The sequence below is a fragment of the Harpia harpyja genome, chromosome Z (genome assembly GCF_026419915.1).
Source record: "Harpia harpyja isolate bHarHar1 chromosome Z, bHarHar1 primary haplotype, whole genome shotgun sequence".
In the NCBI taxonomy this organism is placed as follows: domain Eukaryota; kingdom Metazoa; phylum Chordata; class Aves; order Accipitriformes; family Accipitridae; genus Harpia; species Harpia harpyja.
Genome location: NC_068969.1, coordinates 29,560,905 through 29,632,993, shown reverse-complemented (window position 1 = coordinate 29,632,993; position 72,089 = coordinate 29,560,905). Strand labels below are relative to the sequence as shown.

At 39.7% G+C, this 72,089-nt stretch overlaps 1 long non-coding RNA gene across 4 annotated transcripts; it reads right to left on the bottom strand.

Annotated features, from left to right (window-relative positions):
* Nucleotides 1–29,725: 29,725 nt before the first annotated feature.
* Nucleotides 29,726–53,449, bottom strand: LOC128137621 (uncharacterized). 4 transcript variants are annotated; one of them, XR_008233768.1, is made up of 5 exons: nucleotides 52,728–53,449; nucleotides 51,847–52,036; nucleotides 39,653–39,850; nucleotides 35,103–35,226; nucleotides 29,726–32,535 (listed from the first exon to the last, which is right to left on the bottom strand). It is a non-coding gene; the product is annotated as an uncharacterized LOC128137621 (long non-coding RNA). The 4 variants fall into 4 exon arrangements; XR_008233769.1 differs by having other exon boundaries at nucleotides 51,957–52,036; XR_008233767.1 differs by having other exon boundaries at nucleotides 29,726–32,665; nucleotides 51,847–51,997.
* Between the last annotated feature and the right edge of the window lie 18,640 nt (nucleotides 53,450–72,089).

Sequence of the window (72,089 nt, the reverse complement as noted above, 5' to 3'; positions counted from 1 at the left end):
ATGGTTTTATCCTCATCCCCCAGAGATAAAAGAATTAAACCTTCCTTTAAGCACCAATGAAATCTGAAAGTGTAGGAAGAAAGATCCATTTGCTAACAGTATATTTTCCATGTCAGAAGTTGTGTTAAAAAAAAAAGCTATGTGTGTATATATTCAGCCCCACAAACCTTTGTAGGTTTTTGTTACCCTGCTGTACATTGAAATATTAACAGAAATTACTTCTGTCATTATTTCCTGTTAGAATGCTGTAAGGATGCTCATTCTCCTGGTGTTTTAGTGAACAAGAGAAGATTCTCATCCTGGAAAGGAAAACGATTCTGTTTAGTTCTGTTATCATCCTAAGGGAATCATGCATGATAATATTTATTTCTTCTGGGAGACTTTCTAGAGGCAAAAGGACGGTGCTTGGCCATGGGCAGAGATAGAGGGGCAGTGCTGAGGCCAAGCACCATGTTTTGTGCCACTTGCTACAGTAAAAGCATTTTTTTTCCTCTAGAGCAGCTATTACACTGTGTAGAGCGTACAGAGACATACAAAGCTCTCTAGCTTACTTCCTGACACTCCTACCTTCCATTTCAGCCTTTTTCAAATTGTTTTGATGAAAATCTGTTTTTTCCTACTTGCAATTTTCAGTACTTGAGAATGGGCACTAGAGAATGAAATCCTACCAGGTTCATCTACAGATCAGGTACAATATTATAAGCTTCCTCACAATATTTTAATATTGACCTGGAACACATATTTCTGGGCAAGATTTGGCTCCCCTTAATACCGAAATGATTTCATCTCTTTTTGAACCTTTATGTAAAAATGGGGGGGGGTTAAAGTACTTTGCTGATTCCCTGAATGTGTGTCCCTGGAACCAGTGGTGTTGGGCAGCTTTTCCTGGTAAGTGGCAATTTCCAGCACTGAACAATTTGTGATATAATTCTGGGCTGAAAGCAACCTCTACTGTCTGAGTCAACATAAAAATTTGACTGATAACACTTATTAAAAGGTAGATTGTCTGGGACTTAATTATGTAATGTCTGTCTTTCCTCTTCCTGTTTGCTGTCAATTGTAACATGCTGAATCCTAAGGTTAATGGGGTTTTTTTAAGTCCGCTTTGAGGCTTTTGTCGTTTTTCTCATATTTATGCTAGCCTTTTCCCTTAATTATCTGTAAATTATTATTCTTGGTGAGGCTGCACTTTTCCATCGTGAACTGTTTACCTTCCAAACAGGCTTTGTTTCCTCCTTATCTCTGCTGGCTCGTTGATACTTCCTACTCCAGCAGCTCTTTTCCTCCCTGCATATTGTGCATGAACCTTCTCCTCCTCGCCAGCCATATCCTCACCTTCACAGCTCACTTCTCTCTCTTTCTCTCTCTTTTTCTGAATAACAAGCCATTTCCTCTCTCATTTCCTCCCACAGAAGATGTTTTTGGTCCCGTTCCCAAAAAATCTCTGGCATTAAATAATGCCCATTCCTGTCTTTCCAGTGGGCAGGCTTCCAGATGTGTTTCATCTGGCCAGCTATTTGGGGCAGGTCTGACTCAGTAAATCATGTTCATTGCTCGGTTGGCATTCCTGGCATCACTGGGCAGCGGGGACAGGGCTGGTGGTGCTCATCCCCCCCAGTGACAGGCTCTCCAGTTCATGTTTTCAAATCAATTGCAAGAAGTCTGTTGTGGTATAATATGAAACCAGGGCTTCCCTTTTTTTATTGCAAGTGAAAAGGCTATTAAACTGGGAAGGAAAGCGCTGAGTCAGCTATATTTACACAGCTAAAATACATTGCTCAATTTATGGAATGGTAAATGTATTATTCAATTACCTTCATATCCTTAACAAAGTTACAGGTCACTCAGAAATAAGTTCAATGATTCTGGACAAAACCAAGAAAGATCTCTGAGGTGGAGGATTCCTCATAGATAGAGGTAAAGGAGATTGGTTTTGAAAGTGTAGATCTTTGAAAGAAATTGTATTTTAAGCACTTCTATTTTGGCTTTCATTTAAATGGCCAAGACGAATTAAAATTTCCTAAAAAGGAATTAAAGAAAGTACTGTTTTGTTGATTTCTAGTTTTGAATTTTTGTTTAAACAGCCATCTCACAGAAAGCATTTAGCTTTTTTCTCTATTTATTTAAATCTGTTAATTTACTTAATATTAATCAACAGTGACTTGGTAAATAAGCAAATAAATAAAGCAAGGATCTTACACAGCCCAAAATGCACCTTTAACTTGACTGAAATGTTACACCTACAGCATTAAGCTGTTTTGATCTTTACCTTCAGGATTGCAACAGCTGAAGACCTGAGTGTATGAATAAATTATCACCAGCTAGACTTTCCTGTGAACTTCCGGTGCAGCAATCACTCCAACATCAACTACATCTGTACATGCTCACAATAAAATACAGGGTGATTTGAGTTGGTTCTTCCCCAGCAAAGAAAGAGAACCCTTCACACACACACACACACCCAATTTACTGTTGGTTAAGGGTGCAGATCCAGTGGGAAAGTTTAGCACCAAGGGCAAGAAGTTGTCTCCCTTTGCCTAATCCTTAGGCTTTTCCCCACAGCCAGCACCCTGTGGTCAGCACTGCTTGTTGTCCCCTGCCCCAGATGTCCCCTGAGAAGCATGCCACCACTCAGCCCAGAGCACACTAAATACTAAATGTAAACTAAATGTCTACTAAATACTAAATAGTAAAGCATTTCTGAGCGATAATGCAGTTTGAATGGCACCAATAATTTGTAAAGAAATGTACTGATAAAAGAGTAAGTTCATTAAGAGTTTGAGTCAGCTTCTACTATGCTGAAGGACAGGGGTCTTTTATGAGGATAGTTGTCATACTTCCATCATATGGTCAGTGGGCTCTACCCTCCAAGCAGTTAGGAACTGAATTAATTAATGTTTCCTGGAATGAGACTTGGTCCCCAAATACCTTCAGAAGATGGCTGCTTTAACTGAAACAAGTTTCAGACACCCCAATTAAGAAGAGACCTGAGGTTAAAACTCATTTATCAAATCTTACAGTGTTTGAGTCTAAGTTGTAAACAACTCATTTTAATAGATAAAGGAGAAGCAAAGACTGGTCAGGAGACCAGCTTTGATCCCAGGCTAACTCAGGCGAGTTGCACCCTTGTAAAACCAGTACAGCAGCAAGGTGCATCAGAGTCAGACCCCATATTTCAGTCAAACATTTTTTAATTGAAAAAAGAGGAATGATATATCAGAATGACATGAGTTCTGATGAGTGGTGAGTTCATGTTTCACTACCTGTTTTCTCACAAATAACATGGATTACCTTGTGTAAATGCTTTTTTCTCTCCACAGATTTGATGGTATTCTTTTGCATTATTCACGAATAAACCTTAGAAACAGCCTGAGAACCCTGAAACTCACTCTTTAGGTAGGTCAGACTCAGGCCCATATATTTTCCTGAATGAAGCATCCTACGCTTTGCCAGGTATAATGGTTAACAACTGGACTAAGCAGAATTTTAGCAGGTTTGTACGGGCCAGCTGATATATTCATGCTAGCTCTGGGTTTAAGTCTTAAACCAGGAAACACCTCTGGCACCATTTGTAAAAAATGATGACTTTTTTTGCCATCATTTTTCTAGCTTGAGAATTGCACTAAGGACTCTTTATATCCGGATCTCTCGTTACTTTTCAAATTCTTACGGAAGACCCAGACTTGCAATCTTCAACATATTCACATGGCTTTAGTGAAGAAGTTGGTTTCACAAAGACTGCAAAAACAGTCACTCAGTGCCTACTGTGTCCCATTATTTCTAGGTGGCTTTTTCTCTTTTCTTTTTGTTCACATGCAGAGTTATGTAAAATAAATTATTTAGCATTGCAGATACTAGAATCACTTTTAAGCAGTGCCTTCACTTTCAATACATGTTTTCTTGGATGCTCAGTTAGTTACCTCAGCATATTTAGGAGGATCTAAGCTAACACTCTACCTAAACTATAGATTGAGAGGCAGTGATTTGCTTATACTTGTCAAAAACTCCTGACTATCAGCATCATTTCCCATAGGACTAGTTAAAATGACACAACTTCTGTGAAGTTATTTTCCACCTCTACTTTCTGATTACCCACAGGTATAGTGTTCTGGCTGCTGTACACAGCTCTCTGAAAAACGTTGCCCTTGCTTTTGTTTTACACTTTCTAGGACTGGATGCACTCACTTTAAGCATACTGGTCTTTGTGTCCAGGTAAAGAAGAGTGTTAGTGTCTCATCAGCTGTTTAAACATGTATTTCATCTGTAAAATTTTGCATATAATCCTTTCCTCTGTGACTCTATCCCCCTTTTTCCTCTGTGCATTTGACCCCCTCTCCTTTAAAGACTGACAAATTCTATGAGCTGTTGGTGAGGAGAGGAAAGAGGGAAGGAGACACCTTATCCAAAATCTGTGAACAAATTAATTAAAGCTCCTTCTATCATTTCAAGCCTCTTCCTTCACATGAGGTACCAAGTACTCTTCAAGTGTACTATTTCTTTCTGCCTTCTCCAAATTACCCACCATGTCATTATTTCCCACCACTTGCTCATTCCCCCCAGACATCCTTGCACCTGTCTCCCTGTTTACTTACAAATTGCAGAGCGTAAGAGGTTAAGAAGGACCGTACTGACTCAAGAAGTGTGCGGTTCTTTCCCCAAGAGCAGCCAGACTCCTACAGAAAGAGTCTAGCAGAGTAAGGAGGGGCATCCTTCACCACGTACACACAGGATTCAGCCTCCAGAATCACCCGAGTGAGTGTGAGACCTGCATATTTCAACCTTGCAATAGCCATTATCAAGTCAATCCCCAGCAAATTTATCAAATTCCTCTCTGGTTTCCATTATACCTTTGGACTTTGCAACACTCTGTGGCAATGAGTTCCACAATTTTGTGGTAAAGATAAATAATGTCTAATTCAGATGCTTGAGTAGTTTCACTTCAACTAATAGTTTAACTATTCTTCCTTTCTCCTCCCACACAAACAATTCAAAAACTTTCACAGTAAGGTTTTTACAAATACAATTCCAAAGCATTATCACCACCCTTTTATGTGTCATCAAAACATATCTTTTTTTGATCCCCTTCGATGTACAAATTACATGTGAAAAACATTTCTTTGTGTTAAATGTTGCAGGAAAAAATATTTAAAATCTTTATTGAGCAATTTAAAAAGGGAAAAATCCAAAGACAATAACATAATGTTTTGGAGGACACATCTGTTTTTCTGTACTCTAATTCAAGTGTCTGATTCAGATTAGCCCCATGACAGAGAGAAGACGTAAGAGTGGTTGTATGGAAATACCTGGCTGTGTGGCAGTCCCACACACTTCGAGCAGTTCTTCATGTAAGATCCAAGTTCCCATGATGCCAACACAAACCGACGGCTTTCAAAAGTTAGTCTAAAAAAGAAAGGTTTGTGTAGGAGCCAAACAGTGATGCATAGAAAAAAAAATAGTAAGTAATTCCCATTATTACATTTCTAACTCTGGTATCTGCCATACCTCCTGCTCTCAATAAAGGGGAATAAATCCATTATACATAAACTATGTGAAAAGGGCAGAAAAGAACACTTTAAGGATGCATGAGAACAAGAAATGTATGAAATTGTCCACTCAGGCCTTGATAGTGGCAAGACAGCAAAAGCTGCATGAAGTCTCGAAATAGACAATTTACCTTGAGACCAGTTTCTAGAAAATTCTAAGCTGTTTCTACACAATACTAGGTTTAAGTCACATCCTATAATATGCCAATTTTCTCAGCTTTTAGGCATTTTTATTTAATGTTATTGTGGATATTCTTCCTTTTCTGATCTGTCAGTCTTTGTGCAGCACTGACCTGTAAGAGATTTTCCATTAGGACAGGAATTTCTCTGTTTGCTGTAAGTTTTCTGCATTGCAGTTTCACTGACGAGCCATTTCTTTACCTTAAGCGATTGAGTACCTCTACACCATTTATTCATACATACATGTTTGTACTTTCTGGATCTGAATCTTTATGCTTCATAATGTCAATGAGGGTTTTGCCGTTGACTCCAGGGAGAACAAGATCCAGCTTTAATTCATTTTTCCTCTAATCTAATTGATCTTTTCAGTCTCCCCTCACACTGCCACATCAGATCTTCCCAAACTTCTCATTATATTCACCACAGCTTTGTTGCCATTAGCTACCTCTGTGATTAGTAGAAAAAAAAAATCCCCATTTCTATCTTGTGGTGGTTCAGTAACCCAACCCCAGATGGTTTTATGGAAGTAGTATCACTTGGCTTTTATTTTGATCTTTGTCTGAACCCTTTTCCAAGATATTCTGGAGTTTTATTATCATAATTTTAGAGAACAGAAACGCAGGCACAGAAGTGTTATGTGATTGATCCAAAGTTTCTCTGCAAGTCAGCAAATCGAATGGAAACAAATCCACTGCATCAGGCTTACATCTTCTCTACTCTTTTAGAAACAGGACTAAGTTTCCTTGAATATTTTTCTGCCCCCACTTTATGGACAAAAGGCACAAATAACACACCCATCTAAACCAACTAAGTTAATTTACAATGATGTATTAACTAAACTGCCCTCTGAGACTGGACTCCTTCGCCTCCCACCAAACATACAATCAGTTTTCCCCTGTGGCACTGTGGAAGCAAGGAATTGTGCCAGAAGAAAACTGTCCTCTAATTTCAGTGTACATTAAAAAATCAAGGAGTGTATTATGATTTTCTGTGCACAGAGATGTGCATAAAGCTTTTGTCTTTAGACTGCATGTATCTTTTCAATCTTGAAATTTAGAAAATATATATAATAGGGACTGGGGGCAGGAGGTAATGAAGTGCTTGAATTGTAGTGGAATCATTTTCCTTATCACTAACTACAGAGTCAATCCATTAGTTGGCTGCCAGCAGGTCCAATCATGCTAAATCCATGTGTATTAATGGATTTGGAGTAAAGGGTCAGGAATCACAGAAATTCAGATTTCTTCTTTCCTACCTGCTCAGTAATTAGTGTGGATTTAGCACCTGGGAAAAAATCCTTAGCTTTACACAGTTTGTCTCAAAGGGTGGCGTGGCACAAAACATGGGCAGTAAAAATTGCTTGGCCATTTTAAATGGAATATAACTTACAGAAGCATTTTGCAGCTTATAGAAGTTTTTTTCTTTAGTTTTGCTCACAAATAGAGCAAATACAGCAAAAGAGGTAATAAGCAGCATCTGCTTGGCAGTTCTGCCCACAGCTCTCTCTGTGGTGACAGACAACACCTGATAAACGTGTGGCTGATGGCACCGTAATTGGGTACCGGTGCTTGTAGCAGCCATGGGATGCAACGAGTGGGAGCATAAAGCACAAGTCCTGGGAAATGGGACTAAGCTGTTTATGATAAATCCACTGCATAGAAGAATTTGAAAGTATGCATGTAACTAAATATATTTTTAATCAAACCCCAGATGTTGTTTGGTATGGTCCAGGATTACAGCATGTTACAGATTCATTGACTTGGCCTCCATCCAGCACCTGAGACAGCGATGCCTGAGCACCAGTATGGGTAATCACCAACTTGGTTTCTCCGAAAAGGGGTTTGCTCCAGCTCCAGTTCTTAAAATTTCTATGAATGTGAGTTAGTATCACCAGTATCTCAGATCTGGGACTAAATCCAGAAAACCAAAAGCATAATGTGTGTTCATTCTTTCCTTTTAAACCACAGCCAGAGGAGGGGTGGTTTTCCCTCCTGTCTCTGCAATAGCTCAGTGATGGGAGACCCCATCCCATCTAAAGTCTATCTTCTACTTCTTGTATTCAAAGCCCTCCTCCCTGAAAAAGTGCCTTAGCTACCATGCAAACCCTTATTCAGAATATCTTCTGCTCTTCTTATTGAAGCGAGTCCATCACCCAAAACAAAATTCATCAAACCAGAGAGTAAGAGGCAGTGTAACAAAGAAAGAAAAGAGGAGGAATTAGAGACAGCCAAAAGAAGCTTGCTCATTAGGACACTGCCTGGATAGGATCCTGGTTCTGTCCCTCCCATAAGGAGAGTTTATTTAGTTTACATGAAACAGTTTTGGGATTACCATAACATAAGCATGAAATTGGCTCCAAGCTCCTCATCACTGTAAAAGCCAAGGAACTTGTGGGCAAAAATGAAAGCAAAATATTAGTCTCGTTAGGAAAATATAACATAAAGCAGTTACAGTTACAAAATTCAGATGCATCTAGCTTCAGCTGAAACATTGGCATCAATTTTAGGACCATCAGTTTGGATTTAAACAAAAAATGTAAATCATAAATTTGCTGATTATGAGAGAATTGTAAACACAAAAGCAGAGAGAAGCTGGTGGGCCACCAAAAATCCCATTCATCTCCTCACATTGTATTTTTTCAATTTATTTTGGTTTGTCAATTAGATCTTCACAGATAGTTGCAATGGAGAGATGAAAACTGCAAAAGGGAAGGGGAAGGAGAGGGAAAGAGCATCATGCTGATAAATGCATTTTTATGGAAGACAGGAAATGTTTATTTGGAAGTCTTAAAGTAGGAAGCAATGCAATGGATTACTGGGAAGGGAAATGGAAAGAGTAGTTAGGAGAGAATAAAGTTAAAGGGTTTGTAAACACTTCAAGTGCATCCCCAAAGTAGGACAAACTATTTCTATTTCTGTCTAACCTGCCCTTAACACCTCATCATGTTATGGTTTTAGTATCTTCCCATAACCACCCCCAAAAAACTGGCCTTTTCCCAGTATCCAGCCTGATTCCACCTTTCTGCAGCTAAAGCCTATAATAAATTTTTCTACCCTCTGTGTTCAGGGAGGACAAATCTCTGTGCTCTTTTGCACCAGGCTTTTCAGTAGAGGAAGACTGTGACCGTGTCCCTTGGCAGTCTTCATTTTAATGGGCTGAACACCTTCAGTTCAAGGTTTCTTCACGGATCATGTTTCCCTGACCTTGTTCTTGCTCCTCTCCTCTGGACTTTCTCCAAAGGCAGGTAGTGTCTGAAATAAGATAAAGGACAACAGCAGAAGCTTCATTAATGCTGGGTGGAAAGATGGCTTTATGGAAGGGATCCTAGATATTTAAATCATTGGGTCCCTCTCTGAAACTGAGTCTCCAAGTATTTGAGGTTCACTCATTACAATTCATGACAGCAAATTCAAAGGCTGAAGATAGAAAGCATTTATATGCATGTGTATGTTCTGTCTGATATGCAACATACAGCTGTTCTGTTTTATGTCTGAAATAAGGGGAGAAATCATAACAGAACTACTCCCAGCAAGCATAATGAATTCCCTGACACAGTGGGGTTTTTTCCCTGACAAATAGGAATTTACTAAAAGATTGTTTATCAGACTAAAATAAAAAATCAGTCTAATTAATGTTACCAACACGAAAAAGTCAGCATCTTTGCATGAACTTTGCCAAGCTTGAATAGAACTACTGGTTGATAAAACCAGTTCAGCTGTCCAGCAGAGGCCAGTTTAGGACTTTACACAGAGAAGTGTTGCCATGAAGGCAGACGTAAAGCAACAGTCCTCTACCACTGCTGCCTGTTAACCTTGCAGTCTGCTCTTCTTTGCTACCTATTTATTATTTATATGATCTGTACAGTCTTTCCTGAAGATTTCAGAAAAGTCTTTGTGACTTCTACCACCTTAGAGAATTGTTTCTCCATATTTTCTTCTCACATGTTGTGACCCATTCTGCTCTCATAAGGTTATTTCCTTCATTTCAGAAACACAAATTTTCTGTTTTGCCTATTTCTATGAAAAGCAAAACATGAAAACCTTTTCTATGCTGATTGCCCTTTCTTTGTGTAAAAAAAAAATAGTCATTACTTCATATATAAAAAGGCTTTTATTTTAATGTAGTAACATAGGCACTGTCATCCAGTAGTGAAGGGAAATTTAAAATTAAAGCACAAAAAGCAATATGGGCCCAAACCACCACTGCAATGAAGCTTTCTTGCACTGAGCAAAGTTCCTCTAGAAGTACAGTTATCCCTCCTTAACTCAGTTTAGGAGGTATTATTTTGAGTGCAGTTAAAATACTTTCACCTAAATTTGAATTAAGGGTCTCAGTGCTGCAGAACTTCTAAGTGTGTCTCCATCCCACATCAGCATAGCACTCAATTCTAAGTATATGTTTGAGTTTGAGTGTGCACTGCTTTGTCAAAGAGGTGGTTAACTCATGCACATGTTTAAATTGATGTTCAGTCCGGGTGCTTCATAGAATAACAATGTGAAAATTTACAGGCTAAAACAAACCCCATGGAGTTTTAGTAGAAAATTTTCTCTTGACATCACTGTCTTGAGAAATTCTTTATGCACCAAAATATAGTCCCAAAGAGGTAGAAGGACAGTAATAGCTGGTGAACACTTTTTTTTCCAAATGTTGGTTTTCTTGTTTCAAATATAGATGTGCTATTTTTTCAGCTACTATCAAATCTCTGTTTTCCATTGTGACAGCATTAAGTGTTAATGTGGGAATAGTTAAAGGAAGCACTTTTGTTTCCACAATTAGAAAGTTCCCAAAGGCAGATATAATCGCTGTGGTCTTTTGGGGACTGATGTTCAAAACTAGTGACGTCTTGTGGTTTCTCTTGAAGTTGGACTCACAGTATTGCAATGTCTCATAGCCAATTTATTCTTTTAGCATCCTCTGAGATTCGGGAGAATTTTTTTAAGCATTGAATTGAAAATTATTTCCAGGAGTGTGGAAAACAAAGTAGTGCACTTAATCCCACTATCAAATGTGTATATTTCTCTATTCATCACGTGAATATCTGACTATGTGAGCATGTGTCTGAGTATGAACCTCAAAATTCTGTTTTTTTAAGAAAAAGGTTTTGCAAGCCAATGAATTGAATATGCTGAGGGACTTTTTCCTCTTTTTTTTTCCCCCTTATTCTTAGGTGACATGAAGAAGAAAAGGTGTGTGATGCTTAATAACCAAGCAGAGAGGAAAAAGTTTAAAATGCTCTTTTGGCTCAGGTTTCCTGCTCAGCTGCAGAGCAGGTAGGTTCTTCCACACTTGCAGATTGGTCCTTCCTGCAGCGTCCACCCCTTAACTGGGTGTCAGTCTTTCTTAATGAGTGAGATCTGAAAGTACAATCCAAGCTCGGTTGACCCTTGGCTTCCTTCACCATTAAACCATTCAGTTTCATGAAGTGGTGGTGGCTTTGAAATGTGTACCGCTGATCTTTGGGGACAAGGGAGAGCTCATCAAACTCATTGCACTCGACAGCCTGTTCTAATCAGAAAGTTGAAACAGAGTCTTGCTGCTGAATTGAAATGTCTGTAAATTGCTGTCTAACAACATACAAATAAATAGACATATAAATAACTGATTTGTTCAGGCCCTCCAGTAAATCATTAACATGCCTTAATTTAATTTGCACGCTACTTTTCAGACTTCTCTTGATGAATCTCAACACAGACAGGAATTAAAAGGGATTGTTGGCAAAAGAGAAAAAAAAAAAAGACTTCTTCAAGCCACTCAAAGCGCAGGAAAAAGCTTGAAATTTTATATCTGCAAGGTATGGCTGGTACTCGTGCAGTGCTTAATCCAGTCGCAATAAGAGGAGCTCCTGAAAGTTTATTACCACTAAATGTTCTTTAAAAGCATGGGCTTATTACGTCAAGAGGCAGAAGAGGTGGAGATTAAATGAGGCATCTGGTCTCCTGGGTCTCCGAAGTCGAAGGGAAATGCCCTCATCCCATCAACCACTACCAGCAAAATACACCCACACAAAAAAAAGAGGCTTTTTATTCTTGAGGTAAATATAGATCCAGTTTTCTCTTCATTGTTCAAAATGTGTGGGATTTTGTAGCTTAGTGCTAGACAAGCTCAATACCTGACTGAAATAACCTTAAAGAAAGATACATATTGAGGACTGAATTCAGACTGCTCTGTGAAAGTACATCTGTTTTATATGAGACACACAATCTGTCTCATTCCAACCTGCATTTCTGGGTCACTTGAGACATTTAAACTGCACTTATAATTAACAGCTATTTTTAAACAGCGAAAAAATAGAGCACTGGTAAGGTACAAAAGCATTAAAATTGCCCCAGTTTTGCTTTTCAATAGGACACACCACTGCAATATGCTTCAAGATCAAAGAGAGCTCAGAAAAAAGAGACAGGCCGATCAGTGGGGATAAATTGTTCCCATTATGATGGTGTAAGAATAGGGTTCTTTCAATTGAAACAATTTAATAACCACATTCATTACATTGGTGTCCACTTGGTTTTATCTGAGCAGTTTTTGCATAACTGGGGAGCTAGTTCAATTGAGCTTGTTCTCTAGAAATTAAGATGTGCAGGGTTTGACATTCAGAAATTAGGCACTAATAGTCAGCAAAGCAGTTGTCTTGAGATTCCCCCTGGATGTAGCTGGATCTGCCTACCACTAATTATTGTCAAATGCAAATGTATTGTCTAAAAGACACACCAAAAAATTTCATTAGCTCACTTCCAGACAGCTAAGGTTATACCAGAGCAATGACAGCTATCAGAGCACAATCTTTTTCGTGTTTATAACATCACTTTCACAAAAGCAGAAGTCAGGCAAATGCAACACTGCTGTTTGTAAACTTTTTCCTCCACTGTCAACAGCAGAAGTGCTTTTAAGGGCCAGTCTTTAACAATCCTAAGCAAAACAACCAAGCAACGTCTCCAGGGTGACATTTCCAGCAACATTTTTATAAGGAACAAGAGAGTCATTGATAGATTTCCTTCTTCCTCCAGTGCTGACTTCAGCAGCAGACACCTATGTTTTAGCAAAGAGGAGAAACCCCTGCCAGCCGCCTTGGCTAAGGATGATTGAGTTTGCCAGTTCTCAGCTGCACTGCAGAGCGCGATGTGTGGGATGAAGTGCCTCTTGGCTTGAAATACGACGGGAGTATTAAGAACAAATCTGCGCGAATGCTCCTAAGAATCGAATCCGGAGCTTGCAGACAATGTATAAAGCCCACCTTATCCATTTCTGTCTGCTAGCCTCACTGGTAAATGGAACTTAGGCAGGAGCATTTAAAAGACATTTCCCAGTGCACACAGGATCCTTTCTTGTTTTCTCGCTGCTGCCAAACCAGTGAAGAGTAAAGGACTGTTGAAGCATGCGTTGGATGGCAACTGCATAATAGCAGCATTTCTTCCCTCTCCCTCTGTCCCCTTCTTTTTCATCAGAAGACAAAGTGTAAAAACTGCGACGTTATCCTTGCCTTGGTGAAAGCTTTTAAATGGATGGCTTTTCCAGAAGGAACAGTGCTTCTCTTACTTGGCTATTTCCCCAGATGGGATTTGCAATATAAAACCATACATGGATCCGATATTGAGGAAAGGGAATAGACTTGTACAAATCACTGGAAAGATAAATATGCCATATAGATCAATAAATAAAACCTAGTCCCCAAAAAATCAAACTCCGGGATTCCAGGCCAATTAAGACATTATTTACTGCTTACGTGATTGCTAGTTTGACGCTCTCCTTATTCATTTTTACACTATAGGCATTTGTTTTGTTGAAAGATATATAACTGATTTGTAAATAGAAAATGATATAGATAGATTTTATGTCTCATAAAACTGTTAATCTGTGCTCCATATTAAATATATACTGTAGTATTTTTTTGTATTTAGACACAGCTCTAGTATAATTAAAATAAAGTATGCTGGCTTTATTTTCTCAGTAAGTCGTTTCCAAGCATACAGCTCAAATAACAGTGCAACTGCAGCATGAAATGTGGTTATAATAGCCTGAGACCACATTTCCTGAAACTAAAACATGGGAGATAATAGTGTGAAGGTACAAATTAAATGCAAATAAAACAGATTCCCCATTGTTGCTAATCCCTGGATTGGATTTCAGTGAGAAAATTAGCTGTAATATTTAACTTCTTTGTATAGTAATCATTGACATATTATCAGTTACATTTTCAGAGTTTACGTAGGAATTATTGCACAGGAATTTGAGAAAGCCGCACATCCACCTTTTACACCCTGAATGGACCTGTTCTGTGGTAAACAATATAACAATGTCTGACACAGAGACAGAGAGTCAGTTGTGATAAAAAAAATAAAGGTATCATTTGGTAATGGATATGCATTTTGTTGCTACCACTTGACTTTCTAGATGTATCCTAACTTAGACCTTGTCTTACGTTAAACAAAAGGTGCATTGGTGCAACCGCCACTTTAAAATTAATTTATTAGTTTAATAAGCTTCTTAAGAACACATTTATTTTGATAAAAAACTAGGAAAACTTAGTAATTAACTAAGTTCAGAAATCAGTATAAACCTAGAATAAATTTATTTAAAAGTCCACATGAAGCATTTGCATCATTTTAATAAAATAAATGTAAAATAAGTTAGGTAAATGGATGCACATTTTATATATGGACAGCACTGTAATATTTGAGGAAAGCATCAGGATTTTTAACAAAGTTACTCCTATCTCTTTGAGAGCTCATTTAGAACAACTTACATTAGCAAGTACTTTACTTAGAGTATCACAGAACCATGTGATGTGATAAATTTGTAGCATAGCTTGCAACTGTGAGTAGTTTGATGTACAGTTGGAAAATACACTCAAGAGAATCGGGCAAATCACTTTAGAGAGCCCTGTGTCAAACATCTACATACTAATATTTGTAGATGGGCAATTTTTTTCCTATGCCTTTTCAAATGGAATTACACAACAAAAAATACCACAGGTTGCACTTTTCTTACTTACGCTTATTTTGACAGAACAAATCACTATTCAATGACTTCTGGTTGTTAGGTTTTTCCTGACTTTTTTCTGTTGTGGTCAGCCCACACCTATGAAATTCTGAAATCTGAATTTGACCTGTTGCTTAAGCCGTAACACACAGACTCAGTTCCCATGTTCATAGGCTACAGGTGAATCTTGCAAATATGTGTTTCACCCTTAGCCAAACTAGTGCAAAAGCACATGAAATACTGCAAGATCTCGTTAGAGTGAAGAAAATACTCTTAGAAGGTTTTTAGGGAAAATCTTTCCAATTTCCCTTTCTCTCCCCTTCCTTGGCTCACTAAAGATCCTAGATCATTAGGAGATTAATAAATTATCCAGTGTCATGTTTCCACTGACAGAAGGAATCTAGTCTAAATCCATCAAAGTCAACATCTGCTGGCCTCAGTGTGATCAGACCACTCAAGGCATCTGCCTCAGTTCATCCGAATATTACAATGTGAACTTTGATAACCGAGAACTGGCAGTGATTGACAGATCCCCTTGCAATTTTCTGTTACACTGCTCCATATTGTACTGTCTGCAGGAGCACGGGGACAGCTGCCTTGCATGCTTTAGGTTAGGTCCCACAAAACAGAGCTTGTCACTTGAGCTGTGGCACAATGTGGCTAAAACTACAGGCTTTGACTAACTACAAGATGTTGCTAAATGTTAATTAAGTGTCCACTCTCTTCTGTTTCACGAGGTTTTTACTTTAAAGATGGTGCAGATTTCACAATGCAAAAATATCTGTTTGAAGTGCCTCTAAAATACAGCGAGACTTTTCTTTTTGCCTTTCATGCGGAAAGAACAGCTAACACTATCATCTGAGGTAGGTAGGTGACATACAGAATAATAAATAAAAGCGACTCCTGAAACATCAAGCACCGGCATTCCAGGACATTAAAGATATTATTTGTTGCTCAAGTGATTGCTAGCTAGAGCTTGTGTCTGATTTGCAAACCTACTGCAAGACCTTCCCAAGAAAATCACTGTATCAGTGATGCCATTGTTATTCATATGAAGACAATTCCCCACAGATAGATGAAAGCATGTGAATCCTGCACTCAGTGAAAGCAGAAATAGTGGTTTAGTTGAAGAAAATGGCAGTGCCCAAACAAACGGGGTGTTCTCCTCCCTGAGGAAATGTATCTCAGCAGTCCCGATGCCAGCCAAGATGACAAAGGAAGGACAAGGCTTCAGACTGCCCCAGGTATGTGTGGCTCAGTCTCCTTGTCAGCTTGCTGTCAAAAGCTTCTCATATACCAGGACAGGTCCCAGACCACTTTGATGACAGAAATCTATTAAATCACATGAGTTCTAAGATTCCATTTTGCTCCTCCACCCAACTCAGTTTTTGACTGTACCTGTGGGTCTGGCCCCACTCCAGGGCTGCCCCATGGCCAAAATACCCACAAGCAGCCGATGGCAGAGGAGCATTAGTCCTAGGTGTCATTGCCTCTCAGAAGAAATTCCCTAACATTTCTTGCAACAGGTGTGTCTGCGTGTTTTTTGTCAACTGAGGTGTTGGTCTTATCCCAGATTCCAGTATAACCAGTCACCTTCCAGGTTCACGACCTAGACAGCGATGCTTCCTCTTCTTTCTTCTGCTCACTCACGTCTTCCTTCTGTAAGATAGGGTGCACTATAGCTTTTTATTGCTGCCTTTATAGAGTGGTTTCAAAAGCCTGTTGTGGTAGGTTGTGTTTATGGACTTTTTTTTAGTTAGTGGTAATCATTTAAATGTTATTTCTACTGTCTGTGGTTGGTGCAATTGGTTACAAAAGTATGGTTTTTTATATATTCTTTTATACCATCCTTTAAAAATAAGCAGACCTTCATGCCTGCGAAGTAGCAAGTGAAGTGTTTTTTGAGTGAATTCAAGCCAAATCTTGCATTTTTATGGCAACGCATAGTGTGAGGCTGAAACTAGTCCATTTGTTGCGAGTGGTGCTTGACTTGGCTGAAAGAGGAAGAGAAGAGGAAGGGACCATGGGCAAAACCAGTGATCCAGAGGTGATCCAGAAATAAATGGGAAAACATCTAGCAGCTGACTTGGATATTAATAAGTCAATGTGCATATTATGGGATGGGACAGTACCTGCCACATGCGTCATTTGGATGTACCTGACCATGGTGAGGTACAAGTGTAAACAGTTTCTCGCTCTGCTTCTAGGTTCACAATCTCTTCCATGCACTTAGCAGTTCAGCTGCAATTAGCTAGTGAGTTCTAATCTTATTACGACACATACGCAGCCTTTCCATGACCAAAAAACCCTCGTTTCTTGGAAGCCAGGGTAGAAAAAAGCAACAAAAGGGATATTTTTACTGTTATGCCTTTGTTTTTATAGGCAGCTGTAGCAGTGATAGAAGCAGGCTGCATCTCCAGCTCTCACAGAGGTAATTATACCAACCAGCCTCAACTTCACAGGCAAAAGAAACTTTGTTTCAAAAGTCTGTGACTGCAGTTTTGGACTTGTGGCAAATAGCTGTGTCATCACATCCCAAAAGGCCAAGGAAAGTTGGCCTAAGTCACCTGACAATGTATAAAAGATGAGCTAAAAGAAAAGTTTGGAATTTTTTCTTTTAATGTTTTTTTTTCCTTTCTTTTCCTTCATGTTTTTCTTCTTCCTGACTATCAAAGGTCACAAGTATCTCAGAATAAAGCTTTTTGGTATTATTACTAGTAGTACCAAACTGACATGGACTTGCATCTCATTATCCTGATACATAGCTCTGCTGAACTCAAGGGAATTTGGCATTTAAATTGTCACCAACCAAGGGACAAAGGTTGTGAATAGAAGTGTCTTCTTCACCATCCAGTATCAGCTTTGATGTTGTGGCTGTTCAGTTTTTGGTTTATTTCTATATGATATCAAATATTTTTAAACTACAATTTGAAGACAGACTTGTCTACCTAAACCTAAATTATGGTGTCTTAATTGTCTCAAATGCTGTTAACATTATTCTTTTAGTTCAGTCCTGGTGTTACAAAGCATTCACAAGCCTTCTCTAAAGGGGAAAAGGTTTAAAAAGGACAACAAATCCCCCAGAGAGGTAGAGTGCACTTATGCAGCTTTCCACTGACCATGCTCCCTGCCTACTTATAAGGGAGATGTTTTTCAGGGAATAAGGATGGAAAACAGCTAGCCCAGCAGCGTAGAGGAGTATGAACCAAAAGACTGCCTGTGCTTATAGGTACAGGGTTAAAATAATAATGTTCTCTCATATTTTAGAGCTTCAAGATGTCCAAACTGTAGACTTCAGTGTAGGATGAAGGATAGCCAAGCTAGTTTTTGGTGGAATAATTAATGAACTGGCAACAGCCTATTCCCAGCAACACCGAGCTAAGGACAAACACACTCAGCCAAGGTGCTTCCCACCCACGACTCATTGGCAGGGGGTTTACCCAGCAACGGGGCTGCAGGAGGACATAGTTAGAGCTTGTCTGCACCCAAGCTTAGACCCTTTCAAGCTTGTGTACCTCCAAGCCCTACTGTAGTCTCCTGTAAATTAGGTGTGCATGTTACTTGTGAGGGGGAAACCAGTCCTTTTGGAAAAGAGAAAAATGAAATGAAACAACTGCTGTGCAAAAAGTGGAACCTGTGTGAACAAATGAAAAAGCAGTAGAGCAAGCAGCAAAGCTTTGGTCACATAAAAAATCAGTTATTGAGTTTTCATTTGTCACAAATGAACCTGTCGTACCTAAAACTCACCCTCTTTTTTCTTTTTCTGTTTTACATAGAAGTTTCCCCAAAAGGAAAAGACCTTCCACTGTAGAACAGAAAATCAGTGACACCTCTGTGCATGCTTGAAAAATATTTACCTCCATTTTGGCCAAATACTTAGGTATAAATAATGACAGGACAAAGAAATCCTGCTGCCATAGTACTTAAACTCATGGAAAATACATGACTGCAATTAGCTGTGCTGAAATACATGACTGCAGTCAAGCTGCTTCCTATCCTTGTCTTCCTCTTAGGTGTTTGCATCTTTTCCATCTCCCCAGCACACAGCAAAGCAGGCCACTCTGAGGTCTTCAGATTTGTGATCTTCCATTCATTTTAATTTCAGAGCTCCTGCCACTGCCCTTGGTTGTAGATACAGCTCTGAGTTTCCAATCAAAACCCTCTTCGGGCCAAGAAGCAGAAAGAAGTGGGGTTTGTAAAGAGGAGGAGACATAAGCCATAAACACAGGAGGACCATGTAGGATATCTTAATGACCCATTTCCACCTTCTTCCAGTAGACCTTTCCTGCTTCTGCTACAACATCTACTACTTGACCATGCAGTAAGCTACGAACAACTAAGCCTTAATGCATAAGATTGGAAAGTCTCATTAGGATTAAGTTCAGCTCGCTCCTTTGTTTCTTCAACTGGTTTGCCTGTATTAGCTGTCTTGTACAACATGAGCATTCACCTCTGGTCTTGTCCCTCCTTGGTTTGCTCTCTGGAGTTGGACACACTTTTTCTCTGTACATTGGGTACTTCTAAATTTCACTGTCCAAAATCTTTAGTATCCAGAATTCTGATAGCCTTCATCCTTCCCTACCTTTCAGCAGTCCAACTGCCCATACATTATTTAAGCGTAGTTAAGTTTTCCACTGATTCTAACATAAATTTGAGCAATATATTTTTAAAATCCTCTCCTTTTTCTCCTGTTTTATGTGTTTTGCTACGCCAAGGTTTGAAGCAGAGTGCTAAGGAGCATGACACCACTCCAGTAAAGCTTTCAGTCATAAACAAACCCACTGCTTTAACCATGGGGTAACCAGCTCTGCCAGTGACTGTGTGTTTAAAACATAACATGTACAGAGTCAGTGCCAAAATGCTTAGCATCTTGCAAAACTGAGCTGTAGCCCAGTTGTTAGGAAAGTGTCCTCTATCTCACTCAATATTGTTGATTGATCATAAGTTTGCCAGTCTAGAAGCCATCCTGCATGCATTTCTGTCTTGGTAGCCCCTGGGAGACAGCTCCTCTGGCACTGCTGCTGTAGTACTGCCTACAGTGATTGGGGAAAGGTTATAGCTTCGGGAAAGGTTATACCTTTGCTCCAAGAAGGTGCCAAGACCACGAATTATTGTCCAGGTGTCTTGTGGATCAAAGTTACTGAACATCCATCCATCGATCTCCAGGAGTGGCAATGTTAGGCACTCTGTCTTAGAATCAGTGCAAAAACCTCTCAAGACCTGGGAAAATTTTTTTTCCTGGCACTTAATCCTGAGGCTTATAGTGGAACTAGGTAGAAGTGATATTGAACAAATAATGCCAGATAGGCCATTGTATACATGTTGTCACTATATCTGTGCATGTTGTATATGTACATCTGGATATTGTACCTACTGTATCTGTAATTGTCCTGTAATGTAATTTTGCTCTTACCAATGCTCATTTTATGTGGAAACACACACTATTTTACATGGCAGGCGTGGGTTTTACTCCATTAGGTGGTACACTATGCTGAGATTGACTCACTCATATGCTGCAGTTTTTCTACCATTATGGGCTCCTGGTATTAGCAGTTTTGCATCATTGGTCACCGCAGTAAATAGATATCTACTCTTCAAGTTAAAATTCAGAAAATTCTCCTTTTCAGAGCACTTAAAACCAAATTTCAGTTTTATAAGCTTTTTTGTTTGTTTAATTAGCTTAAGAATTGTTTTCAATAAAGCATTTTACAGGTGCCATTGTATAACAAAGTTGTTTAAGAGTATGGGAAAAATGCAGTACAAGAGAAATGCAAATCTGCATAAGCCTCATTGTGATTTAACCCTTTTAGAGCTGAGTGTAGCATAAAGGGCTTGACTTTTTTTTTCCCCCTGCAAATGTATATAGACTGCACACAGACTGAACCCCTCACTTATGCTACAGTCTAGGCAATAATGTGTTCAGTTAATCTGCACAATGTAGAGTCATCCCCTCAAAAAAGTAATTCACTTCTTTAAAAACTAGGAGGAAAATAAATATGGTGCAGTAAAATTGTTGAGTAGAGGAATCTATCTGGACATTTCACAAAACATTTCATTATGCTGATAATTCCCAGAAGTGCTCTCAAGAGTGCTTTAAGCTGAGGATTACTGCACTGGATCTGATGGACTTTTTTTGTAGCCCCTTTAAAAGGCAGTGAACCGTTTTTCTATTTTATTTAAATAATGCCCCTTAAAATGGATTTTTAGAGGTATAATAACTCCTTAAGAGTCAGTTATGCTAAACAGTTTCTCTTGATAGAAATGTTGTAAAACTCGTTAACTGCACAATTTCAGATGCCGGCTTGGTGAACACTAACTGACATGTGAATGGCCAGAGTTTGTAAAATAAATTGAAATAGTTGTTGTATCACACAGCTAGCAATGCACAAGCTGTAGGCCACAAGGGGCTCAAACCTGACAGAAAATTACTTCAAGATGAATGAAAAGTGCTTGTTTCTCTTTATTAGTTTTTAGAGAACAATGAAAATGTTGAATTGTTTACAGAAGGGTTGATTAAATGTGGTCAGTAGGGCCATGTCCCTACTGCTAACTGTTAGCCTTCCCAGCCCCCAGCCCCTTCCCTCCACCCCATGCATCTTCTTATAGACTATTATGGTCACACATCTGTGTGTGAAATGTGCTCATTTTGACATTCCTCTGCTGCTCTGAGCTGTTGAGGCCTTTGTTAGGTAAAACACTGTTGTCAAGCCTAACAAGCAGGTCATGCAATTTGCTGGACACTGCAGCAGAGAATAGCCCTGCTATGAATTGCTTCAGCATCTAACAATGCTCGGTTCAATATCGAAATACATATGTATTTTTTTCCTTTGTTCAGCCCCGATACTTTCAATATTTTGAAGAAATACATATTTTGCATTTAAAAAAAAAACCAAAATGGGTTTGACATCACAGCACACTGTTTGTTTTATTCTTTTGTTGTTAGATACATTACGATGGGAGGGGAAAAAACAGACTTTAGCTGCCCTTTTATGACCTAAATTCACTTTCTACGTGGTACTAAAGGCAGAAAGAGGAGATGTATTATGCCATACCATATTCTACCAGATTATTTGGTCTGCTTTCAGAGCAATTCAAATTAAGGCCACTTTAGGAAAAGTGGTATTTGCATGAGATGGCAACAACAGAAAACAACAGAGGCAGTGACTTTAAAAACAACTTCTTAAAGATCAGGTTCATTTAGCAGCAATCAGGAGAGTAAAAACCACTGGATATGTTACTATGGCTGTTGAACAAAATTGTCTTCTTTTTTTCTCTCCACCCTATTCCATAGCCTTCATCCCTTCCCCCTCTTCCCCAGAAGAAAAATCAACCACTAATGTGCAAGGCTTTGAATGCTATTTGTGGCAATCTGTCACTTTACATAGTGTTCCGCCCTGATGTGAAAGCAGGATTTTCTTTTTTTTCTATCTGCAGAACATGCTTTTCCAGGCCTATTATGTGTATAAACAATGGCATATGTAATTACCTTTCCAGGGTGGCAATTATTTCTCTGCATCAACAACTGAAGTTAAGGCAATCCATCCCACTGCCCCCCACCTCCAAATAAAGGGTATCGTAAATATAAAAAAAAAAAAAAAAACAAAAAAAACATTAGGGGATCAAATCAAGGCTGCTTATATCAGCCTGGGAAGGGACAGATACTATCACTGCAGCCTTTAAATGTCAGCATGATCTTTTTTTTCCTAGCAGTAATTGCTTTACATTTTGTTTCAGATTGAGTCATTTCAACCTTTGCCTACAAGCCAGTTTTTGCACCCCACCTCCTTACACTGAAAAACTTTTGCACTTTTGCTAGGGTGGATTTCCTTGGCAATTCTGTGGGTAAGAAAATACCATACCTGTCATGTCAGAGCTGTTGGAGGGTGTGAAATGCTGACTTTCTTGTCTTGCTTCAAGCTACAAGAGGTTATGCAGGGTAGTGGGTTGAGAGAGTGAGGGATGAAGGAGAGTTTTTGTTTTCTTCCCCCCATTATGTGCCCATCTTGCTGTGTTCCTCAGTGTTACTGAGGAACATCCATGCCTTCAGCTGGACATCCATGGACAGATCTGTCATCGCTTCACTGTATCTGACAATTTAACCTAGCTCAAGATTTCCACTATTGCTTTAAACCAAGGGTCTGATCCTACAAAGCATTATGGCAAGGTCTGTGCTGAGAATTCAGGTCAGACTACCCCAGACCCCTTAACTGCGTTGTGTGAGGATGGTACCATTCCCATTCCTCTGTTCAGAGACCCCGGGATGCTTCTTGCTGCCTCCAGTGAGAGCCACGCATGGGTAGAGATGGCATGGGGAGCAGTGCCCCAGCAGTCCTAGTAGCCAGGAACCATACCTCATGTAACTGAGGCTCATTAGAGCAGCCTTATCATGAAGGAAAACATCAGCGCAGCTACTACCCAATCATATGTTTACAAAAGCTGTCTAAACTACCTTTTATACCTAGGGAAGTGGAGGGTATGATATTGGGGCTTAAATGAAAGTCATACAGCAATGTGCGTTTCTTTTTCACTATTGATGCAAATTAAATTTACAAAATGCAAAGTCTGTTTGTTGGGAACAACATATGCTTATATTTAAAAGGATGTCTTGCATCCTTTCTCAAACAGGTTTAAGTGAGGACTTTCCTGAGCAAAGACAGTCTTAAATATATACTTAATTCTCAGTAATTATGGCAAAACTGAAGTCGATTCTTGTAAGCTCCTTTTGTTCCTGACAATGTTGTCATCAGTGTGCCTAATAAGGTACTCTTAATGCAGATACAGTTAAGTGAAAGGTGGTGTAATGATGTCTCCTTCATTCTCTTCCACACCCTATGGACTGGGAGGCTGGCTGCGTGAATGCCCTCCATGTGTTATGTGCTTATACAAATTAAAGAGCAAATGGAGGAATAGGACCAAGAAGAAGTATAAACAAAACAAACTCAAAACCTTAGAGTAGTGTCCACTTGCTTATCTCATATATACAGGCATTTTATTGTTCATGAAGGTGTTAAGTGGCATGCATCCTAGTTTTCTATTTATCTGGCAGGAAAGACACTGCACAGAGACAGGAAAGCAGATGAACAGGTTAAAAATTTCCTTTCCTTCCCTTCTCATCTCCAGTTTCTTTGCTGAAGGAATGGTGAGCAGCAAACATACGTAGTTACATGCATTCTCCAGTCCAGGGACAACACCAGCGTATTAATTGAGCCGAATGCTGTGAGCAGCTTTCCCAAATTTATATCTGGTGGTGATGTCAATGGAGGGGAATAAGAATTAGTAGAAGTCTTTCAGTTTTGTCTGCCTGGTAATGGATAAAAGAGAAACGAAAATCTCCTACAAAATGGAAATCACAAACAGCTCTGCTGGGGAATACAAACACAGCTTTGAAACCTTTCTTTCTTTTGCTTTCAATAGCTGTGAACATAAATCACAAGAGCCAAGCCAGGGGAAATATTAATCCTGCCACCAGGATCTGTCTCTGACTCTCTTCCTCGCCAGTTTGAGTAGGTGGTTTTGGAGTTACCCCAAGTGCTGATTCCATCGTTGCTTAGACTGTTAATGAGCTTTCTCCACAAGAAAACATTTTCTTTTGTCTCAGAGACAGTTCTGAGGGCTGTGTTCACCTCTGCATCTGTGCAAATAATATCTTTATAAGATTTGAGATAAGGTCTGTTAATGGAAAGGGGAAAAGGGTATACTGTGAGGTGATGGCATCACCCTATGGTGGTGGTACCATAAGCTGGTGTTACTTGCCAGCTAACCTCCAATTACAGCTTTCCTTTCCTATACCTCCTTTCCTATGAGGATCTCAAAATACTTTGCTTGCATAAATCAAGACTCCTAGTCCCACTAGGCAATGGAAAAGTATTATTATACTTGTTTTCATGTGAATACACTGAAATGCAGAAAAAAACAAATGTCATTATCAAGAATAACATAAAGTTGTTGCTAAAGCTGGAAATAGAACCACAGGTCCAGACTGCACCTAAATAGACCCCCTCCTCTGTTCCCTGCTGTTATGTGTAGGGAGTAATATCCAAAAGTTACTGTGTTACACTGTTCGTATGCATTTAGTCAGTCCTGTTTGCAGGATCAGGAAACAGCTGTGAAGCCATCCTTCTCTGCAAAAACATGTAGCAAATATTAATTTTGTTCTGGCTTGCTTTTTACTAAGCAAGTAGTAAGTAAGTAAGAAAGAGAAACAAAAATCTCCCAGAGACTGGAGGAGCTCTCATTCTGCCCAGCACGTTGTCTGCTCTGAAACCTAACTGGGAACTTCAGGTTACATCCCAGCTGACACCACTGAACTTTTTAACAGAATCGACTGGTTGGGAGCTTTGTGTGCAATACAGAGCATTGTTAGTAGTCCTGGGTGAGGATGTGATGACTTCATCTCCCCTAACCTGTCCCCTAAAACTGGGAGTGGCTCCAGGTTTTTTTAAGTAGTGATGTTCTTTTCCCAGTTAAAGTAGTATTATAAGGCTTTGTCTGGTGAATAGAGCAAATATTGTTTCTCACTCATTTTTACAGTTTCAGCTTCCAGAAAACACCATAGATGACAGTAAAGCTGCCGTTCAGTAAGATACTAAGACCGCTCCTATTAGGAAGGCCCTAATAAGCACAAACACTTTGCTGCTTTTATTTCAGCTCAGAATATGTCCAATCCAGCAGTCACTGAATTCAATCTTATCTGTTCAGATGATGGGTTTTGACAAACTGCATAAACCTGTCATTAAGGGGAGGACAGGTTATAGTCACTACTCAGGATGTTACAGCTTTCTTCATTGTTTATTGCAGATGGGTAATGTAGCACAAGCAGAGACAGAGACGATGAAAGTAAGGTTAGTTAAACACTGAGGTACTTTGTGATTAAAAAGAGTGATAGTATCAGGCCAACAGTTCAAAGGTTCAGTGTAAATATTGTTCATCTGTTTGGCTTTTCAGTTGTGACACTGGTTAGTGGAAAGATACCAAACTTCCATGTAAGACAAATTTTACAACGGAAAACCACACACATAAAAAGTGGCCTCCGTTCCCTGATACAATAATAATAATTAAAAATTTAAACCTTTGACCTCTGTAAACATTATTATTTCTGCTTTCCTTTGCCTATGACCTGCAGGTGCTATATGTCTTTCCATGGCCCTTTTACTCCAGTTTTCTTATCGGCAATTACTTACACAGTAATTCAAATCCAATTTCAATATTGACTACTAGGTTGTAAGCTCTGTGTCAAATGCTGGCTCTCTAGCATGTTCTCTTTCCATTAAGAACTTAGGAAACATTAAGACTTAGGAAAGGGAAAGGAAAAAATATCTAGCAAGTGATGGCAGCGAGTCAATTATGCTTGTTTTGCATGGTCCTCTGAGTTCACATTAAATTCATATTGCTCCTGGTACTTAAAAAGGAACATTTCCATTAAAAATTAAAACAGGTAAAGACCATCTACAGTGCATAACATAAAATCTATTTTTTTTTTCTATCTGGCAGCAGATCACAGCTTTGTCCATCTGCACAGAGCATGTGTCCCTCCTTGAATGATTTCACCAGCATTTGCTAGGCCAACACTAATTAACATTCTTTGGGACCGGTCTTTACCGGTCTTTGAAGGAAAGCCCTGGCTGAACCATGGAGGTCACTTGGCCCAGTATTCAGCCAGCTGCGAGGATGGTGCCGGGAGGAGCTGCTCTGGTGATGCTACACGGTGGTGCTTTATTTCGAGTGCAGGGCCAGCCCTGGCCAGGTCAAACTCAGAACCAAATACGTGATGATATGAGTGCATGGATGCCACTGGAGTGACATAAGGGACAAACGTCACTGCCAGCATGGCCTTAACAGGACAGCGAAGTGTCTCCAGTTGACTCCCTGCATTGCAAACTCCTAGACACGGAGAACAGATGTTTTGGTCCTGTGTTTGTACAGCAGCTAGAACAGAGGAATGCTCGCCTGTGGCTGCTACAGGGTGTCCCGTTTCAAATATTTAAAGTAGTGGATGAACCCCCAACACTGATTTTGCCAGTGTTGCAGAAGGTAACCACCAACAATTGTCTACAGTCCATAATTAAAAACTTGTCCCACTGATGGCCTTAACTTCTGCTATAGGGAGTAGCTAGGAAAAAGGTCCACCACATCACCAGATGGTCTCCGTGTTCTGTAGTTTTCTTTTGTAACACGGATACTCCTGACTATCAAATAGAGTTTATTCTGTGAGTTGGTGGGTGTATTGCAATCATTTTCTGCCTCCCCAGAGGTCCTTCAAAGAGAACATCCTTCTGCTTCTACGTTACACCCCTCCTGGTGAATGCTCTCTAGGGTGGTCTGAGGGATTCCTCAGATATTTTCTTCTGATCCCTCCCATTTTGGTTAAATGTGAAGATTAAAAATGAAAACTGTTCAGGCTGGTGATGACCAATGTATGGAAAACATCTCATATTCTTCTGTTTAGCAGCATTGCTGAAGGTGAGAATGGTATGTTATGGTCTTGTGTGCAGCTGCTTGACAGGTGTCTAGGAAAATAACCTAATATGCTGATATCATTTGTAAGGAGAAATAATTGATTCTGTCAGGTTTGCAAAAAGTGCTCTGCTTTCCTTTCTACCTGGGTATTTTTTAGTCACTGCCCAGGTTATTTGTGTGTCACTGATCTCACCTGAAATCACTGGATATTCTTTGTTCTGCATCTGGAATTAAAATGCACTTATATTGATAATAAAGTGAAAAAAAAATCAAACTGATTGATCTGAATTGTGTATGTACATACATCAGCTGGTCTGGCTGATATTCTTTGGACAGCTCTACTTCCCCAGATTCTTAGACTACATTTCTGCTACCTGTGAGCCAAATGCAGCTCTCACTTTTGGAAGTCCTTGTGTGAAAAGCAACAGAACTCTGCCACTTTTCAAAGACATTCTCTGTTAAATCTTTCTGTGTTCCCGGAAAGCAGGACCTTCCTTCTTGTATGAAAGTTGAGGTCCTTGTGATGTCTCCTTATGCCAGGCATTAAGAAAAATGTACCAATATTGTGAGACCACTGCAAGCACTTGGGTCCTGTAGCTTTCCTGCCATCTGTCCCACTGATATTTTAAAGACAGTATACCCTATTCATCTGAAGTGAAACTAGGTGTAGCACCAGCCAAATAAATATCTGGGAGAATCTTTTTTATTGAGTAGACAGTCTAAGAATCTGTACTGCATGCTAAGGTTTGTCATGTAAACAACCAGCAAATTTTTACATTAAAATTATGAAGGAAGCAATGATAATAATTACTAACCCACTCATCTGTCAGAAAAGATTTCCAATCTCACCCATCCTTTTTTCCTCACTAAAAATGTACTCCGTGTCTCCTCTGTCCCTGGATGCCATTTCCAGCTTACAAGGGCAGGGCTGGGGTCTCCTTCAGATAGCAAAGCTGTGCCTAATTTTGTCGGGAGAGCAGGCTGGACTGCTTGCAGATCTCCTTGCAAAGCAGTCTGCTCTGCCATCCCCCACAAGGCTCCCAGCCTCGCTGCCCTGTTGATCTGTTCCTCATCAGGGGCAGGAGGCTCAGCACCTCACTGACACCAGAAGCCACAAAGACAGATCCTGGTGACAGCAACTGCTAGGCAGAAATGAGTGCTTCGCAGAGGATAAAAAAAGTAATTTTATTTAAGAAAATAACCGTTCATAATTGGGCTTCTGTCACTTTAAATTTCAATGGTAATAGTAGTACTGGAACTTTAAATTACAGCTTTCAGTGGCTTCATGCTGGAATCTCTCAATTACTCTTAGTAACTCCCTTCCCGGAGCGTGTGCACCATGACATTGATATCGCTGTTCAAATCGAAAGTCATGCCTGGGGGCCTGGCTGTGAGGTACACCGTGCATGGATGCTGCCTGACTCCATCACCAGCAAACGGGCAGACATACAGGGAGGTGGCACTCCCAGGTCTGGGCAAATCCTGGTAGCCTCGTGCAAAAAAATTGCACATTTCTGGCACTGAGACAGTGTCCAGCCCGCCCACTCTCTTCCCATGGGGTGGGCTGGGGGATGCTCCTGCAGGCACAGCTTTTAGTGCAAGAGGAGGCAGCCCTGGGAGAGGTGAAGCAACTCTGCTAGAGATTATTGCTATTATTATTGCGGTGGCTGTTGAGGTTGGCATTGCTCATTGCTGCCAGAGCAGCCGGAGACAGCAAGGCGATTGGTGTCTCTCAGTTAGGATGCAGAGGGAGAGCGGGGAAGGATTTTTCTTCAAAGACCTCAAAATTATGTACAAAGTGACCCAAGAGGATGGGGGAGAAAAAGGAAGAAAGTAGAAAGTTTCAGGTCTGTTGCATTCTGACGAAAATTAGGTCCACATTATGGATTTTGCTGCTGTTGTTACTGCAGCCTTAGTGCATACCTGGTGTCCAGCCCCTTCACCAGCAGCTCCAGCCCCTAACCTAGAGACACACACAAAACTGGCAAGGGAAATGTTCAGTTCCATATAACCTGAAAATATGCTTTTAAACTCTAGAACGGAAGCGGGTCTCAAAAATTATTGCTGTAAAACAGGTTGTGCAAGTAACCAGCTTTGAAAATGCATGGGTTTGCTGGTAAGGAAAAAGACAAAATTTGTGCTGGTTGTACCCTACATTGATGGGAGCTAGAAGTGGCTGAGCCTTCAGTTTACAATAAGTGGGTGGGAGCAAAAGACCACTTTGTCCTTCCAGTAACCCTGTCCAGATAACTGGAAATCTGCATACGGTAGCTTAAAACCAGCTCAGACAGGGCTCTTATCTATTCCCACTTCTAGCCTGGATGAAAAGCACAAGGATGGAGGTCACATAAACTCACTCTGTTCATGCAGTTCAGAGCTATTTGCATAATCCAAGCTTTCATTTTAAACAAATTAAGTGCCTGGCACTTTATGGTTGTGAAGAAACCTCTCCGAGGTGTGAGTGAAGTATGGAGCCACTGAAAGCAAAAAGTCCACTGCAGATCAAGTGGGAAATGGCAGTGCAACGGTATGAATGCTTCGTAATGTAAACAGAAGTGCAAGAGACAGGAAATTTTTCACATTTTATTAAATCAGACTTTTACAGTAGTTGTTGAAAGCAAAAAACACTGAATTATATTTAGATAATAGTTCCATAAATAATGTGTGTTTTCACAGCAGTCACAAAGTCTGGAATTTATGTGCTAATTACAGACCCCAAATCATCTCTGCACAGATTTGCAATTAAAACTGAAATATTTTCATATACAATGTGAGCCCTGTATTCATAGCAACAGCTAAGAGACATGCTGGTAACAGTTTGCTCAGTAAATCTGAATATTTTATGTTAGAACACAATAGTTTCACTATTGTTTTCCTTACGTTCAGTATTTTAAAAGCTGAAAGAGTTTAAAGCCAAGTGCCACATTGTGGATTGCTATTCCTTGTAGAAAAAATATTCTCTATATAGCAATGTATACACTGCAACAATCTGAGGGAACAAACAATTATTGAAAAACATAGAGAAAGCAAAATTCCTGTGTATGGTTATCTTCTTAATAAATATTGTAAAAACACATACTTTTAAAACCCTGCAGTGACAGCAAAGTGCAGGAAGAATGCAAAATTAGGGAGAACGTTGAATAATTCAGTAGCTTGTTATGTGATTGGATCTGATTGGCCCACACTAAGATGCTGCCCATAAAAATGATTTCCCATGGTAACATTGGTCTAGGGGTGGGGGGTTTATGATGTCCATAAAATGGGAGAACAAGGCTTACTGGAACTAATAATACCATGGCTGCGCAGAATGATTGATGATCTTTAAAAAGGCCCAGATTGGTTTCATCTTTCTTCAGATTTTATCACTCACTCTTTCTTAGTCACGTGCAATCACTAAGGCCAAGAGAGGTAACAAGTGTTTGATGTATGATACTTGAGCCACTTTTGTCAGAACTGCATTTATTTTAAACTGCTCTTATATTTGATACTCCCAACATGTAGATGTTCTTTATGTTTATTTTTTCTCCAGCTGATGAGAACAGACACTCCTGGGGTTGGGTCAAGAGGTAAGCCAAGCTCGCATTAGAGCAACGGTGCCAAAAATCGCAGTAAAAATTAAACAGATCCTCCTTCCTTGCACTGGGACCATTTCCATTACTGATTAAATGGATAAAGAGCTGTGCAGGGCTGACGTGTTCTTGGGAGAACCTCATATCCTTTATTATTTGCAGTACGCGCACACCTTTCAGAATGCTACTTATGCTTCTTGGAATATATTATCCGTTTCAATTCACTCTATCCTTCACAATCTGCAGAGAGCCACAAAAGCTCCTTTTATGTCAGAAGAAATTTCAGATGAATAGGGAAAAAATACTTAATTTAACCAATTGGGGAAAAAAAGGGTCATTTCCACTTGTTTCTGAAAGCTTACACATCTCCTCAAATACAACAAATCAAGCCAGATATCTTAATCATTTGTTGGAAACATCCTTATCAGTAACTTATTCATAAAGATTGCAGATGTGTGAGCTGAAAAATGTTTGGCAGGGTCCCAAAGGGAAAAGAAAGAGTATTAAAGGCTTGATCATATAGCAATGTATTGGACTCCTCATTTGGAGAACTTTCTGTTATCCCCATTTGTTCTAGTTGGAAGAATAATAGGTAAATCAGCAGGATGTCAGGTTTCTGAGCCCTGTCACTGACACACACGCACATGTTTGTATGTGTAGGTATGATTACAAGACTGTACGCATACCTGTGCCACACCTGTATGCTTCTGCGTGGCTATGCGTAAAGACACACAAGTCCTCTCACTCGCAATGATTTTGTCTCCTGTAGAGTTTAATGGTTTTCTCTTTTGACAATTTAAACACTGTCTCAACACTGTTTAACAAAATCAAGAGCAGTTCTTGGCAATTAATTTCTGCCATCAATAGTATTCTCAAACTGGGCAACTCCCCTTGGAACGGGGAGCTGTAACAGCAAAGTCTGCGCGAGTGAAAGAGCAAGACAATTCATTAGACGACTCTGCAACAGCTAAAAGTGGCGGGGGATGTCAGCCCATGCTCCTGTGCTTCAATACTAATGAGAGTCATTGCATATTCATAACCCTAAATACAGTCAGCTTCTGATAAAAACTTTTGTCATCGAAGCTTCACAGCAAGAGCAAAGCATTGCACTCCTCGTGTCATGGCACTTCCACCAAGCCAGCACAAGAGCAAGATTGATTGTTTTGCAACGCAGCCTGACAGGGAACTAAGAGATACTGCCCCAAGGGTCCCGAAACTAAGCTTAGTTTGATTACAAGGCTCCAAGTAATCAAAGAAACAAAAGAGAGGGGAGAAAACGGGGGGACGAATATTGTTTTGTCTTGTTGGTGGATTTGGGGCTTGTTTTTTTTTATTGTTTTTTAAAGATAAAGGAAGTTCTAAAGATGTAGCTTTCCTTATTGAGTGTTGAGAGTAATTATCTGTTAGATGTTTAAAACAGTTCATATCAATTTTTATCACGGAGGAAGACGAACGCCAGGCGCTAGCAAACTTGTTCCCATGTTGTAGGAACACTGCTGCATGTCTTAATAGATACAAATCTCTAAAACTGTATGAAGTTTCACGTCAATATGAATAGCAAAGATTAGTGAACTCAACCTGTCAGATATTAAAATCAGCTCTGCCAAGTGTTGTGCTACCCAGAATTCACTTCTTGCAGGTTCCTTTTCATTTTTGTTGTCAGCTCCTTCTTCTCATCATTGTTGCTATTTTTGTTATTAGTTTTGAGAAACTACCCATCTTCTTTGCTGGCAGTCAAATCCTGAAGGTGTACAGCTCTGCTAGCCTTTGACCTTGCAATACCTGTCTGCTGGGGCAGCTGTTAGCATCCCCTGGAGTCAAAGAAGAGAAACGTATGTTTCAGCACCCGCTTTGAAAAAGCCTTGAGCATTTTCTCACCCATAATGATGTCTTCAGCTGGAATGCCAGCACATTTCCACATCTTTTTGACAGGCAAGCAGACTATAAAATATACATAAAATTAAATAAAACAGGACATTAACACAAAGGTTTCAAAATCTGATTACAGTGCAGGGTTGGATTTTTTTTTCCAGCAATTATAAAATTGTGCATTTGGGAAAAAAAGAACTGCACGGCTCAAGAGAAATCATGAAGGATTAAGGATGGGGAGGTTTCTCTAAACTGTTAAATATCTCAGTCATATGTATACAGGCTTTGAAAATAGAGAAATCTTGTAGTTATGATTGATTGAGGTAACTGATTATCCACAGATATTTTAAGTGTTGAGACATTAAATTGTCAGCCATATCAGTTTGATTGCAGTAAAACATGAAAACATTGACTTTTGTCTAGTTAGAGAAATTTATTTTTCCCAGAATGACAATCCTTTAAGTAGAAACCAGGCAGCTTGCCAGCTCTCCATGTCATACATTGAAGTTTGCAAATGCAACCCATATTTTCAAATGTTTTTCAAGGTTCAATGAATGGTGCATAGGTCTTTGGCAAATAGTCTTGTAATAAACAGATTTCCATATACTGCTTCAATCTTCCTTAAGCCTGGTGTAGACTAGTATTTATTCATTACGAATAAATGAATGGCACAGACAGTGGTTTGCATTCAAGGTGTATACGTATTCAGATCTCTTCACTTATGCAAAACATTTCTCTAAAAGAAACAGTAACCCTCCTTGGACTGAAGCTATAGGAACAAGTTTGATTAATATGTTTTACAAGCCTGAAGTAAATGCTCATCATAACTGTCAGCAAGCTGACAGCTTTCAAAAAAGAGCCTTTGTTCCCAGAATGAGTAATTTGTGTGATCTTCTTTAAGATACCACACTCAAAACCTTAGAGGGAGAAGGTGTTACATTCAAGCGAATTCTACTCAAAATGTGATTTCTGTTAAGTCTGCTTTGTATTCTGGATCCTTGATATGCACACAGTATTTGACAGGATAGCAACTTTTTTTTTTTTTTTATTTGTTGTTCTTGCTTGTCAGAGCACCTGTGCTTTCTCATTAGGCAGAGGTGTACTTGACGAGTTTTGTACCTACGTTCATGGGAGAGCTGCTGTTACCCAGTGCCCTGCATCACTTTTGCACTTGCTTGTGATTTAATAGGTAAAGCCCAGGCATATAGAATTACAGGATACCTTAAAAATTACATTTGATTTACTGAAAGTGTAAGGAAGTAGACCAAAAGTTGGAGGACACAGAGGAATGACCGAGCCGTACCTTGAGAAGCAAAGGGAACAGCTATTCCCTCTTTTCTGGCATGTTAAACATTTTCTCCTAAGTGGAGTAGTAACACCTCTGCCACAAAGATTTAGGCAGTGGCACATTGTGTCTCCAGCATTAACAAGCAAGTACCTCAAGAACATGTCAACTGCTGAAAAATAAAACTGAGGTTACCCATTAGCGTGGGAAAACACTTCCTTCCTGACCTCTTCAGCAAAACGGTTACTGTACAGCATGAAGCATTAGGTTTGATTACTTTTAGATAGCCCAACTTTGCTCTCAGTTGTATAATTTCAAAGCTGGAAAAGAGCATTCAGCTTAAATAGTCACATATTTATCTGTTTATATGAGTAGCTACAGTGAATAATAACAATGAACTAATCCAGCCCTTTTAAAAAATCCAGTCAAAATATTTGACTGAATTGCACTGGATTCCAGTTTGATTTCAAGCCAGATGATAGAGGAATTAATCTTTATTTCTATCCATCCGTGTGCCCTTCTATTTCTGGTCTGTGGGGCTGCATGGAGCAGAGGAGATGCCCTTTGTTGTTCACCTACCTCCACTCCACCACTCTTCTCTGTTACAGACTTTGGGTCAATCCAAGGTAAGTCAGTCTCAGACTGAGGTCTGACCACTTGCTTTGCAATCCAACATGCTAAATAAAACCTATGTCCAAAGTGTGTCACCTGAGTGACAAAGGTGTCCTTCCTAAAGTGAGGTGAACAAACCTGGATGTGCTCCTACACCCAACAAGATGTGGTTAGTATGACAATATGACACTGATGTCTGTATTATTTACAGGTTTAGAGCACCAAAAAAACTTATTTAATTGCTGGTTAAGTTATTGCTGTTCTTTTAAATATGGGATTGCCTGAATGCAAGCTAGCTCACTGCTCCTCAGAAGTAGATGTTGTATGGGTCTCCACTGGCACTGTTGGCATCCTCGTAGGCTCTGCAGTCTGTTCCCACAGGACAGAGCAGGAGAGTCAAGCTCAGTTTTGGGAGCAGACACAGCCCCAGCTTGGGCATGGACAGATAGGCAGGTTTCTGTGCAATGTGGGACCCTGCAAGGAGCTCACAGAGGTAGCTGGAGCTCGAAAGCCGGAGCTCAACAGCCATCTCAGTTGCCCCAACAGCCTTCTGCTGGCTACATTAGTTTTACAGCCCCTCAAAGCAACTTATTGACAATAACTAGCTCTTACCTTCTCCTTCCCAGTCAGCTGTATGGACACATCCGGAGTAACACAGCAGAGGTGATTATCACTTCCAACCATTTTCTAGTACAATTTTAATTCATCTTCATGCTGGGGGAAGAGGATCGATGCTCTAGAAATAATAGAATAATACCCTGTTTAATCCAAGGTAGGAGTCCATTCCTTCCTACACAGCAATTTATTTCCTTAAAAACTCTCTTTAGATTATCCTTATCATCAGATTTTGGAAAGTTCAGGAGTTTTTTATTCCTTGCTCACTTTTACCTGTTTTGCCCTAATTCAGCTCCTTTTTCCAAGAGGTGTTGTTTTAGTCCTTTCAGGTTGTTCTCCAAATCCTGCATTATCATCTTCTTTAGAAGAACTCAACAGTTTTCCCAGCACTGAAATGAGTCTGGATTTTCACACCATTTTTTAAAAGAAACTCAAAACCCGGAAGTTAATAGTATTAGCGCCTTTCAATCACTATGAAGGGGAATGGGGGGGGTGTTATATATTATTATTACTATCTTAAAAAGACAATGTATATTCCCATCTATACATACTGTACTTAATAATTTTCTAGCTTCAGAATTCTGGAGGGAGATCATTCAGTCCTGGTAATTTGCTATTACTGAATCCCTCAAATTGCTCCATCGTTTTCATGCCATACATCAGCCTGTTAAGGCCACATTTTTATTTCCTGTGAAAAGTGACCTTGGAATAGAATTTAGAAACAAAATACATTAAAAGAGTGGGGGAGCTGATTCACTAGAAAAAGGTTGTTCTGAGTATTAGTAAGTGTTGACAATGAGGAGATGTAATAAAAATTATAAATATTTGAGTGCTTTTAACAGTAATCATGGAGAAAAAAAATTACAGACTTTGTCATTAAAATATTTATCCTGATGTATCTATCTTATTGGAGAAAATGAGCTCAGTATTTCAGACACTGTGGTGTGGTAACTGGTGTTAATTTTAAATCTTTAATCACAACCACTGTAAGATAGTCCACTGAGATAATGGGGTGAAAATATGCAAAGGAAAATAGAGGGATATGTCTGGAAATTTTATTTGAAAGCATAATCCACTGAATTATGCTGCAGGATCCCAGATTAATTTGCAAGAATCCCCATTAACTATGTAAAACTCCAGTGAAATGTATGGTCAGAAACAGCCCTCCTTTGACATGAGGATTAATGAAGTGGAGAAAGGAAGAAATGAAGGAACAGGGAAATTCAACATCCGACCTGGCTGTGCCCTCACTTTAGCACATGGTACTGTCTACACATGTACCACTTGCACTGGTAATTAATTTAATAATATGATATCTGTCCTAGAGATTTCCGGCTATTTTTATTTCTCATAGCTTCTTTGATCTTTTCTTCTTAACTGCTCCTGGCCTGTCAGTGTATGCTCTAATCTATTTATGTTACCTGGCAGAGTTTCAGCTCCAAAATTTCTTTGAGTTCTTGAGGTCCCACTTTAACTTTTTATTTTCCTAAACCCAAATTAAAACAAATAAAGCTGAAGTGGGATTGTTTTCAACTGCTTCGGGGGGAACATGAAGGCATAGGAGTTATGACCAGCTTACCGTACATGACTGGCCCTCATTTGGTTATAAATTCAAAGTTCCAGACAACGGTAGACCCAAATGAGATTGAGCAACAACTAAACCTGTGGTAGAGCCATGTAATAGTTTCCAGTGTAGTGATTGCAGATTTATTTCCTATTTCACTCTTTGCACTCATATATCTTATGTTTTGATGACACCAAGCTGAGTGGTGTGGTTGACACGCCTGAGGGACAGGATGCCACCCAGTGGGACCTGGACAAACTGGAGAAGTGGGCCCACGTGAACCTCCTGAGGTTCAACACAGCCAAGTGCAAGGTCCTGCACCTGGGTCGGGGCAACCCCTGGTATCAATACAGGCTGGGGGATGAGTGGATTGAGAGCAGTCCTTCCGAGAAGGACTTGGGGGTACTGGGGGATGAAAAGCTGGACATGAGCTGGCAATGTGCGCTTGCAGCCCAGAAAGCCAACCGTATCCTGGGCTGCATCAAAAGCAGCATGACCAGCAGGTCAAGGGGGGCAATTCTGCCCCTCTGCTCCCCTCTGGTGAGACCCACCTGCAGTACTGTGTCCAGCTCTGGGTCCTCAGCACAAGAGAGACATGGACCTGCTGGAGCGGGTCCAGAGGAGGGACATGGAAATGGCCAGAGGGATGGAACAGCTCTCCTATGAAGACAGGCTGAGAGAGTTGGGGTTGTTCAGCCTGGAGAAGGGAAGGTTCTGGGGAGACCTTATTGCAGCCTTTCAGTACTTAAAGGGGGCCTACAAGAAAGATGGGGACAGACTTTTTAATAGAGTCAGTAGCAATAGGACAAGGGGTAATAGTTTTAAACTAAAAGAGGGTAGATTCAGACTAGATATAAGGAAGAAATTTTTTATGATGAGGGTGGTGAGACACTGGCACAGGTTGCCCGGAGAAGTTGTGGATGCCTCATCCCTGGAAACATTAAAGGTCAGGCTGGATGGGGCTCTGAGCAACCTGATCTAGTTGAAGATGTCCCTGCTCATTGCAAGTAGGTTGGGCTAGATGACCTCTAAAGGTCCCTTCCAACCCAAGCCATTCTATGATTCTATAATTCTATGATTCTATATTTTATTATTCAGTTAAGGGAATGCCTTGTGCTACCATCATTTCCTCTACTTGTCATCACATAATGTTAACTAGTTGGTGCTGTGAAAGGGTTAATCACTACCAAATAGTGTACTTCTCAATTAAATAGTTATTAGCAAAAGGCCACCCTTTTGATTAATAGTCCTAAAGAGTTTTCCTTCTCAACTTCAGCTGGTCCACAGCAACTCATAACATTACTTGCAGATCAGATCCCTCCTCAGGTTTCCAAGACCCAGCAGTGGCAGTTGGCTTACTGCAGGTAACACCAAACCTGCAGCAGTGTCTGCACCGGTGTTGCGTGTGTCACTGGGAAGTTTAGTCTTTTTTAATTAAAATTGATGGACAGGTTTGGTCATTGTTTCTGAAGGATGTGTCTGGGAAGGAGGAGGATGCCTGCTTTCTGCCCATTTTGCTCTTGCAGTGCCTAGGGTCATGATGCTGATCACCTAAAGGTGTATAAGCAGCAGAGAGTTTCTATGGCCCTCATCTTTTTTTGGTGTGACTGTTCAATCTAGCCATTGTCCGTCTGGCCCTGTGTTGTCTGATGGCAATAGGACAAACTGACAGTTTCTCGTAGAAGAAGCTGCACACTCAACAAAGATGAAAAAAGTACTATGGACATTTCCAGCAGTGGGAATGGTTCTCTGATTCCCATTGTTTAACAATTCTTTTTTTTTTTTCACTTTGAAAGTGCAAATGGGCATCATTATATTTGGAAGGTACAAATTTAATTAGGTTTTTTTCTTTTGAACAAAAATCAAAATGAAATAGTCTATGAATTTAATCCTTTTTCTTTCCCTGAATTTTCAGCAAGACATTGTGCTAACATTGAAACAGGTAAAAAATTTCAGTACTTGCTTACATATACCACTTTCAGTTATTTTTCTACCCTAAATCTCATCAACATTTTTAATGATATTATTTAAAAAATAAAACATCCAATTCATCAGACAGGATATCTCTTCCAGGTTTTAAAGCACAAAGAGGTTTTTAATTCCTGTAGAATACCTGGGGTTTTGGTATAAGCTGAGGAAGAACAATTCTTCTCCTCCATAAACATTTTCTGATTTAGCATTTTGGAATTCTGGCACATTCTTTTAGGGTTTTTTACTGTTATTATCATAATAATCATGTGTGCAAATAAAATACATCAAATAAGGTCACCGAGAACAATTTTCAGAAATAAAAATGGCTTCTTTTTTAAATTTTTTTTTCTTTTCTAGACTTCATAGCCTGCTCCAGATAATCATACAAGCCTTTCCAGGAGCCAGATCTCAGCCTCCCCTTTCCTTTGTCTCTGGTGTAACCTTTGCTGAAACAGCCCCACTGCCAATTGATTAATATTTTCTTTGCTAACACTTTGTACCTGCAACCAGTACAGTGGCATAGCAAAAGGAGCAGGTATGTATGCAATCCAATTATCAACTGGCACAGGGAGTTAACCATTTGCTAATACATGGATTGTTCAGACGGCACTTTATATTTAGTTTGTACTTTTGTAAAGTAAATATTTATATACATTGTTCATGTAATTTATTACATGTGTCCATGTGTGTGAAATATATGAAGGTTATTTATGGTCCATGTCAAAAGGTTATGAACAAATTGAATTTATGGAGAGGGTTCACTATTGCCTTGTGATCACAGCAGTAGTTGTTTTTTATGTGTTTCTAAAAAAAATAGAGACCAGTCATAGCCTGTTTAGTGCTCACCAAAACCGATGGCTCTTGAGCTCCTGGCAGTGTTTCTTTAAACTAAAGAGGTTATCTGGCACTAAAACAGACTAAGGCATGTTGCAAGATCAATTACCAATGGGAAGTAGCTTCCACCTGTGGACCACAGTTCACAGCACCATGCATGAGCAGTGTTTCCACTTACAGAATCACCTGGAAATCTGCAGGTCTTTCCTTATCCTCTCATTCTGCTGCAAGGAGTTCTCTGTGAGTGGATGCAGTGTCCTGCAATAAATGCTCTGACACTCATATTTTGAGAGAAAGAGAGAAGTATTCGGTTCAGAGAGCATTCTTGTCCTTCTGGAGCAATCTCTGGAGTGCATCCTTGAGCCAGGTAGAAGAGCTGTTGGGTAATACACAAAGTCACTTGACAGCACAACACAACATGAGTTCCTATGATGAACATAATCATCAACCTGGGGCAAAGAAGTAATAATTTTCTTCCCAAATAATTTTCTTTCCACTCCTTTGGTATGCCAGGAAAACGACAGACCCTCAGCAGACTACCAAACACCATTTTAATAACCCTGATATTTGTCAATGAAAGGAAATATGAATATTACCAATAATTGTATATGTTGTACTAGATGTCTGGAAAGATAACGTTTATCAAGCTATGCACAAAGCCTTTTCTGTTGAATTTCTGGCTCATTCCAATAACTTTTTCTTTGTATTTGCATCGAATCATATTCTGCTCCCTTCACGACAGGTCAAATGTGATAATACTGTTTTCGCATTAAAAGTTGCTTTCAAAGAAGTACCAGCACGTTTTCTGTGTATTTCACAATATTAGCAAGTCTTCTGTAGGACTTGCCAGCAGCCTCTTGGTTTGTTACTGCAGATTTGGGTTATTAACTGTATTAAGACATAGAAGAAAATTATCTATTTCCAAATTACTTCTTAATAATTATATAATTAGGATTTTAACAGTATTTTAACTTTTGGGTCTAAAAATTCAGGTGCTTTACTATACTTTGATACATTTATTTTTACAGCCATTTTGAAATTAAGTTAGAATGATTCTTTTCATTTTGTAATGAAGACACATGCTTTTAACTAGCCTGTAACCTCATCTATTGCACAGTAATTACAGATGATGCAATAGCTTAGAGTATTTACATAAACTCATCAGACACACTAAACAATCATCAAAAACTTTAATAACATCAGATTAAATCTTGAAGTTATTAATTCATTTTTAGTCAGTACTTAGATGTATAAACATTTGGGGGAGTGATTGCAAGGAGTAGGTGATGACCTCAAGATTTCACCCAGTACTAATGGATTTAGTCTGAGGTTTCTTCTTTGCTGTTAGACACTAAACGATCCCATCATCAATTAATCTGAATGTTTGCTTTAATACAGTTCTTTTATGATTGAAGTTTGAAGTTTGAAGATATTTCCTTGAACTAGATATTTTAGTGGTTTAATCTCATAATAAGTATTAAACATAACTTGACAATATAGATTATCAGACTGAATGGTTTTAATAAACTTAATTTGCTGAAAAATTATAATTACTTCTTTTTTAATCAGAGCTTATGTTCATGAAGGGGGAAATTAACTTTCTACATATGGCCAAATCCCTATTTCTCCAATTCAGTGAAAATTCCTGTTCAATGTAGTCTTGCCTGAGTGAGGGATGAATAGGGATTTGACTGTGGTAAATATAGAGCCCAGAAAAATTATGTGTTTTCCTGCTGTTACTATCAAGACAGTTACTATTCAACATTGTGCTTCATACTAAATTGGCTTTGCCAGAGCATGCTAATGTTTATAAGCTATCAGTACCTAATTTGTCCTATTTGTAAAGAATGGGGCAAAAGCAATTCTTGGTTACTATAAGTCCATTTCTTTTTTTTTTTTTAGTTTTCCAAAGGTTATGACACCAGGCTGTTTGTATCTCAGCTGCCAGATGCATAAATGATCAAATCAGGAGAAGTAGGAATTTTTTCACTCTGAAGTTTATGCAATAAATTGTTATTCAAGAAGTGCACAAGAGCAGAGATCTTCCATTGAAGAGCCTCCGAGACGAGAGATGTGGGTTGATACCAGGTCAAAAGAGATGCTAATCAGAAGGCCCCAAGAATAAGTTTTCTGGCAGAAACCCTAAATTTATTTGAGGATTGGTGTCTATCACCATCCATTACAGTTATCCTAGAGCTTTACACAGAAGAATTTTATCACAGAAAGTCATTACTAATCTATATTATGATTATGAGTTTGATTATGATTTTAAAATTGTTTTCTTATTTTTTCGGGGGGGGGGGGGGTAGCATCTAAGGAGTAGATAAAGTCCATACTTGGTTATTTAACTCCAATTATGCTAACAAGTAAGTCTTCAGACTGCAGGTGGATTGCAAAGAGATTTTGGCAGTGTATTCAACATATTGAGAAAACCCATTTTTCCTGCTAATATTTTCCATTCTAAGTCAGTCTCATGCCAATGTTTGTGGCGATTGTCACAAAAATGCAGGGAACAGACTGATGAGACATCCTTTAGAAATCAAACCATATGAAGAATTTTATTAAAATGCATTGTGTACTGAGTCCAGTTCTCTCTTGTTCCTCCCATTATACAGTCACTGCAATGCGGGTTTGAAATTACCAAAACCGAACTTTGCTAATTTCTATGTCAACATGGTTATAATGAGAAATGGTTATGTCAACATGAGCACCTTATCCCACGCTCCAAACCCAAACTGCTTGCAGCCCCACCCAGGTATCTCCTGGACCCTTAAAAATGTGAAACTGATGTTTGAGCTCTGGCCCTCTGGGAGCATTGGCCGGTCCTCAAGATCCAAGCCCTTGTACCCTGCATGGTATCCCTTGGCTGTCAAAAATTGCCAGGACTCATACCCAGCTAAAGCAAGTAAATCGCCATTGCGGGGAGATGGTGTATTGCCATTCCTTCTGGACAAAGAGTTAAACTGTTTGCAAACAGCCGTCCCTGGTACCCAAGGTCCTGCCACAGGCAGAGTATTAAACTGCTTTCACAAAGTGTTTCTCCAGCCTCTTCTTCCTGTGGCTTACAGCTGGCACAGGCAGCAAACTAAACTTCTTTTAGATAGCACAGTTTTCACAAAAATTAAGTTCATGTTCCATAACAGTACTTCAGACTAATTTTTTTTTCCTAAGAGCCTCTCATTTTAAAATACCATATATATGTATGTATGCAGAAGAGATCATATACATGTATAATGTTTTTGACTTAAAAATTAAGAAATTGTATATATACATATATGTGTGTGTGTGTCTGTGTATGATCTCTCCTAATTTAAAGGACTATGCGAAAGGTTTGTCACCATTTTGCTACGGAGATAGAAGTGGGAGAGGAAGTGGCTTATTAACACCTGGAATATCACCTGCCATCTGGAGAGGCTCAACAGACTCTGGAGAGGTAAGCTTTGGACACAAATTTCTGATGTGTGATCCCAGACCTTAAGCTCGATCAGTGAAGGGCATGTCATGTAGTTTTAGCCAGCATTTTACACCCATTTGGCCTCAGTGTAAAGGCCTACACAACGTGCTGAGCAATAGGGAATTAGTCCCACTGAGCTTAATAAAAACCCAGGGTGGGGAAAAAGTTATAGTTCACTTGTCAAGCCCTGAGATAAGTAAGTTTTTTATAACTTAAAAATGTTCTGGGATGTGCCAGTATAAAACAAAAGAGCTCTGGTACAGCCAAGAGGGAAGTATATAACACAAATAAAAACATATGGAGACATTTAGAAACAAGCTAAAATTTGTCTTCTACAAATCCCCAAACACACACTCCCCTGTTCTTCCTGCAGCTCACGAGGAAAGGGTGGTTCTGGGTTTTGTCTCCAGATGGAGAGCTCAGCAGCATATTCCCATTCCAGCACTTCTTCCAAAACTGCTGCTTTATCCCTCTTTCTCTAACACCTGCTAAAAAATATTTCACGCTTATTCTGCCTCATTCGAGGTACAGGGAGAAAAGGACACTGGCACCATCAAAGGTTGTGCCCATCACTGCAACTGATGCTGCCAAAGCAAGCCATCCCCACTGCCCTTGCATTACTTGCAGAAGGGTGTTTTGTTTCATGGACATTATCCAAGGAACAGCAGCAGCGGTACAGGTGCTGACACCTCAAATTTGGTGTAAATGAATGGACTCGTGGGATTCCTCTGGCCAGCCTTTCTTTTATGTTTTTCTCTTTCATGATACATGGTGTTTTGAAGATGGAATGCTGCTGCTATTGCATAAGAGTAGCCTGTGGCAATGGGTGAGGAAGAGGCTTTTCCAAGCCTCACACAAAGAAATGCATTAAAAATATAAACCATGCTAGCTGTCACATATTTGTGTGTTCAGGTGGCTTATTGGGATGTAGCCTATTGTGACACCACAAAATCTATTACATACATCTGTGGTTGTTGAATGTCATATAGCTTTCATTAAACATGTGCTGGCCAAGGTTCTCCTGTCCTTCCAGATTTAGCTTGGTTCATGTAGACCACAAATCTCTGTCTAGATCCTTCTTTGTCCTACTCCTTGTCAAGAGTGGAAGAGCCTGGAAGCTGTCTTATCCCACTTCAAGTAAAAAGGTCTCCAAAGGCCCATAGACAAGCTTGGAATTGCCACAGCTTTGTGTCTGTCCATGCAGAGGTCAAACCATGTGCACCAAAAAAGTTCACATTCAAAATGTTGTATGACAGAGAAGAAAGGGACATTACAGATGCTGAATATGCTGTCTGAGACCATCCTCCATGGCTTGAGCACCACTGTGAGCACCAGGTGGGAACACTGCAAGAGCAATGCAAAGTGTCTGGGGTGCCCCTTAGATGCAGCCTCCTTCTCTTCAGCCATTAATTCAAGTATGAATTACAGCAGCCAGTTAAGAAGAGAAGAGAAGAGAGAGAAGAGAAGAGAAGAGAAGAGAAGAGAAGAGAAGAGAAGAGAAGAGAAGAGAAGAGAAGAGAAGAGAAGAGAAGAGAAGAGAAGAGAAGAGAAGAGAAGAGAAGAGGAGTTCAGTTGAAACGGACCTAAACAATCATCTAGTCCAACTCCCTGACCAGTCCAGGGCTGACCAAAAGTTAAAGCATGCTATTAAGGGCATTGTCCAAATGCCTCTTAATCACTGACGGGCATGAGGCATCTACCACTTCCCTAGTTCTAGCATTTGACCACCCTCTCAGTAAAGAAATGCTTCCTAATGTCAAGTCTGAACCTCCCCTGGCACGCCTTTGAACCATTCCCACGCATCTTGGCACTGGGTACCAGGGAGAAGAGCTCAGCACCTCCCTCTCCACTTCCCCTCCTCAGGAAGCTGTAGAGAGTGACATGTCCTCATAGGACATGCCTTCTCACCCTTTCATCAGCTATGGTGCTCAGCTTGGGGTATTCTGCAGAGTAGGGTACCAGCTGCAATGCACGGGGTCTATCTCAAACTAGTGTACCTATCTGAACTGTAGACCAAGAAGGACCATACTGGAGCTTGCCATCTTTTGTTGGCAGCCCTGTATCTGTCTGTCCAAGGGTCACTCCTTAAAAAAGGACATTGGCTTATGAGACCACAACAGAATTGTTCCAAAGGTCAAGGATAAAGAGGCAGTGTTGGGCATCATATGGGAATGGTTAATAATAGATTAGATAAAATAAAACAAGTTGGCCTCTTTTGCTCTCCAAAACTAAGACAATTGTTGGCACAAATTTCCCAAAGGAGCCCAAGGGCTGTACTCCTGCCTGCTATTAGTGCTGACCTGTATAATGACCTGTCACGTAAAACAGAGCAACCACACAGCTGCCTGATACTCCCCATGTAGACGAGCACCATGTCCATACTGGTGGCAGTTATTTACACATGTCAGCAATGAGGAGTGGGTCCACCACAACTACAGATTAACCCTCCACATCCCAAAGTGGGTGTCATGTTCTCTACTCAGGGGTTAAAAGACAGTGAGGTGGACATGGAAGGTATTTTAGGATGCATGAGATAAGCACTTTAATAAAATATACTGATTTGGGGAAATTAAACTCTGGTATTATTCCAGTTTTCCTGAAAAATGGCCATTTCCACATTAACTATTTCTAGATATTGAACAAACCTTTATCCTACTGATAAGAAATGTGAGTAGCATTACATTTTCTATCCACTGTCACAATACAAAAACATAAACTGGTATACCTTTTTTACATTGGATATTAGATTTTTCAGTACTTCCACCACCCCACAGAAATTATATTCACACAGTACAAAAAATTTCAAACAATGGTAATAGCGGGGAAAAAAAATATCTGTTTTTCTTTTTTTTTCTAACTTGGTGTTAACTTAATGATATGTGACATTGCTATCAGTGCAGCGCAATAAAAATGAAATGGTACCCAATGTGCACAGACAGTATGGAAATTTCAAATGACAACAGCAACAACAAAAATTATACTTTCCCTTTCCTTTCCTATGCCCTTTGCATTAACGTAAGGATATGTGACTTTGCTATCCATGCACTGCAATAAAAATGAAATTGGTGGCCAATGTGCCCAGACAGAGCCTTCAAATAAAACAAAAATAAAATTATACTCCTTTGCATCATGTAAAGGATACATGACGCGAGGCACAAATTTCACTTTGCTGCCACATCGCAAATAATATGCCAGCTGAGGACCTATATTTCTTTCTCATCATGAGGGGGAAAAAAATGTACTTTGGAACAATTTTTTTTTTAATTTCTCTTCATTTTATAAACACTAAAAAACATGTTTTAAAACAGTTTCTTATATTAGACTCATTGTGTTTATACATTTCCTAAATGAATGCTTTTTTGGTAACATGTTTGTGTCTAACATTACTCATATAAATAAAAATATACAGTCATTTTATGGGATAATAGGCAAACAGACATCTGCATGCAACATTTCCCTCATTAGATGTTATCATGTTAGCATATTTTTATGACTTCGCTGCAAAATACAATGTGCTGATTTGAAACCTTCTTAAATATAACTTATTATGTATGTTAACAACCCAAATGCTTTAGTTATGCTTGGAGAATTGTTTAATAAAGGAGTAGTTAACACTGCTGTAGCATGAGGCGATGTGACCTGGAGGAATATGCCCGCAGACACTGTGGGAGCAAGAGCAGCAGCTCCTCGTCTATGATCAGTGAACTGTTGATGGTCTGCAGGTCCCTTCTTTGAGAGGATGGGGCAGCTGGCTGACTGTCCTTGTTTGCAGCTACTAAACCGCATTGCAAATAATTAGGCATGTATTGGGTGCCTTAGCATTATTTTTCCACTAAGTAGTTTTAATCATTAACATGAAGATGCACATTTTATCAAAAATAGCTGGCAGAATAGAGAGCTGTCCAAAAGACCATGGTTTTGAGAAAATCTGGGCTATGCTTCAAAACAACAACAGTAAATGAAAAGCATCAGTCTGGAGGACTCAGAGTAAGGAACTCTCCCAGTTTAATGGGAGGGGGCTCCATCTTCAGGTGCTGCAAACCAGTTGCTGTAATGGTTTAACATGAGCACAAATGTCATGGTTAAAAACCCTCCTTGGGAAAGCAGGAAGGGACAGAGTTCAGCCACGGGCAACGTCGGGCCAAGGAGCCAACAGCACATCAGCAGATGAGGGTATCTGCTGGTTTCAATTACTTTGGGATGCATACAGCCAACAAAACAAAAACCAGGGAATTGGATGGGTTGATAATCTGGCCGTAAAAATGCACAAATGAACTGCTCGATCGCTGTCACATCACGCTACGGAAGTACCAGGCAAGCCAAGCTGTGGAGACCAGAAACTACCTAGAAAGTGATTTACGCTCTGGTCAGTCTGAACAAACTGTCTGTTCTGCTCTGAATGTATTTAAAGGCTTTCTTTGCCGTGATTGTAAGAACAGAATGAATCCTCCAAACCATTAGTGCTTTCAGATGGGTTTGATCAAATTGTTACATCCTCCATGCCCGGGCTCTGAAAGATGAATACATAATTGAGAAATTCTCTCTTCTCAAATATTTCTTAAATCCAACAACAAAAGGGTTTAATCAGAAAGTTACTCCCTTTTCAGGGATAGTTCTGCCATAGCTGTTTGGATAAAATGACTGGAAATCAGAGCTACAGTCATTTAAATAATCTGTTAAAAAGCTATTACGTTTTCCTAATGCTAGTCATTTTTAAATGGCTCTTGGTTTGATTCATGAACAGTACATGATTCACGTGGGCAATTTTTATTAAGCACTTACCCCAAAAAGAATGTCAGACTGGGTGAAATCCATTGTATATTGCAGCATTTTTATATTTTTTTTTTTTAATAGCATGCATTAAGGTTCAACTTCTCATAGACCAAAGTTGACAGAGAAGTTGGGCCTGCCGCAGAAGATCAAGGAGCCAACAGAGGCTGAAAAATATTATATAGAAAATTGTAAAGATCTTGCTGCAGTTCAAGTGCTTTTGAAGTTCTGTAATGACTTTTTGCTATCAGAAACTGTCAGGTTTAATTGAAGTCAAAGCTTGCTACTTAATCATGAGATCCATAAGTGTGTAAATATTAGTGCTGCTGCTAAGCAATGAATCGCCTTAGTATTAATTAGAAAAAAAAATGCTTTGCACTGCTTTAAGGGCATGGCACACAGTGGGTCATGCAACTTTAGGGAATCGGGAACTTCTGCTTTTAATTCCATTTCTAACTGACTTGGTTTGGGGCTTGGGTAAGTTACTTTCCCTCCATACAACTGTTTCTCTGTTGTCCCAGCCATAAGGTATAGATTAGATAAATTATTACGCACCTGACTGGGATACTGCAAGGACTAAAAATTTCACCATAATCTGAAAATTTCCTATAGTTTATACTGTTTAAATATTCCTATAGTTTGAAGTTCAGCATAATGCATCATATGTGAGCATAAAGGCAGGTACCTGAGGTTTTATAACCCTGGTGGAGAATGTACCCATACTTCCTATGCAGAGCCAAAGTGGGGATGATTGTAAAAGAAGAGTTACTGCTAATTGCCATTTTGAAACAAACAATATATTGCCAGTTGAGCAATATGATCAAAATCCAAAGCATTGTTTCTGCTGTGTTATAAAAGAAGTTGGATTATGCAATTCAGTGCCAAAGTGACTTAGATCTGCTTAAAGAGTTCTAAATTATGGTAAGCATTTAAACTGATAAGCAGAGATTTAATATGGGCCACAATAGGATTAATGAATAAATATCAGGGTCTTATGTTACCTATTTACAATCACATTTAAAAGTAGAACTACAGCTGTTAGTTATACTCGGGGTACACTTCATACAGGACAGTAGGCAGTGAAGTGACATGGCTACAGAGCCTCTTGCGTGAGCTGAAGAACTCCCGGGACAAAATTTTTCAATTTTGCAGATCATCTAGTTGAAGTTCATACACTTTTCAAAGTTCATGGAAACCTTAACACACATTTTAGCACATGGCACTCTTAAAACTGTACTACTCACCATATACCAAAGAGTTGCCCCAGGGGAACAAAATGGTGTGGTTAGGATCCTAGGCAAAGTGTACTTCTAGGACACATTAAATTTTAGTGCATCCCAGTTGTAATTCATTTTGGTAAATCATGCTTCTTTTATTATTGAGTTACTCAGGCCCATAATCAGGTCCTTAATATGTTCAACAAAGCATCAGGACACATGAAATATCTTACCAGATAATCCTCTTTGGAATCCACAGTTCAGTTATTAAGTATTCCTTTCACTAATCTCTGTAATCCTCTGTTGATATAGGTCAGTAAAACAGTGGCTAAAGCCTGTATGATAAAACTAAGTCTAGATTTTGCAATCATTCCTATTATATATTTTGGTATATTTTTCTCAGCTGTTCTTACTCTTGAAAGGATGTGACCAGTGTTACAGATGTTGCACAGGGCAGCTCCCAGAAACCATGGGGAAGGTCTTGACACCAGTATGTCAGCCAAGAGTCGAGATCCATCAGCAAACTCGAGACATATTCAGAAAATGTATGTGAAAGTCAAGACCAGGATTATATGCTGTTTGATAACTGAGATGACATTCGCTCACTAGTGTTCATAGCCACTGGATTAGCAATCAGTGTTAAATCTTCACATGCAATGAAAGTTAACAATGCTGGTTTTATATTGTCCCAAAAAAATCAGTGAGTCTGTTTTCTCCTTTTGATTACAGTTCATTTAAGGGAAGAACGTTACTGCATGCTTTGAAAATGTTTTATGTGTCTTTGGCTGATAGAACACACAAAACGTTTGAATAGGCCCATTTATTTGAGCAGACGTATTAAATAATACTTTAAATGTGAACATGCGTGTCATAAATTTTGTAGTCTCTTTAAAGTAGGATAAATCTGTGTATTTAAAATAGTCTTTCTTCAAAGCCATCTTTTTCTTTTTTTTTTCGAACAGTCATAAAGAAAACTCTGATTTGTGCTGCATGAACAATGCCAGCATCATCATTTTAATGTTATCCATATGGGCTTCTAATAATAGATAAGAGACTACATTTGTATTGTATGTCTTAGAGACATTTAAAATCTTGATAAGGGAAGGCTGATTTCATTGGCCCCACAGTTAAAGGAAAGCAGACCCTAATTAAAAGAATTCTGTTCTGAATTAACTAGTTTGACATGTGCTAATTGACAGTTCCTGTGAAATGGTTCTAATTAAAGTCAATATGTCTTTTTCAATTAAAAGGAAATTAAGAATATACTAATATACATTAACAACTTAATCTGCCTTCAATATCCCATACATCAGCTGCTTTTTTTCTAATGTTATTGGAGAACCATCTGACATGCATCTTCTACTGTTTGGTTATGGTATCTCATTATTACTCAACAAGAACACAGGCACTGGTGGGTATCCCCTAGAGCAAGACAAGAACCTGCCCATACTCCATGCTTGCAATTCCTTATCTCTTGCCTGATAAAAAGTAAACTCACCTTTCCACACAGAAGAAAAAAAAGACTTTTCTCATGACCAGAGATCTCCTTATTAATTGCACACTGGGGCAAGTATCGACAATCAGTCAGTGAATTCAAACTTTTAATAGAAGCCTTAGAAGTAACGGTGCACTGCTGGGATGTTCTTTCATTATTTGGCCCAAGGAAAGGCAGGATTTTGACTTTTGAGAGACATCTCTCATGCTCTGTTTCAGAAGTGAATGCAGGGCAGAGTTCTCTGGTGGGAATGCTTTTAATTGTATATACAAGAAGAAAATAGAAAACATGCCTGCTTGGTAGAGCAGTGCTGAAAACCATCCCATTGTTGTTGCTGGAAATGTGACGTGGCTGTTTATAGCCACAAAATTAAGTATTCAAATGTGCAGTTGACTTTTTGCTACCAATTCCAAGGCTTTACTGCTACTGACTTTACTAACTAAAAAAGCTCCATTAGAAATATCAAGCCCCATGCCAATGAGATTGCTATCTTGAATGTATGGTGAACTATGCAGAAGATTAACATCTGCTCATGTGAACTTTGTTATTGATTTTTCATAGTTTTTATTTTCTTGGTTGGGAAATAATAATGAAAAACTCAGCTGATACATTTTGGGAAGAGTAGAGTCACTGGAGGAACAAGCAGAGTAATTGACTTAAAAGGTAATTAGATAGCTCCTTTTTAAAAAACTGCCTCATATAGGCTGTTAAGAACACAATCGCACTTCTATTATAAATTTTGTATTTCAGGGAACATAACTTCAGCTATGCATATTCACTCTGCTGAATTTATCATAAAGAGAATATATTATCTAGCCAGATTTTACCAAAGCTTGCCTTTGCTCCAGCAGTCTATAGCATTTTTTTTAAGTGACTTTTTTAAATCGTAACAAAAACATCTATCTTTTTTCAAGATGAAAATTCAGCAAATAATAATTTCCTTTTACCTGTGACATTATGAGACAAATTAAGTGACAGAGAATAGATTTTTGTAGCTCCAGAAGCTGAACCAGAGGGTAGCTGAGAGTGCAGCTAAGCTTCAGAAACCATATAAAATGCTCTGGGAAGATTTGGGACTTGCGGTGAGGTGTTATTTTTTACCTTTGTTTGAAGTTGTCGGTATTCCTGGTATTTGTTGAAATTTATATTCATTTTAAGAAGCAGCTAATATCCAAAATATTTCATATTATTGAAATAAAAATGACCACATTGTGTATTATTGCCTGGTTCTGTTTAACAGAAAGAGTACAGCCAGATTTTCAGGACTGTGTGACCAGATTTCATATAGGCAGCTAATTAATTTTTGCAAAAGCAAGTGTCAATGAAAGGTTTAAAACTTTGTCCCAAAGCATCTACTACACAGATCACAATGCCTCATCTAAAAGCTAAAAACAACATTCCTGATCAGCCCACTTAAAACCATATAGCCCACTTACCCAAAGTTTGGCACCTAGCAAGATACTTGGGCCAAGCATCTTGATTCTCAGGCTAGACAAAGCTTTTTGGCTAGTCATTATGAGGCCAAGGACTTCAGAAAGTTTCTTACCCAGCTCCCCTCGCTTGTGCTGCTGGTGGGTCCCTATGACTCTAAAGGAAGATTTGAAAGAGGAAAAGAATTCAGAAAACCTGAAATAAAATAAAGGAGCAGCTGAAATACAGACTTTTAAAAGTGACTGTTTAGTTCTGCCAAATGGAGTTAAATACCTGACTCCCCTTGAGGACCTGGGATAAAGGGCCTGATGTGCTATTTCAATATAAAAACTCTATTTGACCAAACCAGGTGCTAACCTAATCAGGTCCTAGAGACATCCATGTCTTGAGGAAAAATACTCATGCATTTACAACAGAAACTCATACCATGTCTTAATTTTTTCTTTTCTTTTAAACACAGGAAGCTCCCACAGCAAACTGGACTGGACTCTTTGATGCCATATCTTTGGGTCCATTGTAATATTTTAATATCTTATTATGTAAGCTGGGGACAGTTTTTTCAGAGATCATTTATGGGTGTGCTTAGGACTATATATGACTCACAGACACCACTCTTTTCTCAACACCAGATTTTTAACCATTGCCGCAGTATGGTGCTGGTACAGATGCACCACGGAAGTAAGATATTAAACATGTCTCTAAAGTAGTAAATAAACAAATCTCTGGGAGACAGCAGAAATTCTGACTACTTGTATTCATTAAAATTCCATGGTACTTTGCACAAGAGGAATGCTAATCCCAGAGCCTAAACTGACACCCAATCCCACAGGCCCTTAAAATGTGCTTTAAATGGAGTAAGACTACTTGCAAGGTTCAGTTTATGTACCTAGGTGACTGCAGATCAACAGTGTTCTGCCTGTCCAAAATGCTGCTTGTTTTTCCACTGGCTGCTTTATTCTCTATTCTCTCACCACCTTTCACTGTGGCTTTGCTGTAAACTTCTAGGAACTTATTTCATATATTCCATACTTCAGCTGCATTTTATGCACAAGTGAGAGGGTGAGGATAATGGTATGTGAAGCACTCGGAAAATTATTTTCCTCTTACTCCCCTTGCTAAGCCTGTTTCAGTATTTCAACTCCTTGGTCTAAAAGTGGGGAGAAAGGGGGAAAGAACATGGACCATAATTTAAAAAAAACTGTTGGCTAGAATCTGAAAACACTTATGAATGAGTTTTCCTTGACTCATAAAAGTAGTCATATTGATTTTAAAAAGACACTGTTTGCTGGAACACGTCAGTGTAGTGCATTTCCAGGACATGTAAGAGTCATCTTCTCATAATGCAAACATTTACAGTGAGGTTGGTGCTGGTAGCTATGCAGTACTCCTTGATCACACAGGTAGTCTCAAAAGCCAGGAGAGCAGGTAGGAAGAGAAACTCCTTGTCCAGGTAAAGATCCTGCTTTATATAAATAACTTACTATTAAATAAGCAGTATCAATACTCTCAAGGGGTGGGGAGGAAATCACTGCCTGAATTCGGAATAGTAAATTTGCAAATTACCTTCCTCTGGATGAAGGTCTAGATGGTTTTCGGCGGAGTCTCACAGCCCTGAAAGTCAAAAACATAATAAGGCCCCCCCCCCCCAAAAAAAGAATCCAATTCCTACAAACCTTCCAGAATGCAGCTATCTTTGTCTTTGTATAAATAATTAGTGAAGCAGCCTTTCTGTTTATATCCAGCCTAGCTAGATAGAGCTGTTTGTGTGGGGAAGGAACTGCTGTGTTCCTGATGCAAGCCAAGCACATCCTATAAATTCTAAAGTCCAAGAAAAAATTTATCTTGGCAACAGGTCTACTCGAGAAATCAACATGTGGGACATGGGATGCTGTGGTCCATGTAAAAACCTCTGGTTAGCAAGTTTTTTTCTCCTCAAGCATCTGTCCTTCTTACCACTTTTCCTTCTTCCCCCCTCCCCTTCCACAGCACTTACTGTATGTAGTCACATTTTCCTAGCCGTGAATGCTGTGCAAGTTATACATCCTCTTAATACATACATTATGGAATGTGTTTGTTTTTGCTGTTAGAACAGATAAACATATTTTCAACATGGATTTGCTCATGAGCTGAAAAACAAAGTCATGTGGGGTGTTTTTAATATCTTGTTGGCTTTGCTATTGAGAACATTTGGCCCCAGGCAGCTTTCATTTACATACCATGCCCCACATTTTTTCTATTATTGTTAATTGAATATTCACATTTCAGTGTTCCTGATGCTGACCCTTATTTGTTTCACACATTCTTTTGTACTTCGTAGCATTAATTTTTCTGGTATTATTATTAATATTATCATGCAAATAATTATTTTGTTAAAGTCATCCCCTTCCCTGACAATGAAAATGACGTAAAATTGGTAATGTGTCTGTCTCCCCCTGTTTCATACAGACAGGTAGATTAGCACAGAATATAACCATGGCTAAGGTGGTGTACCAGTTTCCATTTTAAGCTCCTATATTTAAGTATTGAGATTTTTCTAACCTTTACTTTCAAGCCTTTACATTTCAGGCTAAGCTTTGTGGTCTTCGCCTTTGCTCCAACATGTCTTTTCTAAGTGAAAGCAATAAGTATGGTTTTTAACCATAACAAAACTTTCATCCAAAACAACTAGCTGTAGGTAGTTGAAATATGGCATGGAGCAACTTTCCAAGAATCTTTCCGTCACTACGACAGAGAAATCTAATTCGAACTGTGCCTTGATCCAGATTTTGACAGCTGTATTCAGATCATACTGAATGCACAGCCAGGGAAGTCTGTGCTGAACACGTGCACAGGTGAGACAATTGCCAAAGGGAAGATGAACAGTAGTTGTAACAGGTAAGGAAGCCTGTACCTATCTTGATTACCTTCTGCAGTGTGTTCGAAGGATCAGAAGAGCTCCTTGTAAATCCAGCACTGGGATGCCCTCTGAAATTTTCTGCAGCTCTTGGTAGGTATCAAAATGACCATCCAAAATCAGGCAATGGATTGGATGGATTCATACTACCTGAAATGATGGTTTATTCAATCTTTTCACCTTTGCAGGCAACAGTGTGACTTTTCATGACCTGAGGAGATGCAGAAAGCATTCAATTCTGCATGGATTCATTCTGAGACCTTCTAGTCCTGCTCTAACCTGGACAACCAGTTGTAGACACATAGCACACCAGCATTACTTTATGAGCCAAGAGACTCTGAAGTCCCAAAGCAAAGTTTTTCTTCTAGGTCCTTCACCATTTTTGCTTACACTGAAGGAAGGTATATTTAAAAAATGGAACTGTAGGTATGTATGAACTTCACAATAGTGTGCTTAACAGTTAGTAACCAACAAAGCATACACGGGCGTTCATGCTTTGGAAAACAATGGTCAGATAAAGTCACTAAAGATCATCTCATGTGCAACATGACAGTACATTTTTATTCATGTCAAACCCAGTCTTTGTACTTGTAATGTATGCCTGACTGCCATGTCAATGCACACTGATGGAACAGGGTTCATGTGGGTGCATCCATCTATTGGTATGCCATATATTAAAGGAGTGAGATGTCTGATACCTCTATAAGAAGACACCATGCTGAAGTGCTGCAGAGATCAGTGAATGTGCCAGGCAGAGTCCAGTAAAAGTATATGGAAACTACCCTGTAGAGAGTACTTGTACTTCTGATCACAGGTGATATTAAAATGGGTAGCAGTGAAAGCAGACTGGCACTATAAAGATCTCTAAAATTTATAGGTACCTTTGTTCTACTGTTACAGAAATTGCACCTCTGTCTAATGGTCTGTTAAATTTTTGGGGTGGCTAATTTAGCTTTCATACACATGATACCCAGCAGGGAGACCATGCTGGTGACTGAGATGGAAAAAATAGGCCGTAGATTTCAGGCAGAACTCAGTCTGTTTTAGAAGTTGGTGGGAGAGTTTCCATGGACTTCAAAGAGTGTTGGCTCAGCACCGGCTGTACTGAGAGAACAGATCCCTGTGCAATATGAGGGCAATCAGAGCCAGTCTCTAAGTACCAATATCTCCAAATCTAAAGCTAGAAATATCATCTCCAGCACCAAAGTATAGCTGTTTTTTGAGGTCACATCTGCCTTTGTGTGAACTGAGCAGCATTCATAGAAACCCATTATTTCTGAAAACAGGCACCTAACTCCTATGATAGCACATACACAATCAAGTTTGGAAACTTCAGTGTAAGGCAGCAAAAACAAAGAAAAACAAGCAGGTGAGAATTCAAGGGGATGAATGGGTATCCTGAAAGGATCACCTTTTCTGTAGGCATTGCCATTCTGATGGTGTAGTCCACCTCAGGTATACAAAATACTGCTCATTCTCTAACCTTTGTGTCATGTTTGCCTGTCTTCTTAAAGCCATGGGAATACTGCAAGAATATTATACTTTTTTGGTGGAGAAGCACCACACATCTATGAAGCCAAAAGTTAATATAATCTCAAAGACATCAGATTAGATGTTGCATGGAGCTTCATCATGTTCTTGTTTGGGTAGCTGAGTTAACTGTTATGGCCTTAATCCATGGAATGCCTTCCCAAGCCAAAAAAGCAGCCCACTGACATCAGTTAAGTATGCGTCTGTCTATGCACAGATCGGATTGCATGACTGGAGCCCTGAAGTGATCTTAAAGTAAGGCCAGATGATGGTCTTACATGAGACCTCTTACTCAGGCCAGTTGAAATCAATGGGACTGTTGGATGAAAAAAAAAATTTCACAAATGAGAAAGAATGAGGAATTTCCAGTCTGACCTTTCACGTTCCACAAGGTTTGTGTATACGCTTATTGAAAATGCAATGTAATTTTATATTTTATAGTTTGAATCATATAGAATCAGCATAATTTATGCAGGATCCCACATGCCTGTTAAGTAGTCAGAATGCTTTTCATGAGGAGAAAGCGTATATAAAGACAGATCTGAGATATTTATATGTGTATGCGTGCAACGAGCAGATCAAATTTACTGAGAATAACTTACTGGAAAGAAACTCTCTAGCTGTGACATTTTACACCAGTTTTCAGAACACAAGAGGACCATTTTTATATGTATCAATAATTAAAAGGGTTTTTGAAATTCATTTCATTCCTTTTCCTGTTTTTCGGTAAACACAAAATTGCGTTTTGCTAGGATGACGGGGAGGCATTATCCTGCAGTTTCTAAAAGGCCAAGCTCAGCGATGTAAAACAACACAGGAGCATGTAGACAAGTTATGTTTGAGAGTGTGCAGTGAACCGAGTGTGTGTCGGGAATGCCAAAGCAGGAACCGGCTTGGGTTGCAGCAGAGATGTTATGTTGTGTTTGTTTAGGTCGGTGCATGAAAGGTGAGCCCTCCCAGCCCTTTCATCACTGCGGCCGTGATTAAAACATCGCCTGCATGGGACTAAGTGCAAGGTGTGCCTGCTCTGCAGGCAGCTGCCAATCTTTCAGCTAGCTGGTTTGCAGGTTGAGAGAGGACGCATCCATGTTTTCAGCATGTGGGTGAAAGATCATGCTCTGGCAAATTAAACTAGAATGAAAACTGAGTCTTTTCCCTGTGTTTATATTATAGCTTCCTCCTTATCTCTGCATATACTGCACAAGTGACAGCTCCCAGATCTGGGATAGCCCTCGTGCTGAGTTCTTGTTTCTCACCACTGTAGAGAGTATATGCTTGCATGTTTTGTTCTTGTTTCTTGAGAAAGGATCTGTTTATTGCCCATGTATTCAAAATGTACATGCATATATTCAAGCAAGAGCCAATGTACATTCACTGACGAAACATAAATCCCACTCTACATAGTCTACGGAAAACATCTGCAGATTTTAATTAAACTCATGCATTGCAACCAGGGCTAGAGCCAAAATCTTTTAAAGAGTAGTGAAAAAGCGGCAGACAGAAGTGTACAGCAGAGCTATAGCCTAACAAATGAAAATGTCCTAAGAGCCTATATAGAAAGTACATGCACAAGCAATCACATTACTACAGTCCAAATTGTACATGATGAAGAAAGTACTCAGGGTTTTTGAAGACTAGCATTTTCAATCCTTTGCCAATGTGTTGTCTACAAATATCTCTATTTATTTTATATACCTGCTATCTGGCATGGGATGATCTGCACAAATTATCCTGGCAAGAAAGATACAAAATTAAAGGAAACAAGCTCAAGAAATAATACTGATCTCTAATTAATTTTTAAGATTTGCACCAAACAAAATGGCAAAGTAAGGAAGCAGAGCACAATGTTTTACCTTCATTGCTAGAATATGGATGCATGTAAAGTGTACTTTATTATTATAGAGAGTCTTGTGATCGTTCTCTGTGTTTCTCTTTGCAGCCATAAGATGAGGGGGTGATCACCAGTGGGAAATGAACAGTCACTGCAGTGTCAGATTGGGCTGGAATCTGTCATACTTGGAAACCAGTGTGAATAGCGTGGTCTTACACCCAGAATAAGAAAGTAATATTAAAGTTCTGGTTAGGTAAAATGATCCCCAGATAAGAACAAAGCAAGACCACTCAGTTTTTGGCATGTATTTAAATGTATTTTGACACTTCACATAGCTTAAAGTTATACATCTTCTTAAAATTTTGCTGTTGTCTTTTTATTTGTTTGTTTTTTAAAAAAATAAAATAAAAAAATAGTTGGATATTTGTGAATTGCTCAGGACTCTTTCTACATATTCAGTGACTTCTAAGTGATAATTTACAGTAAATCCGGTCTTACAAATCCATGGTCCTCAGGAACTCAGTCCTTTGTAATGTATGACCTTCGTTGTAAGTTATTCTGATGGAGGAAGCACAGCCCTTTCCAGAATGCACCACACACAAACAAGCCCTAGCACAATTTATTTTTGGTCAATACATGAAATACCTTTTTACTGATACCAGATTTGAGCTAAGATAATATTTGTTAGCATAGGAAGAGGTTGTAATGGTTTAATCTAGAAAAATAATTATACTTGATTGAGGTACAGTTATTTCAAAAGAAGTTAATGATATATTCTCTTTTTTCCCCCTCCAAACTGGCAAATTATAAAGTCAATTAATCTAAGCAGAAGTCAGGGTCACCTTGATACATACTTTTCTGTCAGCCTTGTTGAGGTCCACAGATGCGTAGAGTGACTCCAGACCACCAGGTGATCCACAGAGCGGGTCAGAGATGAGCATTTTACTCTAAATTCCCTGTATGGTGTTGACTGTTGGAGTGATCAGTTGGTCTGTGTGATCTTGTCACACAAAAGACTTTCTAGTCAGGGATAACCTTACTTGTAAGGAAACCATAGTTTTAGCAACAATGGTTAAGCACTTAGGTCTTTATATGCCTTTTGTGGCCATATTGATTTGAAGTATTTGTGACCTTAGCTGCTTGAGACAAAGGACATGATGTCCAAATGAAGAAATGTGCAGATTTTACTTGGAAGGCTTCCCCCACTTGGCACCAACAGGGCCATAATTTCACCTGGATTTGCCATTATTGACCTTTTCAGTGTTGTATAACCTTGATGCGTAGAAACAGTTAAAGTCAGGTTTTCTCCCCAGAATGCATGCGCATATGACAAAACACAGTTCGAACATTACTTACATACATTTATTAACCTTTGACCACAAGCCAGGAACCTAAAAGAAGCTCAGAAGTATCTCAGCGAGTCTTGTATCTCTCCTTAGCCTAATCTTAATATACCAAGCCCAGCCTAGTATCTCTTCTTAGCATTCTTAGTGCACCTACTCCTGTCCTTTGGCAGTTTTTCTAAGGATTTTCAGGAATGCAGGATCAAGCTGTTGTCTCCAGCCTAGGCCCTTGTGCTGTCTCTCTCAGCTGCTGTCATACATTAAATGATATCACAACCCTTTGAAACTTTTTCATGTCTTTTGGGATATGCGTAGGTACTACCATAAAATGTTATAAAACTTATCTTTATTTGACAGGGACTTTGTTTTATACTGCTCATAGAAATATCTAGCTGTAAAAAATGTGTGGGACTCAACTCACCCACCTTTAACTGTCTAAAATTTAGTTCTTCTCATCTAGAAGTATTTATTTCCCTTCACGAATATAAAAGGGCAGGAAACAAAGAGCAATACAGTAGAGTTGGTGTCTTGATTTCAGGTTGGGTACCCAACCAGCTCTCCTTTGTCTGAAAGAGATTTCTCCAGTTGGGCAGGACTATCACAATATATTGTAGGTGCCTTGCCTTCTCTCATTGCTAATTTGAATTGTTAATCTTATTCAAAGGTTTCAGGTGTAGAAGGCTTAGAAATAGAGAGCAGTTTGGGAATATAAGGCAAGGGATGACCTAACTTCTAGACTGTATTTTGCTTCATGAAGGGGATGGAGGGAACGAGGGTCATCATGGAGAACAGATCCTCTTCGGGCTTCCACCCTTGTGCAAGAAAGAGAGATTAAGTCTGGCATATAGATTCACATCCTAACTATTTGATCAGTATGGGAGGGTGACTAAAACAATATTTGCTTTATTGTCTCAGCAACTTCAGGACCACTTTGGAAACCAAAGTGACCAAGTTTCATCTAGTCTGTTGTTTGAGAGCTGTTTATCCCAAATCACTCATATCTGTTTGCACAAACCAAAAAATCTGTTGCCACCACATAGGGGCCAAGCGTAAATTATATTCTCCACTCCCAGCATCAAGGTTGAAAAAATAATTTCACTCTTTCTGGACAGAAAAAAAAAAAAAAAGCATCATTCGTTAAAAAAGCTATCTGCTAGAAATTATTCAGTTATAGATACCCTCCACTATATCTTTCTTTACTTGTGAATGTTTTAGAAGCAGAACCAGATTTTTGAAAAAGTCTAGGGAGATAAAAAATATATAAAGTAACCTAATTTTACAGCATCTGGGGAAATCCTTAGCCCTGAGTTGATGCCTGTCTCTGCTCTGCTGCAACTCAGATCTGTACGTGTCTCCCTGAAGCTGACATCCAACCCCGTGTCTCCAAAAACATGCAGTGCTGTCTTCCATGTTGATGCTGTTTTATAAATGACTCGGGGATTAGGACGGATCCTCTGATGTTTTGGGTGAATGACTGAACTACTGGTTTATGCAAAGCCTGGCTGTATTCCCAAGCCATCCCACCCTGCCTCATTCCCTCTCACTTTTTGTCCCAGCTCATAAAAATATGCTCTCAGAGAAATTAAACCAGTCTGGGACAAAGATGCAAAAGCCACCCAGAAAGGTGATCGCAAGCTTGGCTCCCAGGACTGCTCATGGACCTGCTCGCACCTCTTATTCCCACGGCAAAATTACCAAATTGCTCTGGCAGGTGAGGATTCACTCTGTCTACAGCACAATTTTCTGAAATTCTAGTACGGGAGACATTTAATCAGTTGCATGCACTTACACATAGGTTAATAAAGGAGGATAGATGAAGAGCCAGGCTGTAAATCAATGGCAGAGTTTGAGTGATCTTTCTCAGAGGAATATTGGCCACCTCTGCCGGTGGGATGGAAGCAGGGAAATTTGCCCTGGATGCTCATCTAGGAGTAAATCTCACTGCTTTGGGTGAAAGGAGAGAAGCAGAGAGAAAAGTCCTTTCTCTGCAGTCCCACAGTTTTGCTTTGGGGGACAACTGTGGAAAACTCTCAAAAGTGTCCTGTCAAAATATCCAAGTCCTACATCCACAGCAACTAGGTATATCTAACTGTACATACGAGAATCTCTCCCTCACTCCATTCACCAAAAAAAGGATTATTTTTTTTACCTAGGAAAATGAAGGGAAGGATGGGGTTTAGGTAGCTAAAGATCTAGGAAACTGTAAAGCACCAGGAAGTTACGGCCTGAAACTTTCTGACTTCCTCACCATGGTAAATCATATCTGTATATTTTTGTCCTTTTTCCTTGATTATTCATTGTAGCTGTTCCATTAATAAAAATAATAAATGTCATGCAAGCCAATAGGCAACTGGAGGGCAAACAGCAAAGCCAATCTTTTCTCATAAGGTTGCACAGGGCTGCTTGAGATTTTACTGCCTTTTTGTTGGGATGGCGTTTGGCTTTGTTGGTGTCAAGTGAGGGACACTACGACCATTATTAACAACCCCCAGTCACACAGATGCCTCTGAAGCAAAGGCGGTTCGTGGTTCCACTATTGCTTATTTTATGAGAAGCTTGTTAATGCTTTTATTCATCATGTACTTCAGGCCAAAGGATAAATGTACACTTGTTTATACGAAAAGTCAATCTCTGTCTACAATAGCTTGTGTTTCACACACACAGAGACGCATACACACACACCAGAAAACAGTACAAATCTAGGCTCAGTAGCAACAAAACAAAAAAGAGTTAATTTTGGAAGTAATCCAAGAATTTCAGGCTTAGTTTCTTCATTCACTTCATTCTACCCAACTCATCCACAGCACAGCCCTATTAGCTCTAAGGTGACTCTGCCATAGGTGAAACCAGCCTGCACACCTTGCTGTCCCAGTGCAGAAGCAGCCAGAACTGCACCTGCCCCTGAGAGAAGTAAGGCTGACACCAGCTCAGTGCACCAAAACTCTCTGTATTCATCAGAGTGAAGACCCAAGTACTTTTTAAGGCTTTATTCATGGGAAAGGGATTATTCTTTCCTGTCGGCACTTCCCACCTACAGGTCTCGTCTCTTTGGTTAGCAGTAGGTGAGCTTCGCTCCTTAGGTGAGATGCTCAGGCTTCCAAAATGTTTATTTGCTTTCTCTGATTTTTATTCTCCCAACTTCAAACTTGCTCAGTGAAAATAATGGATGGAGATCTAAAATGGAATAAGTAATTGCCTGATAGCTCCTTCCTAACTCTTTAAAGTGCTGTGCAGCTGCTGATGTATGTTTGTGCTGGCATCGCAGAGTGGAGCCCTGGGAATAAGGAATCTGATTTCAGAGAAACAAGAGCCAGCTTCAAAGAAGTGAGCAACTCTCCCCAGCTGATAGAACTTTTACTGAAGGAAAACAACAATGAAGTAAGAAACACACCAGCAATATCTCCTGTTACTCCTCTGCAATCCTTTTCAAAACTTTCTTCTCGTTTATCTGATTATGCACTTCCGTTTCTAAATTCTCCCTTGTGGTGGTTTTACCTTTTCTGTTAGTTTAGGTATTTGATTGTAGATTTCAGTGTGAGACCATGTTACTTCAAAGCACATTATATTAGCTATTAAAGTGGGGGAAAAAAAACTCCTGTAATTGCAATATATCCTTGGAGGTCTCTCCAGAATGGGAAACCAGTTTGAGGTCTATTAGACAACTTTTTTTTTTTTAAATATAGATTAAAAGAGTATTATCCTTTAATAATGAGCTAGTCCACAGTTTTTGTTCACTGATGCTGTGGTATTTAAATATTACAGCTAATCTAGTTTGATCATATTTAGCTAGGAACGATCTGGTTGAAATAAACACATTCGCCATAGTATGTGCTCGGCGTTTCAAGGAAAGGCTGAAAAACGCAGGGTTCAAGAGGCTATTTGAAAACTTGTGTGTTTTAAAATTTACTTCTTCAAACAAAGAAGAGGAAAAGAAGCAGTCTTTGCAGGGCCCAGTCCTCCTCCCATTTCACCTAATACCAATTTGGCAGCTTACTTTAAGAAGAGTAAATCCAGATTCTCACAGTTATAGACCCAGTCACTCCTATGGTGAAAATTCCTGAACAAAATCAATATACCTACGCTGGTTATGTCATTCCGATTTACACCAGCCAAAGAACTGTTTACGAGCAGACCTCCCAATGCACATTATTGATGTGTGATAACATATCTGCCTTTCACTTGCAGAAGATTTTTCTTTTTTCTCTTAACTTTCCAAGCACAATTTCCTGACACTAATAGGTTGGGATATTTCCGTGGGAAGGCTCTGCGAAAGTTGTTCTTTGAGCGGGGAGAGAGCAGCACCGGTTTGTTTAGTTATTCTGAGTGTATGATGGATGAAATGTCAGAAATAATTCCACAGGCTGCTGATGTCTAATCCCAGAGGACGAATTCCTGCATTTGAAATCCCACTGCAGGTTTAATTTGCCCAAATGAATCCCCGTTGCAACACCTTTTGTTACTTTTGCAAACAGTAATAAAGCAATGCTGACAAATTATAAACCAAGAGCAAAGGGACTCAGGAATTATTAAATATCACTCACAACTAAATTTAGGTGGAAAATTTGTATTGGTAGAAAGAGCTTTAACTAGTAAATACTTTCTCTAGTCCCAATCACTTAAGACATTGAACATCTTTGGACTGCAAAAACTTTGGTGGTACCTGAGGGCACAAGGACACTCAGAAACCCAGTCTATGCTTAACTCATTGTGGTGGATATGAAGATGGTAGGATTGTTTCTCTGCATTTGAGAATGTGAGATAGTGGCTCTGGCAAGCAAGGCAAGACCTTTCTATGCTTTCACAGCAGTAAAACAATATATTCAGCACAAACCAGAAAACCAAGTGGTCTTCTAATTTCTAGGGTCACATTAAGGGGCTAGAAAGAAAGCCTTCCTCAGGAATGGGAAAGTACAGGTCGCCAGAGGGACCAGCAAAAAGACATCAGAGGAGAAAAGACTATGTAAATTCAAATACAATTCTATTTCTACATTTACTACAGACAGTAAATAACTATTGACTTAATATAATTTAAGAGTTAGTCTTCCCCTAACTTCTATGGCCTCCCAGAGACTAAAACCAATTATACAACCTTGATAGTTATTTTAAGATCTATCTGTCCTTATTTATTTATTAATACCTGAGTCCAGACTGAGGAAGAAGAAGAACCCAGCCCTGATTTTCAGAAATGCTTTCTGATTTTCCAAGCATCAGTGTGCACCTATAACTCACTGGGTGGGGAAAGGTTTAACCTCAGCCTGCATGAAATGCACACATGGAGAATTTGGTAGCCGTCCATTTCTCTCACTGCGTTATTGGTCTACAGCTATTCTGTAAAGACCATTTCTGTCAGCTCACTCCTATTGCAAGTAAGAGTACACTTACAGTGGGAAATCAGATCCTTACTATCGTGGATTGCCTCTTATGGCGATGGCTCCAATATTTTGTTCCTAGATAGGTGGTCAGTTTGTGTTTCTCCCTCTCTTTATTTACCAGGGCTGAATTTTAATTACAGTGTAAAAATGCCAATTTAAGAAGTATACAAATATCATATAAGTTTGTAAAAACCCTATTCCATGTAAGCAATATGACAGATGCTTCCCTGGAACAGCAGTAATGCAGAAGAACGTATTATATTTTACCTGTCTTCTTTTTTTTTCTTTTTTTCTGTAAGGATGATGCATGAAGGTCCTGGTTAAAAAGGGAGGTGCTTCACAAGGTCCTTGACTAGTCAGAAGTTGGTATACAGGATTCACTTGGTATTAAGAGGCAAGCTGTTCTATAAAAGGGTTTGAGATCATATTCTACCCACTGTAGCTTATGGATATTTTCATTGTGCATATAGATATCTAATCCTTTTTGAATCCTACTAATCTCTTGGCTGAAGTTATACCTAGAAGCAATGAGTTCAACAGGTTAATTACGGCTTTGGTTTAAAGAAGAAAGACAAAAGGAAAAAAAAGCTTCCTTTGATTACTTTTTTCCCCCTTTTCTGCTTCATTAAACTTTGTTGCTTGAGTGGATAAACAGAAGAACCTGTTTTACCTTCTCGGTACAATTCATTATCTCAAACAGTGCTATTATATCCCTTCTTACTCATTTTTGTCAATTCAGTAGTCCCGATCTCTTCAATTTCAATTCTTATGAAAATGTGTACATTTTATACTTTTTTGCAAGGCACAGTCCATGTTGCGTGGGTCAGCAGAAGGTGGTGAAACCATGTCGCTGTGTCATCCCAGCCCCAGGACTGTGTATGCTTACATGAAACAGTCTTTAAATAAAAGACAGAAACGATCCTGGGAGCAGAGAGTAGAAGCGAAAGGACACCCTGAGCCCTGGAGCCATGCTCCCTTTCATCTTCCGTCACTCACCCTATGAATCCCGAATCCTCCCCTTGACCACAGCCATTTCCCTAAAGGGTGGGAAACATGGGTTTGAGCTGCCTGAGGCAGAAGGGGAAATGGGACCCACGTGTCCCTCTTCCTCTGTGACTGCTCTGACAACAAGGCTATTGCATTACGAGAAGGGGGCAGGCACTATCACTTTCTATCTCCTCTTCCCAAAGTATTTTAACAGAAAACAGTGATTCCCTTCTCAGCTCTACCAAGCGAATAGAGGCTTCTGTCAGCTGTTTTGAACCCTTTTTGAGGTGCCAGGTAGGAAACACAGGCTGCTCATTCAGCGTTTTGGATTGCACACTGGAGCCATTTGCAGCAATATCAGCCTTGGAGGCACTTCAGCCCAGGATCACCTTGGTATCTTCAGAAGTCAGTGACCCAGAGACTGCCTCTCTTCTACACCTGATGGGCTGAACAGACTCCAGGACATCCCTGTCCTCTTCACCAGCAGTAGAAGCAGTCTAGGCTGCCAAACATTTAAAAACATCAAATTAGGTAAAATCCCACAATTTCTGCAGGTTTCAAGGCAGTAGAGACATCCAAAGCCGCAAAATCAGATCTGAGACCCTAGCAAGGAAATTCAGACCTGACTTTCCATTTTTGTATTATTGTTTTCATGCAATTTGGTGCCACCAACATGGTTTTTAATCTGAGCATTTTCTGCTCACACTAGAGCCTCTGTAGTTATGTTTGCCTGACCATTTTGCACTTTAGCAGGAAATAAGACATACTTGTTTCATTTATTTGGCATGCAGAGTTCAGCTGTAACTATTAGTAATACTTCAAGGCTTATTACTAAATATTATGGCATATGTTTTGTTGGAGCAATGGCTTCTCAGTGATACAGGTCCTATTACCTTGTTCTTTGCTGCTGATGTCATCAGCCATGATAGCAATTTCACTGAGAACATACAACAAAAGTGACAGGAACTTCTCAAGTCATATCCAAACACTGCCACTTCAAGCAAGGTAACACGTCTCTGGCAGTGGCTGTCAACCAGTGTTCTGGTTGACCCAAAGTTGTTTCCAAAATGTCTCCCTTACAAGCATAACCTACAAATACCAAGATAATTGGCTTTAGCTGAATATTTATTCAGCTTTGTTGAATTTTGCTGAATTCCAATTCCCTTTCCTGATTTTATTTATGCTTTTTGTTGGACTTGGTGTGTGTTTAAAGGAGTTGACTGGTCTGCATCCTCACCTGCCTGGGAAGACCAAGACCAAAAGACAGTTTGATGTTCAGTTGGAGGAACTGCCTTGTGACACCTGGGGAGTAGGTTTACCTTTGTGCTTGCTACTGATACTGCAGGCTGGGCAGGTGGGCAACACTGGAGGCTGCAGACTGCTCCTCTTTGTCAGGCCTAAGGCATGTTGGTCTTGGGATCTGTGTAAAAATCTGTGAGTCATGGTCTCTGTTGCTCTGCTTGAAAAGCAAAATAGAGATCTGTTGTTCAGTGAAGAAGTTGTTGATCATAAGTTCAATGTTTATACACTAAACTTCTCAATTGCCGCTCTTTTTTTTCAGTGATTTTTTTTCCACAAGGTGGAACTCCTTTCATAGCAAAGTCTGTCAATAAGGCACGTTACAAGAAAAAATGTGAGGAAATAAGTGTTAGACAGTTTGTTCTCAGCTTGCAGTGGTGTGTAAACTCCCACAGCTCCTGTGTCTTCAAAGTCCCTTGCAAACACTAAATAACTATCACCTTTATCCCCAGCTCATGAGGGCACATCACTTAAGGCTTTAGCTACAAGCAGGCATGGTTTAAAATGCCTGATGGCATGGCCTGGAAGCCCAGCTACCCTAAGGCTCTCACAGCACAAGCTCTGGAGAAGCTGCTCCAGGGTTTGTAGTAGCAGGTGATACTGATGCATATCCCTCATGGGGAGTGAAGCATTATGGACCATCTCAAGAACACAGCCAGTGTGTGTGCTAGAGCCAGGAGTGCAACTTGTGGAGCACTTGAATCCCATCATTGCACTCAGATCATAATGTTTTCATGAAACGTATGTTAAAAATACCACTGGTGTTTTAATTTAACAAGTCCATCACTTTCTAATGGTGCCATGTCTATAAACCACAGCATTAGTACTGCAACTATTACTTGCAAGGTTTACAAGTACATTATCTTTATTTTTCTCATAATTACCCACAAATCTCAACTATCCTGGAGAACATAATCTGCTGCAGAGTACTTCATAATGGGACATGTGTGCCAGAGAGGAAAATGCTTCTATAGCAGCAGAGAGTTGTGCTTTTCTGTGAAGAAGACCATGATTGCAAATTAATCCTTTGAGTACCCCTGACATAACATACAGATCCAGCAGAGCAAATAAATCTCATGTAGCTGACAAGCACTGCATTAGAGACCTCAACCCTGGCAACCGTTAGGGCCCCTTTCTGCTGATGGCCATAAAGGACCAAGGCAGGCAGGAAACCTGTGGGCAACTTAAAAGAGGAATAGCCACCTGCCCCTGGGTTCACCTGGAGCAGCTGGGATGCTCCGGTCATCCTTGGGAAGTGCTATATATCTCCAGGGGATTCTTAATGAGGCATTTCAGATCCTCTAAGGACCCATAAAGTCAAAATATGCCATTCAGTCACCCCACTAAAGGCACAGGCTATCTTGACCCAAAAACTGGAGTCCAATTCTTTTCTGTTCTGACTCTGATATATTTCATTTCTTTGCACTGAAAAATGAACTAGAAAGAGATGCAAATTTTTATGATGCTAAGCATTTCCTTCACTTTCTTTCATAATATGCACCATGTCCTACTACTCAATACAAGTGCGACATATGCTGTTAGGTGGGCCCATTAATTACGGTATCTCACTAGACCTTTAAAATGAAAGCTACTGCCTCTGGTGGTTTAGGTGGAACAGAGATATATAACCTCCTAAAATATCTGCAGTAGCCCCAAGTTAACAACCAGTATTTTTTAATCCTTTTAGTTATATTAATACCCCATTTTTTTCTGGAATGGAGTTTGCCAATATAATTTGCAATTATTACTTTGCATAATAAATTCATCATTTTGAGCTCCTGACTCTGAAAAGCAAATCACTCTGAATATATTATCTGTGGAAAATGAATTTGTTTGTGTCTTTCACCCAGATATATACAAAATATTCCTCCTCCTGGGGTGGAAGGGAAGGGTGGGATAGATTTTAATAAGACAGAAGAAGAATCGAGACAATTTTTGTAATAAAATCCTGCCTAAGCCAAGCTCTCGCAGTAACAAATCCCCTGGCAGGAGGCCTGTCGGTGGACTGTCTCCAAGACCTCAGCCTGAACTGCAGCCAGCGGCTCTGCAGAACAAGCCCAACGTGGCTTATCACCTTTCCCCTCCGACTCCTCGCCCCACTCGGCCGGCTCGGGACCTTGTGCCAGAGAGCTCCCTCCCTGCTTACGAACAGCCCGTTTATTCCTCAGGAGCCGCTTCGAAGGACACATCCACGTTGCTTAACCCCATTTTGTCACTTTTCCTGCATGCAAGCCAAAAAGCAGGAACGTTAGACTGGCTGGCAGTGGCACTGGGTTGCTAAACTGTCAGCTCACACTTAATTCACTGCCTACCATAAACCCTATCTCGAGTTTTAGCATATAAAGGCGTACTTAAGCCATTGCTGCTGAAAGTCTTGCACTCATCGGCTTTCCGTGATGTAACGATGGATGTGGATTTTTCCTGTTTACCTCAGCCTCACAAGTTAATTTTGGTAGCTGTGCTTTCGTTTATTCTTTCTGAGGTTTAAAACTGCACCGGCAGCTTCGTGTGCACTCTTTCCCTTATTAGTTTAGTTCCCAGGCTGACATTTTTGTCTCTGCTATAATTTTCATTTAAGCTAACAACTTTCTTGCTGGGCTGCTCATTTGAGTCAATAGTCATGAGGGTTTGCTGAGAATGCTAGCCAGGAGGCAATTGCTTGATGTTGTTTTGTTACTGCTGTTGTTTCAGAAAAAGAATATAATAATAATTAGAAACAGTGAGTCAGTGCGGGTGCTCTCATGGTCAGATATCATTTCTTTCACGTTAACGTGAAACCACACAATGACTTTTACGGTGTATTGACATATTCTGCAGGTTGTATCCTGCACCAATTTGCAGGCCATGTTATTTCATTTATTTAACTGCTGTTGCGTGGAGTGAAAATTGGTGAAGAATTTGACATTTTTAGCTCTATAAGCATTTCATGAGGAGCCTTAGAAATTGTTCCTACTTCTGTTCTAATTCCATCACTTATTAAATGTTCATATTCAGGTTCGTAATCTGACTTGATAAAATTAATCATGTGTCTTTTCGTCCCATCAATATTTTGGCATGGCAAATGGGCAGATCGGAGTACAACAGTAAGATCTTGAGTTGCACACAATGTTCATCTGCCTCTGTGCAGACCAACAACTGCATGTGAATACAGTATTCAGTAAGTGCACAAGGAAATATTTTTATTAGGCTTTTTTTTGCGAGGCACAATGGACTTTTTCTTTTTTCTCTTTTTTCCTTAAGAAATAAGACTGCCACCTCCATATGTGATATTAAAAAGCTACTACCCCCATATCTTTTAATTCTGCAGTCAATGCTGAGATCTCAGCCAAGGGCACAGCCTAGGCATTTGCATGTCAAGATGAAAATAATCCATTTTGATCCTCTACAGAAAACGTGGTAATAGTGGAGGAAGCTCAGAAAACATTACCCATCTCTCTGTGCCATGGGAGTCTTGAGGGAATAGCATTCCAGAGAGGGGTGTGATGCTGCAGTGCAGTGCTGCCTGAAATGCTGGGAAGAGCACAAAGAGGAATTCAGACACAACAGAAGTTATCCTGACAAAAATTGCATCTATGCTGATGGGAAGAAAAAAAAAAAAAAGACGACGACAGAAAAAGAACTGCTGAAATAAAGGCTGGCTTCATCCCTTCAAGTGGTAGCACTTAACTGAGATGTCTAAACTCAGGGTGTTTGAGATGTCTCAACTAGGGATGTTTTGACCATAGCTACTCAGTGGGGAGAGAGAGGATCCTAAGATATTTATTAACAGTAGGTGGGTTGAATTAAAACCAAGATGGATTGGGCAGATACTGAAAAGATCAGTTTGTATGTAGATTTGCAGCTGGGTATGCATGGTTGTGTTTGGCCATCAGATCTGTGCTTTTAAAATGTGTTACGTAGCTGGTGCTGACCTGGCTGGGGAACGTGTTGCTCAAACCAAGCAGTTTGTGCCCGTACGCCATAATACCCTTTTTTGCTCTGGAGATAGATGCATTTCTCCATTCAGAAAGCCTTTAGACAGTGGGGAGAACCATGACGCCCACTGAAGTCCTGCAGATCTCCTGCTTTCCAGAGCAGAGAGGCACAGCTGGCCAGCCTGCCGGAGGCATCATGCATGTACAACAGGCAGGGCTTCTCCTGGGAGCTGCTTTGGGTAGTGGGTTGTGGAAAGCACCGCGTGCCTTGTCTTCATCCACATCCTCACCTGTAGATATCCTTTCTCCTCCTCGCAGCTGGAGGAGTAACTGCACCTTCAACTAACTACAGGAGATGTTTTATTGCAGCCTTTGGCTGAGCCAGGGTGAAATGACAATCAGATTTTGAGCCTGCACCACCCTCCTGAGCCAGTTCCCCCCAAGGCTCTCCTCAAGACTCAACACCAGCTCTAGACTCTGGTTTTCAGAGCCACAGCCATTATTAACTGATGTTGACTTAGAACTCCTTATAAGTAATGGGTACAGGCTGTGAAGTCCAAACATATAGAAAGACCAAGTTACCAGAACCCAGAAAGTAAAGCAGTAAAGAGAGAAACAGCGATCACGTAAGTCCAACCCTCATTTTGTACTGCCTCGTGTCTCCTCCAACTGTCAGCCTTTCCAGCTGAGGCCCTGTTATGCTTGCACATCTGCAAACATCAACAATCCTGGTTTTAAACTTGGCCTTTAGAGTATCTATAAAGTGCTGGAGGAAATGCTCCCACACAGCTTACTCCCACACAAACATTCAGCATGTAATGCAGTGTGCTCCTTCCTTTTTTTCAGGTCCTGAGGAAATAAAAAGTCCCGCTGGACCGAAAAGAAAGAAAAAGGAAGAAGAGGCCTGGAACTGGAAAAAGCAAGTAATATGAAATAAAAAGATGTGGAAGATAATGTGCAAGAAACCCACAGGCCAAGGAAGGAATCTGTTACAGACTAATTTTTAAATAGAAGATTATTTGTGTGTATTAATGGGATAACAATGCTGATGGACATATATTGGGAATTATGTTTTTCAT